Here is a 72,089-nt window from a genome sequence, read left to right as displayed (position 1 = left end):
ACAATAAAATAATATATTGTATAATCAGAAAGCTAAATAATATCAATTTGTAACATATTTATAAATAATAAGAGTAAATCCATTAAAATGTCATATAATATGGTATCAACCCCTAGAATACAACTCTTAAAATTAGCTGAATTATGATGTTTAAAATATATGTCTTACAATAATATAATATAATGTATAATCAGGAAGTTAAATAACATCAACTTGTCCCTTATTCATTGATCATAAAGTTAAATCTTACAAGTTTCTTTTGATATATCCATACCCCTAAAATTCAATTCTTCAAATAAGCTGAATTTTGTTGTATCGAACTTATGTATAAACAAAAATTAAAATATTGGACGTTTTTCTAGCTTATTGATTACTAATATAACATAATTCATGGATAATAAAGTTAATTCATTCAATTTTCAAATGATATGCCCATACCCCTAGAATACAACTCTTAAAAATAGCTGAATTATGATGTTTAAAATATAGGACTCACAATTAAATAATATATTGTATAATCAGAAAGCAAAATAATATCAATTTGTAACATATTTATAAATAATAAGAGTAAATCCATTAAAATGTCATATGATATGGTATCAACCCCTAGAATACAACTCTTAAAATTAGCTGAATTATGATGTTTAAAATATATGTCTTACAATAATATAATATAATGTATAATCAGAAAGTTAAATAACATCAACTTGTCCCTTATTCATTAATAATAAAGTTAATTCTTACAAGTTTCTTTTGATATATTCCTACCCCTAAAATTAAATTCTTCAAATAAGCTGAATTTTGTTGTTTCGAACTTATGTATAAACAAAAATTAAAATATTGGACGTTTTTCTAGCTTTTCGATTTTTAATATAACATAATTCATGGATAATAAAGTTAATTCATTCAAATTTCAAATGATATGCCCATACCCCCAAAATACAATTCTTCAAAATAGCTGAATTATGTTGTTTAAAATATATGTATTACCATGATAAAATATAAAGTATAATTAGAAAGCTAAAAAATTCCATTTTGTACCTTATTCATTAATAATAGGTGTTAATTCATTCAAATTTCTTATATTATACACATACAACCTAAATACATTCGTTAAAATTAGCTGAATTATGTTGTTTAATATATATGTTTTACAATAATATAATATAGTGTATAATCAAAAAGCTAAATAATATCAACTTGTCCCTTATTCATGGATAATAAAGTTAATTCATTCAAATTTCAAACGATATGCTATCAACCCCTAGAATGAAACTCTTAAAATTAGCTGAATTATGATGTTTAAAATATATTTCTTACAATACTATAATATAATGTATAATCAGAAAGTTAAATAACATCAACTTGTCCCCTATTCATTGATAATAAAGTTAAATCATTCAAGTGTCTATTGATTTATTCATACCCCTTAAATTCAATTCTTTAAATTAGCTGAATTTTGTTGTTTCGAACTTATGTATAAACAAAAATTAAAATATTGGACGTTTTTCTAGCTAATTGATTACTAATATATCATAATTCATGGATAATAAAGTTAATTCATTCAATTTTCAAATGATATGCCCATACCCCTAGAATACAACTCTTAAAAATAGCTGAATTATGATGTTTAAAATATAGGACTCATAATTAAATAATATATTGTATAATCAGAAAGCTAAATAATATCAATTTGTAACATATTTATAAATAATAAGAGTAAATCCATTAAAATGTCAAAATGATATGGTATCAACCCCTAGAATACAACTCTTAAAATTAGCTGAATTATGATGTTTAAAATATATGTCTTACAATAATATAATATAATGTATAATCAGAAAGTTAAATAACATCAACTTGTCCCTTATTCATTAATAATAAAGTTAATTCTTACAAGTTTCTTTTGATATATTCCTACCCCTAAAATTAAATTCTTCAAATAAGCTGAATTTTGTTGTTTCGAACTTATGTATAAACAAAAATTAAAATATTGGACGTTTTTCTAGCTTTTTGATTTTTAATATAACATAATTCATGGATAATAAAGTTAATTCATTCAAATTTCAAATGATATGCCCATACCCCCAAAATACAATTCTTCAAAATAGCTGAATTATGTTGTTTAAAATATATGTATTACCATGATAAAATATAAAGTATAATTAGAAAGCTAAAAAATTCCATTTTGTACCTTATTCATTAATAATAGGTGTTAATTCATTCAAATTTCTTATATTATACACATACAACCTAAATACATTCGTTAAAATTAGCTGAATTATGTTGTTTAATATATATGTTTTACAATAATATAATATAGTGTATAATCAAAAAGCTAAATAATATCAACTTGTCCCTTATTCATGGATAATAAAGTTAATTCATTCAAATTTCAAACGATATGCTATCAACCCCTAGAATGAAACTCTTAAAATTAGCTGAATTATGATGTTTAAAATATATTTCTTACAATACTATAATATAATGTATAATCAGAAAGTTAAATAACATCAACTTGTCCCCTATTCATTGATAATAAAGTTAAATCATTCAAGTGTCTATTGATTTATTCATACCCCTTAAATTCAATTCTTTAAATTAGCTGAATTTTGTTGTTTCGAACTTATGTATAAACAAAAATTAAAATATTGGACGTTTTTCTAGCTAATTGATTACTAATATATCATAATTCATGGATAATAAAGTTAATTCATTCAATTTTCAAATGATATGCCCATACCCCTAGAATACAACTCTTAAAAATAGCTGAATTATGATGTTTAAAATATATGTCTTACAATAATATAATATAATGTATAATCAGGAAGTTAAATAACATCAACTTGTCCCTTATTCATTGATCATAAAGTTAAATCTTACAAGTTTCTTTTGATATATCCATACCCCTAAAATTCAATTCTTCAAATAAGCTGAATTTTGTTGTATCGAACTTATGTATAAACAAAAATTAAAATATTGGACGTTTTTCTAGCTTTTTGATTTTTAATATAACATAATTCATGGATAATAAAGTTAATTCATTCAAATTTCAAACGATATGCTATCAACCCCTAGAATGAAACTCTTAAAATTAGCTGAATTATGATGTTTAAAATATAGGACTCACAATAAAATAATATATTGTATAATCAGAAAGCTAAATAATATCAATTTGTAACATATTTATAAATAATAAGAGTAAATCCATTAAAATGTCATATAATATGGTATCAACCCCTAGAATACAACTCTTAAAATTAGCTGAATTATGATGTTTAAAATATATGTCTTACAATAATATAATATAATGTATAATCAGGAAGTTAAATAACATCAACTTGTCCCTTATTCATTGATCATAAAGTTAAATCTTACAAGTTTCTTTTGATATATCCATACCCCTAAAATTCAATTCTTCAAATAAGCTGAATTTTGTTGTATCGAACTTATGTATAAACAAAAATTAAAATATTGGACGTTTTTCTAGCTTATTGATTACTAATATAACATAATTCATGGATAATAAAGTTAATTCATTCAATTTTCAAATGATATGCCCATACCCCTAGAATACAACTCTTAAAAATAGCTGAATTATGATGTTTAAAATATAGGACTCACAATTAAATAATATATTGTATAATCAGAAAGCAAAATAATATCAATTTGTAACATATTTATAAATAATAAGAGTAAATCCATTAAAATGTCATATGATATGGTATCAACCCCTAGAATACAACTCTTAAAATTAGCTGAATTATGATGTTTAAAATATATGTCTTACAATAATATAATATAATGTATAATCAGAAAGTTAAATAACATCAACTTGTCCCTTATTCATTAATAATAAAGTTAATTCTTACAAGTTTCTTTTGATATATTCCTACCCCTAAAATTAAATTCTTCAAATAAGCTGAATTTTGTTGTATTGAACTTATGTATAAACAAAAATTAAAATATTGGACGTTTTTCTAGCTTTTTGATTTTTAATATAACATAATTCATGGATAATAAAGTTAATTCATTCAAATTTCAAATGATATGCCCATACCCCCAAAATACAATTCTTCAAAATAGCTGAATTATGTTGTTTAAAATATATGTATTACCATGATAAAATATAAAGTATAATTAGAAAGCTAAAAAATTCCATTTTGTACCTTATTCATTAATAATAGGTGTTAATTCATTCAAATTTCTTATATTATACACATACAACCTAAATACATTCGTTAAAATTAGCTGAATTATGTTGTTTAATATATATGTTTTACAATAATATAATATAGTGTATAATCAAAAAGCTAAATAATATCAACTTGTCCCTTATTCATGGATAATAAAGTTAATTCATTCAAATTTCAAACGATATGCTATCAACCCCTAGAATGAAACTCTTAAAATTAGCTGAATTATGATGTTTAAAATATATTTCTTACAATACTATAATATAATGTATAATCAGAAAGTTAAATAACATCAACTTGTCCCCTATTCATTGATAATAAAGTTAAATCATTCAAGTGTCTATTGATTTATTCATACCCCTTAAATTCAATTCTTTAAATTAGCTGAATTTTGTTGTTTCGAACTTATGTATAAACAAAAATTAAAATATTGGACGTTTTTCTAGCTAATTGATTACTAATATATCATAATTCATGGATAATAAAGTTAATTCATTCAATTTTCAAATGATATGCCCATACCCATAGAATACAACTCTTAAAAATAGCTGAATTATGATGTTTAAAATATAGGACTCATAATTAAATAATATATTGTATAATCAGAAAGCTAAATAATATCAATTTGTAACATATTTATAAATAATAAGAGTAAATCCATTAAAATGTCATATATTATGCTATCAACCCCTAGAATACAACTCTTAAAATTAGCTGAATTATGATGTTTAAAATATATGTCTTATAATAATATAATATAATGTATAATCAGAAAGTTAAATAACATCAACTTGTCCCTTATTCATTGATAATAAAGTTAAATCATTCAAGTTTCTATTGATATATTCATACCCCTTAAATTCAAATCTTCAAATTAGCTGAATTTTGTTGTTTCGGACTTATGTATGAACAAAAATTAAAATATTTTACGTTTTTCTAGGTTTTTGATTTCTAATATTTCATATTTCATGGATAATAAAGTTAATTCTTACAAGTTTCTTTTGATATATCCATAACCCCTAAAATTCAATTTTGTCAAATAAGCTGAATATTGTTGTTTCGAACTTATGTATAAACAAAAATTAAAATATTGGACGTTTTTCTAGCTAATTGATTACTAATATATCATAATTCATGGATAATAAAGTTAATTCATTCAATTTTCAAATGATATGCCCATACCCCTAGAATACAACTCTTAAAAATAGCTGAATTATGATGTTTAAAATATAGGACTCACAATTAAATAATATATTGTATAATCAGAAAGCAAAATAATATCAATTTGTAACATATTTATAAATAATAAGAGTAAATCCATTAAAATGTCATATGATATGGTATCAACCCCTAGAATACAACTCTTAAAATTAGCTGAATTATGATGTTTAAAATATATGTCTTACAATAATATAATATAATGTATAATCAGAAAGTTAAATAACATCAACTTGTCCCTTATTCATTAATAATAAAGTTAATTCTTACAAGTTTCTTTTGATATATTCCTACCCCTAAAATTAAATTCTTCAAATAAGCTGAATTTTGTTGTTTCGAACTTATGTATAAACAAAAATTAAAATATTGGACGTTTTTCTAGCTTTTTGATTTTTAATATAACATAATTCATGGATAATAAAGTTAATTCATTCAAATTTCAAATGATATGCCCATACCCCCAAAATACAATTCTTCAAAATAGCTGAATTATGTTGTTTAAAATATATGTATTACCATGATAAAATATAAAGTATAATTAGAAAGCTAAAAAATTCCATTTTGTACCTTATTCATTAATAATAGGTGTTAATTCATTCAAATTTCTTATATTATACACATACAACCTAAATACATTCGTTAAAATTAGCTGAATTATGTTGTTTAATATATATGTTTTACAATAATATAATATAGTGTATAATCAAAAAGCTAAATAATATCATCTTGTCCCTTATTCGTGGATAATAAAGTTAATTCATTCAAATTTCAAACGATATGCTATCAACCCCTAAAATGAAACTCTTAAAATTAGCTGAATTATGATGTTTAAAATATATTTCTTACAATAATATAATATAATGTATAATCAGAAAGTTAAATAACATCAACTTGTCCCCTATTCATTGATAATAAAGTTAAATCATTCAAGTGTCTATTGATTTATTCATACCCCTTATATTCAATTCTTCAAATTAGCTGAATTTAATTGTTTCGAACTTATGTATAAACAAAAATTAAAATATTGGACGTTTTTCTAGCTAATTGATTACTAATATATCATAATTCATGGATAATAAAGTTAATTCATTCAATTTTCAAATGATATGCCCATACCCCTAGAATACAACTCTTAAAAATATCTGAATTATGATGTTTAAAATATAGGACTCACAATTAAATAATATATTGTATAATCAGAAAGCTAAATAATATCAATTTGTAACATATTTATAAATAATAAGAGTAAATCCATTAAAATGTCATATAATATGGTATCAACCCCTAGAATACAACTCTTAAAATTAGCTAAATTATGATGTTTAAAATATATGTCTTACAATAATATAATATAATGTATAATCAGGAAGTTAAATAACATCAACTTGTCCCTTATTCATTGATCATAAAGTTAAATCTTACAAGTTTCTTTTGATATATCCATACCCCTAAAATTCAATTCTTCAAATAAGCTGAATTTTGTTGTATTGAACTTATGTATAAACAAAAATTAAAATATTGGACGTTTTTCTAGCTTATTGATTACTAATATAACATAATTCATGGATAATAAAGTTAATTCATTCAAATTTCAAACGATATGCTATCAACCCCTAGAATGCAACTCTTAAAATTAGCTGAATTATGATGTTTAAAATATATTTCTTACAATAATATAATATAATGTATAATCAGAAAGTTAAATAACATCAACTTGTCCCCTATTCATTGATAATAAAGTTAAATCATTCAAGTGTCTATTGATTTATTCATACCCCTTAAATTCAATTCTTCAAATTAGCTGAATTTTGTTGTTTCGAACTTATGTATAAACAAAAATTAAAATATTGGACGTTTTTCTAGCTAATTGATTACTAATATATCATAATTCATGGATAATAAAGTTAATTCATTCAATTTTCAAATGATATGCCCATACCCCTAGAATACAACTCTTAAAAATAGCTGAATTATGATGTTTAAAATATTGGACTCACAATTAAATAATATATTGTATAATCAGAAAGCTAAATAATATCAATTTGTAACATATTTATAAATAATAAGAGTAAATCCATTAAAATGTCATATAATATGGTATCAACCCCTAGAATACAACTCTTAAAATTAGCTGAATTATGATGTTTAAAATATATGTCTTACAATAATAATATAATATAATGTATAATCAGGAAGTTAAATAACATCAACTTGTCCCTTATTCATTGATCATAAAGTTAAATCTTACAAGTATCTTTTGATATATCCATACCCCTAAAATTCAATTCTTCAAATAAGCTGAATATTGTTGTAACGAACTTATGTATAAACAAAAATTAAAATATTGGACGTTTTTCAAGCTTATTGATTACTAATATAACATAATTCATGGATAATAAAGTTAATTCATTCAATTTTCAAATGATATGCCCATACCCCCAAAATACAATTCTTCAAAATAGCTGAATTATGTTGTTTAAAATATATGTATTACCATGATAAAATATAAAGTATAATTAGAAAGCTAAAAAATATCAACTTGTCCCTTATTCATGGATAATAAAGTTAATTCATTCAAATTTCAAACGATATGCTATCAACCCCTAGAATACAACTCTTAAAAATAGCTGAATTATGATGTTTAAAATATAGGACTCACAATTAAATAATATATTGTATAATCAGAAAGCAAAATAATATCAATTTGTAACATATTTATAAATAATAAGAGTAAATCCATTAAAATGTCATATTATATGGTATCAACCCCTAGAATATAACTCTTAAAATTAGCTGAATTATGATGTTTAAAATATATGTCTTACAATAATATAATATAATGTATAATCAGAAAGTTAAATAACATCAACTTGTCCCTTATTCATTAATAATAAAGTTAATTCTTACAAGTTTCTTTTGATATATTCCTACCCCTAAAATTAAATTCTTCAAATAAGCTGAATTTTGTTGTTTCGAACTTATGTATAAACAAAAATTAAAATATTGGACGTTTTTCTAGCTTTTTGATTTTTAATATAACATAATTCATGGATAATAAAGTTAATTCATTCAAATTTCAAATGATATGCCCATACCCCCAAAATACAATTCTTCAAAATAGCTGAATTATGTTGTTTAAAATATATGTATTACCATGATAAAATATAAAGTATAATTAGAAAGCTAAAAAATTCCATTTTGTACCTTATTCATTAATAATAGGTGTTAATTCATTCAAATTTCTTATATTATACACATACAACCTAAATACATTCGTTAAAATTAGCTGAATTATGTTGTTTAATATATATGTTTTACAATAATATAATATAGTGTATAATCAAAAAGCTAAATAATATCAACTTGTCCCTTATTCATGGATAATAAAGTTAATTCATTCAAATTTCAAACGATATGCTATCAACCCCTAGAATGAAACTCTTAAAATTAGCTGAATTATGATGTTTAAAATATATTTCTTACAATACTATAATATAATGTATAATCAGAAAGTTAAATAACATCAACTTGTCCCCTATTCATTGATAATAAAGTTAAATCATTCAAGTGTCTATTGATTTATTCATACCCCTTAAATTCAATTCTTTAAATTAGCTGAATTTTGTTGTTTCGAACTTATGTATAAACAAAAATTAAAATATTGGACGTTTTTCTAGCTAATTGATTACTAATATATCATAATTCATGGATAATAAAGTTAATTCATTCAATTTTCAAATGATATGCCCATACCCCTAGAATACAACTCTTAAAAATAGCTGAATTATGATGTTTAAAATATATGTCTTACAATAATATAATATAATGTATAATCAGGAAGTTAAATAACATCAACTTGTCCCTTATTCATTGATCATAAAGTTAAATCTTACAAGTTTCTTTTGATATATCCATACCCCTAAAATTCAATTCTTCAAATAAGCTGAATTTTGTTGTATCGAACTTATGTATAAACAAAAATTAAAATATTGGACGTTTTTCTAGCTTTTTGATTTTTAATATAACATAATTCATGGATAATAAAGTTAATTCATTCAAATTTCAAACGATATGCTATCAACCCCTAGAATGAAACTCTTAAAATTAGCTGAATTATGATGTTTAAAATATAGGACTCACAATAAAATAATATATTGTATAATCAGAAAGCTAAATAATATCAATTTGTAACATATTTATAAATAATAAGAGTAAATCCATTAAAATGTCATATAATATGGTATCAACCCCTAGAATACAACTCTTAAAATTAGCTGAATTATGATGTTTAAAATATATGTCTTACAATAATATAATATAATGTATAATCAGGAAGTTAAATAACATCAACTTGTCCCTTATTCATTGATCATAAAGTTAAATCTTACAAGTTTCTTTTGATATATCCATACCCCTAAAATTCAATTCTTCAAATAAGCTGAATTTTGTTGTATCGAACTTATGTATAAACAAAAATTAAAATATTGGACGTTTTTCTAGCTTATTGATTACTAATATAACATAATTCATGGATAATAAAGTTAATTCATTCAATTTTCAAATGATATGCCCATACCCCTAGAATACAACTCTTAAAAATAGCTGAATTATGATGTTTAAAATATAGGACTCACAATTAAATAATATATTGTATAATCAGAAAGCAAAATAATATCAATTTGTAACATATTTATAAATAATAAGAGTAAATCCATTAAAATGTCATATGATATGGTATCAACCCCTAGAATACAACTCTTAAAATTAGCTGAATTATGATGTTTAAAATATATGTCTTACAATAATATAATATAATGTATAATCAGAAAGTTAAATAACATCAACTTGTCCCTTATTCATTAATAATAAAGTTAATTCTTACAAGTTTCTTTTGATATATTCCTACCCCTAAAATTAAATTCTTCAAATAAGCTGAATTTTGTTGTTTCGAACTTATGTATAAACAAAAATTAAAATATTGGACGTTTTTCTAGCTTTTTGATTTTTAATATAACATAATTCATGGATAATAAAGTTAATTCATTCAAATTTCAAATGATATGCCCATACCCCCAAAATACAATTCTTCAAAATAGCTGAATTATGTTGTTTAAAATATATGTATTACCATGATAAAATATAAAGTATAATTAGAAAGCTAAAAAATTCCATTTTGTACCTTATTCATTAATAATAGGTGTTAATTCATTCAAATTTCTTATATTATACACATACAACCTAAATACATTCGTTAAAATTAGCTGAATTATGTTGTTTAATATATATGTTTTACAATAATATAATATAGTGTATAATCAAAAAGCTAAATAATATCAACTTGTCCCTTATTCATGGATAATAAAGTTAATTCATTCAAATTTCAAACGATATGCTATCAACCCCTAGAATGAAACTCTTAAAATTAGCTGAATTATGATGTTTAAAATATATTTCTTACAATACTATAATATAATGTATAATCAGAAAGTTAAATAACATCAACTTGTCCCCTATTCATTGATAATAAAGTTAAATCATTCAAGTGTCTATTGATTTATTCATACCCCTTAAATTCAATTCTTTAAATTAGCTGAATTTTGTTGTTTCGAACTTATGTATAAACAAAAATTAAAATATTGGACGTTTTTCTAGCTAATTGATTACTAATATATCATAATTCATGGATAATAAAGTTAATTCATTCAATTTTCAAATGATATGCCCATACCCATAGAATACAACTCTTAAAAATAGCTGAATTATGATGTTTAAAATATAGGACTCATAATTAAATAATATATTGTATAATCAGAAAGCTAAATAATATCAATTTGTAACATATTTATAAATAATAAGAGTAAATCCATTAAAATGTCATATATTATGCTATCAACCCCTAGAATACAACTCTTAAAATTAGCTGAATTATGATGTTTAAAATATATGTCTTATAATAATATAATATAATGTATAATCAGAAAGTTAAATAACATCAACTTGTCCCTTATTCATTGATAATAAAGTTAAATCATTCAAGTTTCTATTGATATATTCATACCCCTTAAATTCAAATCTTCAAATTAGCTGAATTTTGTTGTTTCGGACTTATGTATGAACAAAAATTAAAATATTTTACGTTTTTCTAGGTTTTTGATTTCTAATATTTCATATTTCATGGATAATAAAGTTAATTCTTACAAGTTTCTTTTGATATATCCATAACCCCTAAAATTCAATTTTGTCAAATAAGCTGAATATTGTTGTTTCGAACTTATGTATAAACAAAAATTAAAATATTGGACGTTTTTCTAGCTAATTGATTACTAATATATCATAATTCATGGATAATAAAGTTAATTCATTCAATTTTCAAATGATATGCCCATACCCCTAGAATACAACTCTTAAAAATAGCTGAATTATGATGTTTAAAATATAGGACTCACAATTAAATAATATATTGTATAATCAGAAAGCAAAATAATATCAATTTGTAACATATTTATAAATAATAAGAGTAAATCCATTAAAATGTCATATGATATGGTATCAACCCCTAGAATACAACTCTTAAAATTAGCTGAATTATGATGTTTAAAATATATGTCTTACAATAATATAATATAATGTATAATCAGAAAGTTAAATAACATCAACTTGTCCCTTATTCATTAATAATAAAGTTAATTCTTACAAGTTTCTTTTGATATATTCCTACCCCTAAAATTAAATTCTTCAAATAAGCTGAATTTTGTTGTTTCGAACTTATGTATAAACAAAAATTAAAATATTGGACGTTTTTCTAGCTTTTTGATTTTTAATATAACATAATTCATGGATAATAAAGTTAATTCATTCAAATTTCAAATGATATGCCCATACCCCCAAAATACAATTCTTCAAAATAGCTGAATTATGTTGTTTAAAATATATGTATTACCATGATAAAATATAAAGTATAATTAGAAAGCTAAAAAATTCCATTTTGTACCTTATTCATTAATAATAGGTGTTAATTCATTCAAATTTCTTATATTATACACATACAACCTAAATACATTCGTTAAAATTAGCTGAATTATGTTGTTTAATATATATGTTTTACAATAATATAATATAGTGTATAATCAAAAAGCTAAATAATATCATCTTGTCCCTTATTCGTGGATAATAAAGTTAATTCATTCAAATTTCAAACGATATGCTATCAACCCCTAAAATGAAACTCTTAAAATTAGCTGAATTATGATGTTTAAAATATATTTCTTACAATAATATAATATAATGTATAATCAGAAAGTTAAATAACATCAACTTGTCCCCTATTCATTGATAATAAAGTTAAATCATTCAAGTGTCTATTGATTTATTCATACCCCTTATATTCAATTCTTCAAATTAGCTGAATTTAATTGTTTCGAACTTATGTATAAACAAAAATTAAAATATTGGACGTTTTTCTAGCTAATTGATTACTAATATATCATAATTCATGGATAATAAAGTTAATTCATTCAATTTTCAAATGATATGCCCATACCCCTAGAATACAACTCTTAAAAATAGCTGAATTATGATGTTTAAAATATAGGACTCACAATTAAATAATATATTGTATAATCAGAAAGCTAAATAATATCAATTTGTAACATATTTATAAATAATAAGAGTAAATCCATTAAAATGTCATATAATATGGTATCAACCCCTAGAATACAACTCTTAAAATTAGCTAAATTATGATGTTTAAAATATATGTCTTACAATAATATAATATAATGTATAATCAGGAAGTTAAATAACATCAACTTGTCCCTTATTCATTGATCATAAAGTTAAATCTTACAAGTTTCTTTTGATATATCCATACCCCTAAAATTCAATTCTTCAAATAAGCTGAATTTTGTTGTATTGAACTTATGTATAAACAAAAATTAAAATATTGGACGTTTTTCTAGCTTATTGATTACTAATATAACATAATTCATGGATAATAAAGTTAATTCATTCAAATTTCAAACGATATGCTATCAACCCCTAGAATGCAACTCTTAAAATTAGCTGAATTATGATGTTTAAAATATATTTCTTACAATAATATAATATAATGTATAATCAGAAAGTTAAATAACATCAACTTGTCCCCTATTCATTGATAATAAAGTTAAATCATTCAAGTGTCTATTGATTTATTCATACCCCTTAAATTCAATTCTTCAAATTAGCTGAATTTTGTTGTTTCGAACTTATGTATAAACAAAAATTAAAATATTGGACGTTTTTCTAGCTAATTGATTACTAATATATCATAATTCATGGATAATAAAGTTAATTCATTCAATTTTCAAATGATATGCCCATACCCCTAGAATACAACTCTTAAAAATAGCTGAATTATGATGTTTAAAATATAGGACTCACAATTAAATAATATATTGTATAATCAGAAAGCTAAATAATATCAATTTGTAACATATTTATAAATAATAAGAGTAAATCCATTAAAATGTCATATAATATGGTATCAACCCCTAGAATACAACTCTTAAAATTAGCTGAATTATGATGTTTAAAATATATGTCTTACAATAATAATATAATATAATGTATAATCAGGAAGTTAAATAACATCAACTTGTCCCTTATTCATTGATCATAAAGTTAAATCTTACAAGTATCTTTTGATATATCCATACCCCTAAAATTCAATTCTTCAAATAAGCTGAATATTGTTGTAACGAACTTATGTATAAACAAAAATTAAAATATTGGACGTTTTTCAAGCTTATTGATTACTAATATAACATAATTCATGGATAATAAAGTTAATTCATTCAATTTTCAAATGATATGCCCATACCCCCAAAATACAATTCTTCAAAATAGCTGAATTATGTTGTTTAAAATATATGTATTACCATGATAAAATATAAAGTATAATTAGAAAGCTAAAAAATATCAACTTGTCCCTTATTCATGGATAATAAAGTTAATTCATTCAAATTTCAAACGATATGCTATCAACCCCTAGAATACAACTCTTAAAAATAGCTGAATTATGATGTTTAAAATATAGGACTCACAATTAAATAATATATTGTATAATCAGAAAGCAAAATAATATCAATTTGTAACATATTTATAAATAATAAGAGTAAATCCATTAAAATGTCATATTATATGGTATCAACCCCTAGAATATAACTCTTAAAATTAGCTGAATTATGATGTTTAAAATATATGTCTTACAATAATATAATATAATGTATAATCAGAAAGTTAAATAACATCAACTTGTCCCTTATTCTTTAATAATATAGTTAATTCTTACAAGTTTCTTTTGATATATTCCTACCCCTAAAATTAAAATCTTCAAATAAGCTGAATTTTGTTGTTTCGAACTTATGTATAAACATAAACTACAATATTGAACGTTTGGATATCTATTTGATTTCTAATATTACATAATTCATGGATAATCAATTTCATTTATTCAAATTTCAAATGATATCCATATACCCCAAAAATACAATTCTTCAAATTAGCTGAATTATTTCGATTAAAATATATATGTTACCATAAAAAAATATAATTATAATAACAAAGCTAAAAAAGTTCATTTTGTACCTTATTCATTAATATTATATAGGTGTTAATTCAATCAAATTTCAAATATTATACACATACCTCTAAAATACATTTTTTTTAAATTAGTTGAATTATATCGTTTAAAATATATGTATTAACATGAAAAAATATAATGTATAATTAGAAAGCGGAAAAATTCCATTTTGTACCTTATTCATTAATAATAGCTGTTAATTCATTCAAGTTTATGTTGTTTGAAATGCACGTATTTCAATAATACAATAAAATGTGTAGCCAGAAAGCTGAATAGTTTCAAGCTGAATTATGTTGTTTAATATAAATGTATTACCATAATTTAATATAATGTAGAATCAGAAAGCTAAATAATTTATCATTGTATCTTATTTTCAATTAATAAGAGTATATTCCTACAAATTTGAAATGATATGCTATCAACCCCCAAAATTTAAATTTTCAAATTAGCTGAATTTTGTTGTATCAAAATTATGTATAAACATAAATTAAAATATTGGACATTTTGCTAGCTTTTTGATTTCCAATATTACATAAATCATGGAAAATAAAGTTAATTCAGTCAAATTTGAAATGATTTGCTATCAACCCCCAGAATACATTTCTTCAATTTAGCTAAATTATGTCGTTTAAAATATATATGTTACCAAAAAAACATTATAATTTATTATAAGAAAGCTAAAAAATTCCATTTGTCCCTACTCATTGATAATAAAGTTAATTCATTCAAATTTCTAAATTTATACACATACCACCAAAATACATTTTTTCAAATTAGATGAATTATGTTTTATAAAATATAGGTATTACCATAATACAAAATAATGTATAACCAGAAAGCTAAATAGATCCAAGCTGAATTATGTTGTTTAATATAAATGTATTACCATAATTCAATATAATGTATAATCAGAAAGCTAAATAATTTATCATTGTATCTTATTTATAAATAATAAGAGTATATTCATACAAATTTGAAATGATATGTTTTCAACCCCAAGAATACAATTCTTTAAATAAGCTGAATTATGATGTTTAAAATATATGTATTACAATAATATTATTTAATGTATAATCAGAAAGTTATATAATATCAACTTGTCTTTTATTCATTGATAATAAAGTTAATTCATTCAAATTTCAAATGATATGCCGATAGCCCCAAAATACAATTCTTCAAAATAGCTGAATTATGTTGTTTAAAATATATATGTATTACCATAATATAATATATAGTATAATCAGAAAGCTTAATAATATCAATTTGTAGTTTGTACCATTTTTATAAATAGTAAGAGTAAATACAATAAAATGTCTTATGATATACTATCAACCCCCAGAACACAATTCTTCAAATTAGCTGAACTAAGTTGTTTAGAACTTATGTATATATATAAACTAAAATATCGAATTTTTGGCTAGCTATTTGATTTCTAATATTACATAATTCATGGATAATGAAGATCATTCATTCAATATTCATATGATATACTTATACACCCAAAATACAATTCTTTAAATTAGCTGAATTATGTTGTTTAAAATCCATTTATTTCCACAATACAATAAAATGTATAATCATAAAGCTAAAATATTTAATTTGTACTTTATTCATTTTTAATAGGGGTTAATTCAATCAAATTTCGAATATTATTAACATAGCCCCAAAATACAATTCTTCAAATTAGCCGATTTTTGATGTTTATAATATATGTAATTCCATATATACCATATATTTCAAAATTCATATTGTTGTTTGTATTTATATCTAAGGTTATAAAAATCAACACTAAGTTTTCCGTTAGGTTCGCTGCAAATAGCTATAGAGAAAATTTGATGCGTCATTCATTATAGGAAATATGTTTGAGCGTTTGAGTTTAAAATTTTTATGAAATCGCGTAATAACAACCATTTATCCTCAAACCAAGTATATGTATATCTATGATAATATAAGGTATTATGCATTATGATAATTACATGCAATGTTGCAATGTTTTTGGAAAAATTGATTAACCAAGCCTTATGCAAAATGCGTCCTAATTGAAAATTAATATATTTTTTTTTCAAAATAGAGTATAATATGACAATATTTAAATATAATAATATATCCTAGACTGATAAATCATCTCCGTTCAGAATCGTTTTTCGTACACAATAATACCTATAATTGCATTCAAATTTAACCTACCCTAGTCAGAGGTCCACCCCACCACCTAATATACAGCAGAGTGATACCCACTTTCCCGCTTATATATATATATATATATTTATATTCACTTCGAGATATATTCAATTGTATTAATATTTTTCGTATATTAATTAATAACTTTCATAGCTTAGCGTAAATAATGTTGATCATAAATTAATTGATTAAAGACTAGGATTCTAGGAATATATAAGTATATATATATATAATTATATTTTATATTGCTTGGTAATATATATTTATTAGTATTATATAAAGCAGTATAATATTTTCTATAAATGTAAAATTATAATATTGTTCATAATTTTTTTTTCTAATTTGACTATTTTATATTTCGATTATTTTATTGAAATTCTAATATAATATAGTCGGAATTTAAATTAATTTTTTTCTCATATTTTTGTTTTTACATTTGATTTAGACATTAATACACATTATTAAAATTAGGTTATACACGCAGAATTGTTAAAAATTATTGAAAACTCTGAGATTTAAGATTCTAATAAATTATATGATGAATGTTGTAAATACATTTATTTAATATATACTCATATTTATATAATTTTAAAAATATAAGAACACAATTCGATTAAAATGTATTATTAATTAACACAACGAATGCTTGGAAATAATACAAAATCGATTTAGATGCTTACCTACCGATGAATAGTAATAATAATTATAAGAATAAAAATAATGATAATATTATAAATTATAATAATAAAAATTTATACATCGAAATTATCAAAAATTAAAAAAAAAATTATAATATATGGCTATAATCCGTTTCGTGTATCTTAAAGATATCGTTGGTCTATGTTGTTCGTATGCACACTTGACATCTACTGATGCGAGTGCGACTATCGTCTTTCTTCAAGGTTTGTCTCTTGGGGCTGGTGAACTGTTCATCAGGGTCAATCGTTGCCATCCAAAAACTCATGGTGTTGGCGAAATAATGACATGTTCCTCGCGCTCCGTTACACTCGATGAACGGCGTTGCCCTAAAATCTTCCAGACATGAACCGGGACTGGCTAGTGATTGACCACCACCTTCTGCACCTGCAGCCGTGTGCTGAAAACATACAGAAGCAAACAATTACTTTTGTAATAGGTTTAGTTTATATGAACGAAAAATTGTGCAGAAGTGGTTTTCCTACCTAAACTCACACATGTTTGTGGGAGTCGATATGAATTTAATGTATACAAATATTATAATTATATGTCCAATAATTTTATTAAAACTATGTATATAATATTTGACAATTATATAAAAGGTACTTATAATATGTGGGCAAAATAACAATCTAGGTACCTACTTATTTTGTTTTTTAAGCGAATCAGCTAGGACATACGATAATCGTAGTCCGTGAATTCGTAATAATACACTTATACCCAGTATAATATAACTCATGTTGTATATACTATCTTTATGATTTTATATACTTTATGTACCTACTAGAAAATTTATTTTCATTAATCACAAACCAATAATTCTACATTCCCTGTATATTATTCTTGGATATATCTATAAACTAACATACCTATCTAATATTCCATAAAGTAGCAAAATTATATATAAATAGTTAATGTTTAATAAGTAATTAAAAATTTAACTCAATTTTAATATATCTGTACAAAATTAACTTAAAATTAACACATTAAATATGTTTAATATGTAACTAATTAAGTTAAAATTAGTTCCAGAAAAAATGTACCTAACAAGTTATGTAATTCAGTTAATATCAACTTAACGTTTTAACTTAATTTTAATTTTTAACTTGCTAACTATCATTTTCGGTAAATCAATTTATGAGGAATCATCTATTAAATTGTAAGTATTATTTTAATTATAACTCGTGCGTTACTATACCGATATAAATTACAGATCGAACTTACAATTAATTGTGTTTATAGGAAACAGATGAATGATAACACGATTTTTTGTAGATGTATATTATTGTATACTATTACCGAGGATTCAGCTATAGTTATATAAAATTCGCTTTTTCTAATCAAATAACTTCGATTAAACTGTATGCTTTGGAGGATATATAGTATACTATAGTATTTACTTTCTACTTTTTAATAATCTAATAATGATTTTTTTTTTTTTCATTCGACTAAATACTTTTCACTGTAGCCATAAATATCAAAATCTACCTGATTCGGTAAAAACTTACCATTACAAAACTGTATCCAATCCACAAACCTTCCCAACCATTGGGACAGTCGGGAATTGTTGACGCCTGACTGTGTACAGCAATTACGTTAGCAGGAGCTTCGCATACGACACATCTATAAACGCATTACAATTAAAAAAATAATGTAAATAAAATATGGTGACTATCAATCTGCATCAGTTATTTTATATCGATGATAGCTTTTACCTAGAAATATATTTTTGAATATCATTCTCTTCAACTGGCATCATCGGTAACGGTGCATTTGTGCTGAGCCAATACGACTTGTCGTTTCTACTGGCGTAGTTGCATACATTGTTGAAGTCACAGAACAAAAATGGCATGGTCGAGAACTTCCGGATACAAGAACCGGCGAATCCTGAAAACAATCAAAATGTTTAATTCTGACGTTTCTGAATGTAAATTATAATTATTAAGTAGTAATTATCTAAGCATGTACTTATAATTTATGTAATGTATAATTTAGTTTTCAATGGCAATGCAATCATTAACGTATAACTCATTTCTATCACGAAAATAAGACAATTAAGTAATCAATTAACAACTGAACATTTCAAATATAATTTATTTTAGGTCTGGTATAAGTAAATCTATGTAGTTTGTGTACACTTTTAACATTTTTCAAATTATGCAGGGCACAGGAGCTTCAACACTAACTATATTAGGTTAACTAGAATAAATTTAAGCGATTGACAAAACGGTACTTAGAAAACATAAATTATGTATTTGTGAACAGAATACTTCTCTTAAAACGTTCTTGTACATTCTAAGAACTTTTTTTTTAACAAAAATAATTCTGTTCCTAATACCTTTAAAATTTAAAATCAATATTTTTTCAGTTATAAAGAAATAATTATCTGTGCTAAAGCATTTTTAAAAGTTTAATAATTTAATCCATTATATTTTTAAAAAAATTGTGAAAAATACAAAAACCTAAACTAAAAATGCACACACAAAAAATGTATGATTCGACAAAAACCACCACGCCTCTGCATAACAAATTTTCTTTTCTTTTTTTCCGTCTAAACTTGTTGATTTACTACTATGACAACTTCTACAAAATTCACTTACACAAACCATGCACTCGCATTTCAAATTACTGTAGAAAATACATGATGTATTACAAAATAATTGAAAAAGAAGACCTTAGGATCTTTACCAATAGGCAATAGTTCATTTTTATAACAATTTTGGAGTATCGGAAAAAATCCTATAACATTAGAAAATACTATAAAATAATAACAATAATTATTTTAAAAAAATATAAAAAGTTACCTAAGTCTTGATTGTGGGATTTTTCATTTCCTTCAATATATAACAAACTAAATCCATCCCAAAGTTGTGCGTGATTTGGTTCGCATTGAGGTATCGAAGAACTTTGACTATGTTTTACCAATAGAATCCCTGTTGAATAATTTGGTTCTGATTCACAGGATTTACCAGCAGGTCCATCGTTTCCTCGTAAACCTGGTGGTCCCTGGATACACATAAATAAATTTAATATATTTTAGGCAATATACAATATACGTTTATATAAAATGTTTTAGTAATATTTTTATTGGTGTTAGTCCCAATTAACTATTAAAAATTTCTAACTGTTCATACACCTTTGGAATTAATTTTAAAAAAAAAAAACAATTACAATGTTTGATTATAATCAAAGTATATAGTTTCCTCTTCAATACTAATGATATAAGTATTTTAATATGAATTAAAAATACAATTGAATGACTAAAAAAATAAACTCAATTGTGGAATATTTAATTTAATGATTCACCAAAAACTGATCAATTTATAATAGACAAAATTTTCACTATTGATTTATAAAATGCTTAGTGATTGTTTATTTAATCCAACATAAGAAGTCCATTAGATTTATAAACATATATTTTAATAAGTGCAAATGCATATTATTTCTATATTTTCTTAGCTTACAAAATAGAAAAGTTTCTACGTAGATACCAAAACTAATTCCTTACAGAATAATATTATTTATTTTCATGTTTCTCTACGTGCAAATAGATAGGTACATTAGTTTAATTCATTGCACCATGTATTTTTGTAATTCAATAGTGTAAAAAAAATGCTGATTATACCTAATAACTAAAACTATTATTAATTAACATACTTGTAAGCCTGGAAGCCCATCTATTCCCGGTTCACCCTTTTCACCTTCTGAACCAGGAGGACCAACTGGACCATTCAAACCAGGAACACCTAAATTTTGAAACAAAAAATATATACATAAATATGTATATTGGAAATTAACTCATTATTTTTTACCGATATTTCCTTTTAATCCTTCCAAACCAGGGAGGCCATCAATGCCACGATCTCCTTTTTCACCAGGCCAACCAACAGGTCCTAAAAAAAATATATTACATTTTATAATATGGATACCATCTTTTTTAATAATATGGTTATAAAATTGTGTCTAAAAGTATTTATTCTGCATTAAATGTCAAAATATTTAAATAAAAGAGATATTAAAAAAATGAAATACCAGGTAATCCACGTTCTCCTTTGGATCCTGGTGGAGGTGCTAAACCTGGTTCTCCTTTATCGCCTTTAATTCCAGATATTCCAGGCATACCTAATAAAAGTAACGTGTTTGATGTTTGAAAATTATTATCATATTTTTATTATTATTATTATTATTTAATACATTTTTATGTAAAATGGTTAATGATATTAAAATGTCATTGTTCTATGATTAACAACTAACAAGTATTAATGCTATAGTTTTAATTTGTGGAACATACCTATTTTTCCCGGAACTCCAGCTATTCCTTTATCACCTGGTAACCCTTGTACACCTTGTATTCCTTCAAGTCCTTAAATATACAAACATTTATACAACTCTAATTATTAAAAAATATTATAAAACTATATAGGTATTAAATATCTGGGATAGTATAGTAACCGATAGCTGGTACGGAATATTTACCAGCCCAGAGAACAATCAAGAATCTGATTAAATTTTAAATCTATTAATTGTTCCTATTCATTCTTTCATATAATTTAAGATTAGTTTAAATATATTTTGTTGTTTACCTGGATATCCTCTATCTCCTTTATCACCTTTAGATCCAGGATAACCTGGTTCCCCTAAAATATAAAATTAATTACCTCATTATAAACTAAATTGAATCAATCTTTATTGATATTTCTACACAAGTTATATATTTATTAAGGTTAACTTTAAAATGATATACAATACCTGGAAAACCTGCATCGCCCTTATCTCCTTTTTCACCATAAGGTGCTGGATTTCCTGGTTCTCCTTTGAATCCTATAATTAGATAACATTTGAATTATTAATTATACTTGGTATTGTAGCTATTAATATGTATTTTAAGCCATTTTTTTGATAGCTTAGTTTTAGTTGCTTTATATAAATTGAATGATTAACTAATATTAGTTAGGTACTTACCCATTAATCCTGGTGGACCATCCTTGCCTGGTATACCCGGAAGTCCATCTAATCCAGGAGATCCAGGGAAACCTGAAAAAATAATATTGATTATTTAATGTAGATGGCAAAAAAATGTAATTTGTCTAAACTAAACATTTATTACTTCATGTACAACATAAAATATAAAAGTATTTACTGTTTACTGAAATAAATACTGAAACTTTTACAAAACTAAACTATTTAAAATAAAATAATTGATTTTAAATCTTAATAAAAAAAAAACCTCATGCCTATATTTTGTTTATAGAAGATCATAATAATAAATAAAATCTATAAATACATTTGATGATTATATTATTTTTTATCGTAAAATATATTATTATATACCTGGTGGTCCAATTGCTCCAACATCACCTGGTGAACCGGGGAACTAAAAATATTAAAAATTATATTAAATTAAAAGCTATTACTAAACATAAATCTTAAAAATCTTTAAATTATAGGTAATTAAAAATTAATAATTATTAATTATTTTCAACTGAAAGTTGAAGATACCGTTTTAATAAGCTGAAAAATTAAGGTAGTTACATTAAAATAATAATAGTAATAAAACATACACCAACTGGCCCCACAGGACCAGGTAATCCTGGTAATCCGGATAGTCCTTTGTCACCTGAAATAATAATACATCATAATTTTTAATCATTTCTAAATAAATATTGATAAATTTCTCCATAATTATATTATTATAAAATATCAAAATGTCAGATATTGTTGCTGATATACTACCTACTGTAAAATATATAATATAATATTGTGATTAGTATTGTCCATTAATATCTACCAATATATTTTTTTTCAATATATTAGTATGATGGCTAAGGCTAGAATTTATAAGTATAAAAAAACAAATTATGTAAATATATATGTACATATTTGTAATAACAAATCGTTTTAAATGTGATAAAAAAATGAAATTATGGAATATGGAAAAATTTTAAAAAAACGTTAAGAAATATAAAAATTCTCTAAATATTATAATAATAGTTATTATAATTATAAGTATAATAACTAATTATATTAGTTCATATTATCATTTCATGTTTGTTTACAAAATATTTAAGCATCTATTAAAGTCTACTATAAAAATCTGTATACCTACAATATTTTAATATATTCAAAACATGATGTTTTTCATATTAAAAAATCTCCTTTTTTTATTCAGACAGTACTAATCAAATTTGTATATTGATCTAATAACACAGTATTAATTTTTAAATCAGTTTAATTTCCTTTGTCTTATCTTATCTATAGATCCTACTAAATTTGTTTAAACAAATTATAGAATGCATTAATTAAAATTTTACTTTAAAATATAGAAATATTATATACATTTTCATATTTTTAACAGTAATAGTAAGCAGTAATACATCTACAGATAATTTTATAGAAGAAATGTTTACATGTTTAATTTCATTATCAATATGCCATGTACCTACTAATAGTGTTCAATTTATTATTTACCAATATTTTTTTTACAATACTTTAGTTTCTACAACATGTTTATAATAAATTGGTTAAGTGACTGAAAGAAAATAAACTACATTTCTAAATGCTTTACCTTTTTCTCCCGATAAACCAGGTAGTCCATCTCTGCCATGTTTACCCAATAACCCTAAGAAATATGATAAAAAATGATTAAGACATTTTAATGATAGATTTTTAATTTATCATTTACAAAAATTAATAACTTTTGAATCTAGATTAAAATGTATACCATTTATTAAACATTTTTCATAACATGATGTTATATTGACTATACTTAGTATTACTTTACCTGGTAATCCCTTTTCTCCTTTGACTGTTGTTCCAGGGATGCCTGGCAATCCTTGAGGACCGATATTGCCTTAAACATTAGAGAAAAATGGTAGAATATAATAATTTTATATTTTTTTGATTACTAAATAACATCTGTTATTACAATATACCTTTTTCGCCTCTTGGTCCTGAAGGACCCGGATAACCAGTTGCACCTGGTAATCCCATGTCACCCTTTTCTCCTTCGATACCAGGTGGACCATTAAGTCCTAAAGAATAAAAAGTAATTCACTGCATTTATTTAAAGTAAAAATATACAACTCTGTTAGAATATTAAAGTAAAAATCATAAAAGTATAATATATCAAAATAATTATTGATTAATTCCTGTACTTTTAGGATAAAAAGTATTCTTACCAGCAGGTCCTACTGGACCAGGTATTCCTGGAAAACCTGGTGGCCCTGGTTCACCTTTATCTCCTTTAATATCAACTGCAGGACCTGGCAATCCTCGATCACCTAAAACGTATCATGCAATATTAAAATTTAAGATGAATATTATTAATCAAATTTATGATATATTACCTTTATCTCCCATTGCTCCTTTTAATCCAGTTGGTCCAATTAACCCTAAGGTAATAAATTGAATAGGTAATTAATATATTTATATCTCATTATAATTGTATGGAATTATATATATTTTGTAAATAAACGAGTAAGTACTAATATGGGCGTATTTAATCATACTAATTATTCATGTTATAATCAAATTATAAATCAAATATTTTTATTGTGTATTGTTAAATACATAGAAGTTAGTCAGCAAACATTAGCATATTAAGTAGATTGATTAAGTTTTAAGTAAAAAAAAACATGTAATTTTCATATAAGTAATATGCTTAATAAATATTCAAATACGATTTGATCATAACTAAAAATTAACATAAACTGAAATCAGATACCTGGTAAGCCTCGTTCTCCTTTCTCTCCGTCTAACCCTGGTATTCCGGGGTACCCGATGTCACCCTTTTCTCCTTCTAGTCCAGGAATTCCTGGGAAACTAAAAATCATAAACATTTTTGTTTGTTTATTATAAATAATTTGTTATATAGCTGTAAAGACTAAATTAATTTATACATATAATTTATTTTTACTATACCCTGCATTGCCTTTTATTCCGTCTAAAGCATCCATTCCCGGAGGTCCTGGTGTTCCTGGGACTCCACGAGGTCCCTTTTAAAAACAAATAGGCTCTTTTAGTATCAAAAAGTATTCTATTTAATCGATAAATATATTATATTTTTATAATATCTCATTAAAATATAATACTTATATTATTACAATATTATATTACATTTATAAGTATATCTTATATCTATATAATATATATATAACTTATAAAATTGTGTTTATTTATAAGTTATTATAACATAGGTTATTAATTGTTCACATAGGCGTGCGCACAGGTGTAGCTTGAAAAGCTATGCTACACCTAAGGTTGGACATTTTTTAGATATGTACCAGGTATATAAGTAAACAGATCCAATAACTCACTATTTTATATTTTGGAAAATCAGAAATTATTTTTATCAATTTTATCATAATAATTGTAGTACAATATGTTGAACTGAAAATACTATATCCTTCATGTCTTGTATGCCTATTTTCTTTCTTTATTAATTTTTTTTCTAAGGGGGTTTGTAAAAGGGTGGGTGGTCAAAAAAAAATAAAAAAGCCACGCCTGTGATTGTTTACTATCACTATCAAAAATGTATGTTAATATAAAATAATTATCTTAAGCAATTTATTATAATCATCATATTATACACTTACCGTGTCACCTTTCATTCCTGGAACACCAGCGACTCCAGCAACTCCTTTTTCACCATCATTTCCAGGTCGTCCATCATATCCTGGTGTACCGGGTTCTCCCTGAAAGATACATTGTACAAGATCAATTTTTATTTTTAAATAATATAATAACCACATAATATAAATTAAATGTGTAAAAAGTTAGATTAATATGTTTCAAGATTTCAGAGTAGTTTTCAAGAAGTGATCTTAACATTTTAAAGTGAAATTGAGTGACAAAAAAAAATAGACAGTATAAAAATGTATTATGTAATTAATTGTTTAATTGTTCAGTTGTTTAAACTAAATAATTATTCAGTAAGTCAAAATGGATTTATTTTTTAACACATCACATACTATTATATATAAACTGTACGTATAAGAATGCCATATTTTCTTAAAAACTTAAAGTAATTGAACTATTAATATTTTTTCTTATTTATATGTATTCTACCTAAAATTTTGCACTTACTCGAAATCACAAAAAATTTATTTTTTAGCATAAAATAGAAAGTAAATAGCATAGATATTATAAGGGTAGAATAGAAACTAATTATGTAAATTTACCTTTTGTCCTGACCATCCTTGTAATCCAATTCCTGGGAATCCAGTGTCTCCCTTCATTCCAGGTAAACCTGAGGGTTAAATTTAATAAAACATTATTTTTACATTATTATATCTTTAATCACTAATACAATTTTTTGTTATGCTTCAAAAATCGACAGTGAATATAATATAATATTATATTTAGGTACTTCATCTAACGAACAGTCAGCAGACTATAGGTTAGGTTAGGTTATAATAAAATATTTATTGGACCAAGGTTAAATCTTTATTTAAAATAATATGTTGAAATTGCATATTGTGCATTAGCAACGAGTTCTATTATTGCATAGTACCTATAATTAAATCATTGAAATCTATTTTTAAAACAATATTTTATATTTTATATTTATTTTAGAAACATGCATCAATCTTAAATACATTGAACATTAGAACTGTATTTACTTCCATATTTACATAGATGTTTATTTATTATATTATTATCTATTAATGTTAACCAGATCCAAATAAACATAGTTTTTAGTAATACAGTGGTCACCACTTATTGGACTCACTTAGGAACCCGACAATTTGAGTTGATTAACCGAATGAGTCAATAAGGCGAATGACTCGAAAAAATTTCAAAAACGCTTAAATTTAAAAACGTATTTACTTAAAAATATGTATTGAAATTCAAGGTATGTATAAAAATAAAAATCTAGCTATACGCAATTAAAAATAAAATAAAATAAATTAAATATATACATAATTAATAAAATTAATTAATTTTTTAATAAAAATCCATCTAATTTTGATTGGATTTTCCCTTCTTCGGCCAACTTCATAATCATAAAATAGATAAAAGGTACCAACTTATTTATAACACGTTTGTTCAATGTACTCGTATGTGCATATTTTCTTTATTTATCTAATTTTCAAACGACCCAATTAATCGGTTTGTGAGTCGAATAGACGAATTTTTTGCTGTGTGTTAGTTTATGTGCGAATCGGGACCAGCCGTTTTGAGTATAATAGGCAAATGAGCAATAACCGTGAGTCCAATAAGCGGCGACCATTGTGATGATACTTTTAATAAGCAATAACTGTTCTAGTTCTTAATTTTTTGTCTGAAATATTATTAGTATGATAGTAAGTAGGTACCTAATTACTTTTAACGGGAGTATTATAAATCGGCGAAGCACGATTGTCTATGATACCGGAAACAAAAATTTAATTTTGTAAGCTACTGGGAATAATATTTCACAAATTTGAGTCAAACGTGAAATACTCTGAAAATTATAACATTCTGGGATTGAAACTTAAGAGTATAAAGTCGATTCATTTTGGTGCAAAAATCTAATTTACTTGAAGATCTTTCATTCAGTTCAGTATTTTTTATGAATTAAAATATAGGTAGTTTATATTTGAATTAATGTAGGTAAGTAGTATTAAGGTAATACATAAAGATATATACTATGTCCACAATAACTAAAAACATTTAATACTTTTTTAATCGATAATTTTTTAACTAAGTGAGGTAGCATAAAATGGCATTCTTTAGTTTACCGATAAATAAAAATAGACCTAAAATGATCTAGTGAGTTACCGAGTTTAATTCACTGGACCGCACTCTATTTTGAGAGATTTTGTGTTTAACTTATTTGTTCTAACCCAATTTAACGGGTTTTGAGCTACTCCAAATTCTAAACCTTGGTGAGCCGGTACTTACCCTATCTGGCACTCAAAGAAAAACTCAATTTTCACTTAGATAGTACGCGTTTCGTTTCTAAATACTGAGGACAGCAAATACACTACGTATAATATATGCCATAAAATTAAACAAAAATAAATTATAATACATTTGTATTATGATATTTGATTGAAAATTGGTCACTTAGAAATCCCTTTAAATTCTTATTAAGAGTAGGACTTGTTTACAATGTTTATTTACCATCTATTCCTGGTTGTCCTTGAGGTCCTCTGAGACCGGATTCACCGGGCTCTCCTTTCTGTCCCTTTTCTGATACTGGACCGGGTTCACCTTTTAAACCCTATAATGTATAAAAATGAACATTAACAATTTAATATTAAAATGTACTGTATTTTCCATTATAAGTTACACAGAATTCTACAATTTTTAGGAAAATATCAAGTTATAGTATTTAAACTTGGTAATTATAACATACCTACAGTGACTATTTTGAGTTATAGTAAAAATTCATAATTTACCGGTAATCCTAAAGGACCACGTTCACCCATAGGACCAGGTAGACCACGTAATCCAGTTTCACCCGGAGGTCCAGGAAAACCTATATCACCTTTTTCACCTGAAATTCATAATAATAATATTTAAAATCTATAAATATTTAAATAATACAAAAAAATTAGTAAAATTCTCCAATTTTAATTTATATTTTAATCTGATAAGAATTTAAATATTTTTTTCATTTAATATCATTATGTAGATAAAATATTAATATATTTTAAAATTAAAAATTACATTAATACGAAATTATTCATTCTAAAATTAAACATACCTCTATATCCTTGTGGTCCTGGCAAACCATCTTCTCCTGGTGGCCCACTAATTCCAGGTAATCCAGTATCTCCTTTATCACCCTTTTCTCCTACAAATTTTGAATAAAATTTTGTTGGACATAAATAAAAGGGAGAAATTTAAATAAACTTTTCAGTTAGTATAATAACTATTTGAAATGTAACCATAATTTAATTGCGTAATACATGTTCTAATAAATAAAAATCTTTAATCAGTCATAAATATATTACCTGGCATTCCATCGATTCCAGGTTTTCCAACTGCACCTATAAAAATAAAAATATGAAGGATGAATAAATAACTTTTTAACAAGAATTTAGTTACTAAAACGATTTAATAATAACTTAGGTAAATTTATTTGATAGCAGTTCAAAAAAAAAAAAAAAAAATAGATAGGCACGCTTGATTTATTATTTAATTCAAATTTAACATATTATGCATTACAAAAACATACTCCGCAATTATTATATAGCAAAGTGATTCAATTTAATTTTTTATAAAACTCCTAAAATCTGAAGACTATAAAAACAGTCAGGTATATAAAAAATGGCAAATAAAACAAGAGATCATTGATCAAAACGGATTTTCAGTAATACCTAGTTTTACCTTTTTTTCACATTTTTTTAAAATACGATTGCAAGTTTCCAAAAACAACTAAAACTACCAATTATAGAGTACCTAATATCTATTGGATCCAATTTTGTTTTTGATATAAATAGTTGTACAAATTCTTTATTTGATCACCTATCTAAGACATTAGCTATCTTGGATTGATTTTATAATTGTAAAATAATGTAGGATACCAGTATTAAATAAACAATTACAGGTAAACCTAACTAATGGCTAACATTAGTAAAACAAAAAAAATAATACTTATTTATTATGTTATAATTTGCAAACAAATTGAAATATAAATAATAAAGTATATATATAATTTTATATACCTGGCATTCCTCTAAATCCTGCAAATCCTTTTGGACCTTCCGGACCTGTAGGTCCAGTATCACCTAAAATTAAATTAATTTCATTATAGGTCAAAAATTAAAAGAATAGACGAATTATTATCGACAAGTACTTAAACAAAAATATCTTATACCACGTTATAATCAAATTGCATACTTCAGAAATAAATTTACCTTTTGGCCCAGGGAATCCTTGCAGTCCTTGTCTTCCTGGTTCACCTGGTAATCCAGTTTCACCTAACAAATAATATATTTTTAATCAATTACGTTAAATAACAGAAGAAAAAAATTGGAATTAATTATATTAGTTGTCATTATAATTATATTATATAATGGGATTTATGTGCACCATAGGTTTATTTAGTATTAAGTTTTAACCATCAGTTTTTCAATATTAAAACTTAACATTGTATCGATTAATGGTTGATTTATATATTAATATTTAAGATGTATAAGTAAATAATAAATACAATACATAACACCAATGGCCCTCGAAAGTTTATTACATAGGTATAAAAATGCCACATATTATGTTATTTGAATGAGCATGATAAGCTTGTGAGTTATAACTTGTATAATAATAATTTAATTGTAAATATTCACAATTTTATTGTAAAAATTGGATATTGATTAAGTCAGTAGTTATTATAAACAATGATTGTTTTTATTTCGAAAAAAAATGTTATCAAACTATTACCTTTTGGACCGTCTAAGCCAGGTAGGCCATCATTACCAGGAGGTCCACTCGGTCCTACAGGGCCTGTTGGATAAAAATTTAACACATTTTGTTACAAAAGGTATTTAATATATTATTTTTTAAGATTATTCACCAGGTTCGCCCTTAGCTCCCGGCTGTCCAGTTAATCCTTCTAAACCAGGTTCACCTAAACAGAAACACCAAAATAACAAATTTAAAAAGATGATACAAATACCGAAACGATTAAATTTAAATAAAACAATCTAATAATATACTACCTTGACTTCCTTTTTCACCAGGTGATCCAGGAGTTCCTAAAATGTGTAAAAAGAAAACCTGTATTTATATATTCCATTCTACCTGATGTAATTTATTCGATATTTAAGCCATATTTAACATACCTGGTTCACCAGACACTCCTGGTCTTCCAAATGGCCCTTGAAGACCTGATCAAAGTTAAATAACGTATTATTATGGTTGACATTATACCGTTGAAAAAACAATGATTGAATTATGTTTTTAATTAGCATTTATAGTAAGTATTAATTAAAATTACCTCTTTCACCCTTTTCGCCTGGAAGTCCTTCTGAACCCTTTGGTCCAACTATAGGTATACCGGGTTCACCTTTGACACCTAAAAAATGAAATTCATACAGAATTTGAATTCGTTGTTAGCGTATCATTTATCCACCAGATAAAAAATTCGTTTGGTGTTTGCACATCGCAAGTATTAAAAACATATAAAACAAAAGTAAATAGTAAGCTTATTACGATAATATACTAATGATGTAGCAGAGTATCTAAAGTTAAGAAATTTTAAGTTTTAAAAATAAATTATAATTTAAATAATTTAATTTTTTTTTTTTTGTGAACATCCAATACATTAGGAAAATAAAATTACGTATTGAATTAATTCAAACATAGACGACCACATTTTGTTATAATTAGTATTTTCAATGTTTGTTTATCAATATATATTCCTAATAGCCTACAAAAAAGATTATTTGTAACAATAACAATGCGCAAAAACATCTTAAGCTTAATTTGAATATATATTATTTAGAATAATATACCTATTCATTTTGTACCTATTTTTAAGTTGATTTTTTATTTAATAAAAGGTAGATCATTGAATAAATAATCTAATAATTCAATATATTTAAGTAGAATAGATAATTATTATTTTTGAATTTTTATTTAAATCCGAAATTAAACATGACAATATTAAGATGATAAAGTGAATTTAAACACTTGAATCAATTTATTATTTTTGAGATTGAACTTAGAACTGTTAAATTATTGTTTTTTGTAATCATAATCTTAAATTGATTCAAATTATCATCAAACTTGCCAATAAGAGCGTCCTAACTTATAGTATCAATTTCTTTCCATTTTAATTTATTTAACATTAAGTATTTAATAAACAATGTGTTAACTAGTAATACAGTCCATATTTAAATAATATATATTTTGAAACTACCTTTAGGTGAAGGTAATCCTGGGTATCCTCTTTCTCCATCACGTCCAGGTTCTCCAATGAAACCTAAATACAGATAAATAAGAAATGTAATATACCAACATAATTAACAAAGTAATTTATTTTTCACATTAATTAAGTCTTTTAAATGTACATAATATACTAACCCATTGGTCCAGTATTTCCTTTTTCTCCACGAATACCTGGTAGTCCTCTGGGGCCCACAAGACCTAAATATAAATTACATTGGTTAAGAACATTTTAATCCTTATATAAAATATAGATAGAATACATTAAATTTGTATAAGTCATATATCGTGAAAATTTCAAATGTCAATTAATAACTTAAGATTGTTAAAATACTTTGAATATTATATCAAGTATAGGAATGGCAAGATAAACATATGGTAGGTACAAATTTCAAGTTTGTATAGTCATTCTTTTTTTAATAACATTCAAATAAGAATATCAGTACATTAGATATTGAGTAAATACCTATCTAATGTTGTAATTCAAATACTCATAAAAATTTTATTTGAATTTCCAGTAGACATTTTTTATTTGATAAAAGTAGACAAACCCATGAAGAATCTTTATTGAATTTTCAAATCTTGGATTTATTAACTCAAAATAAATTGTAAATGTTGGTTATTTTTTACATTTTTCATCGAAATTCGTACTTTCAATAGTTACTAAAAAATAATTGTGTATTTTTCATAATTTTTAAATACAATTGTGAAAATATATAAGGAGCCATGCATTAAATTTTGAAGCTTTTTATATAACGAATAATATTTAGTGTCAATTATAAAAAAAAAACTAAAAAGATTTCAAATTTCAAACGTATATAAATAACTTAATATGTTAACTTCTCCCAAGGAAATAACGTCAAAAATCTAGCTGCTGGACCGAGAATCGAACTCGGGTCTCTCGCTTGCCGGACGATTGCTCTACCACTAAGCTAACCAACCCGCAGAGACCCATGACGCTATATTCCCAAGTTAACGGATGTTTACATTCGACCATCCTGCGTCCTCCAATCAAACTCGATCGACGCTGGTCCCTCGTCGCCCACCGCGACCGTTGCTTCACCACCTGATTGCCAGAGTGCACGACCCGTTAACACAAACGCGATCGCTTCCGCACAACCTCGGGTGAACAAGTCCAGGTCCTCTCTTATAACATTCACAAAAGGCCCCAACACGTCACACTACGTCCTTCGGATCAAATCCCACTTCTGATGATTTATTTTAACTTTCACTTCGAAGAGAAATAATAAGACGAATAAAGGCTTAGAAAAATGATTTATTAAAATAACGTAACAGCAAATGAATAACGTCAGGTCAACCTCGCAACGACGACAACGACTAACAAATAACAATTAATTATCAAAAAATAACCACATCTCTTCTAGATAGCGTCAAGCACATACGCCATGCCATTTAGGGGAGTCTACTCTTAAAAATATTTGAACTATTTTTAAAATGTTATCAAGTATAGAAAATGCCAGTTTAAACATTAAGTAAAAATTGCATGTGTCAACGTTAATTTGTTTTAGAATTACACCAATATCTAAAATTGATTTTCTCAAAAATTTATTTAGCGTAAAAAATCCCGTTTTTTTTCTTTTTTCCGGATGCTTTTGAAAACCACTGAGAATTTTAAAATTTGGTCTCCCCAATGCATCACCAACTAAATGATCTTTGCAACCGGAAAAGAAACTGAAGTTGAAAATCAAAGCATTATTTTTCAACTTATCGTATACACACTCACAGACACACAAAAAACACACACACACATTATTGTAAAATCAATACATTCATCGTTCCGCTCTGGGTATTATGGGTATTATTATTATTATTATTATTATTATTATTATTATTATTATTATTATTATTATTATTATTATTATTATTATTATTATGGGTACTACCATTGAACAAATAGGCCTCGTAAAAACGGTAGAAAAAAATTTTATCGAACCCAAAAACACAAAGTAAGTACGGGCTATACGGCTAAACGATGTTAAAATATATTATATATACACGGTACGTTCCGTCTCCCCCTTTTTGGTTTTGTTTTTTTCGTTACAGTTTTTTAAAAACCATTATAATACAGTGCTGAGTGTACTAACTTGGACCACACGTATGATATTTCTAGAGATTTTATTTTTTCCACCGACGACAAACGCACACATCCATGTGTATGTAGGTACACCACAAACATCTATACTTACTAGATAAGGAACTCTTATAATATTTACATTGTTATCAGTGAATCTCGCACGGGGATGACTGCCATCTTTTCGGTTGGCAAAACATTGGTTGGCATATACAAAATGTATAAGGAATAAATGAAATTATAAATTTTTTTAAATGTGATATATAACAATAATGACAAAATAATTTTTTTTTTGTTACAAACAACAAGTCTAGAAATAATATAATACAATGCTACATCAATTAATGTTTACCATAAATACATATATAATATTGCATACTATTTGCCAACCGAGAAAATGGCGGAACCCGGCTTCAACTAATGCGCGGAGTTACTTATCTAGTTATTATAGAAGTCTGTGAGGTACACACACTGCGAGTGGTCATGGAATTATGTGATATCAATTTTATTTAAATACACCAAAAAAAAAAAAAAAAATACACTCAAAATCTAATGAGAATGCGAGATATTTTTTCGTCGTACATACGTATATTTTAGGTATACTATTACAATATATTATGACATAATGAAATTAATTTTAAAAAAAATTATGTTAAAATTTAGGTTACTCACCTGGAATTCCTCTTGGTCCTACTGGTCCATTAAGACCCTATTACACAAAAAAATTTATGTGTTTAAAAAATATTTGTTTTGAAGATCAAAAATTTAAAATACTTTAAATATTGTGATAAATTATTATTATTAATGATACTTTTTGTGATACTTACAATTGGTCCTATTGATCCCTTTTCTCCCGGATAACCTATAATGAATAAATAATTAACAGTAGGTAATCAAAAGTAAATTAAATTTAAATCCACTTAATTAGTTACTAACCATCAACCCCTGGTGGACCAGGTTCGCCTTTTTCCCCTTGACTTCCAGGTTCACCCTTTTGAATTTTTTCAATATTCATGAGTTCGCAATTACCTATCAGTTACATATTTACTCAATGTTAGTCAAGAGGAAATTAATATAATACATTAATATTTTTAAGTAGGTACATAATGTAGGTATATTAAAATTAATTTGTAATTTAACTACTTATCATTAGGGCTGTGAATTCATAGAAAAGTGCATTTTTTTTTAGTGATTGTAAAACATAGCTTTGTGAGTACATAATTTGAATTATGTAATAACGAATACATCTATGAAACTTTTATTTTGCATATTTTTGCATTTTTTGACGTTTTTAATTTTTTAGGTTATTTTTTCGCATTTTGAGGTCATTTTTTGCTTTTTTAGTTCATTTTCTAGTATTTTTTAATCAAATTCCGTCAATTGACTTGTTTGAAAACATTTTTTTTTTATTTTACACGGGCTGTATATATTATGTCAAATTTATATTTTATTAAATAATATTTTACACAAGTCACACGCTATATACGGGTTAGGTAAAGATAACGATTCGATAAAATAAGGCAATTGCTAGAAAACTAGATAACTTAGATAAGTAATTGTATAGCATATCGTATATCAGTCACGAATTTCACGATTAAGTTATAAGTAGGTATTTCAGTATAATATCGTTTAGTACCTATTCGGCATTCGCGAGTGTACAGTGAAATGTGTTAACAGTAAAATGCCGAAATCAAAACCGCTTTTCTCGTTTAAATGCTTTTTAAACAATTATTTGTACTAATGTTTAATATCCTGTATCCAATATTAATATAAATATAAAAATTAAATTAAAAACCATTTTTAATAAATTTTATACTATAATTTTTGACATTTTATATTCCTTTTTTTTGCATTTTAAGTGCATATTTTATTGCGTTTTTTTGACATTTTTAATGCGTTTTTTAAGGTTTTTTAGTGCATTAAATTCACAGCCCTACTTATCATACATACAAATATGTTGTAATATAAACTATAATATAATAAATTATATTTATAATTTATATTATTAACTAATGACACCAACGGAATTTTGAAATTTTTTTAATCATTTTAATGACTTTGGTGTTTTATACCTCAACAGCATAAATTCTAAAATTCATAGGTATTTACCGTTAAATATATCTTAAATGTTTGATAATGTTATATCAAAAATAAACTCACCAGGAGTTCCTTTTTGACCTGTTAATCCAGGTTCTCCTTTATCTCCTTTTAACCTATCACAGTTAAAACAAAATATAGGTATTTTAAATTCAAATTAATCAAATTAATTTTAATTTCAAGTATACCCGGGTCTTCCTAGCATTCCTTGTTCTCCTTTAATGCTAATGCCTTTTTCTCCTTTGGATCCAGGATATCCTGGTTGTCCTGTGAATAAATATAAAAAACGTTTTTGGTATAAATTAATCAAGAGTAATTATTATGTTAATTACCTGGTATTCCATCAGAACCTGGAAACCCTCTATCGCCCTAATGATTAAAAGACAAATAGAAAGTTTATATCACAATATTATATTTTAATTAATATTAAACATTTTACTTCAAAATTTTGTTTTTTCAATTTATAATATTATACGATTATTATTGTTAGACTTAAAATTAAATGACGTATCTTTTCATATATCATTTGAATTTTGACATCATGTGGCACATTTAGAAAACACACATAATAATAATGCATGATAAGATTTGATAAATACTATAAAACTGGGTAACCGGTGTAATGGGGCGTTTACGCACCTATTAAGATATTGAGGTAATTTTACGAGCTGTTGAAATAGTACTTTACTAAATATAAAATTACTAAATAATATAGACAGAAAATGTTAAAACTAAATATAAGTAATATTTAAAAAAACGAGAATTAGGTACTGGTAATAATTTCCTACATTAATGCTAAGAAATTCCAAACTACTCGTGATCTAACACCGTACCTGTAGAAAGTGATATATGTATATTATTCGCATTATTAAGATCCAATTTTTAATATTATTAGTAAAATATAATATTAAAAATTGGATCTTAATAATGCGAATAATATACATAAATCACTTTCTACAGGTGCAAGTGCAATGAAAGACGACAGTTTGGGGTTGGCTTTGCAGTACATAAAAGCCTAGTGCATACGATAAAAGAGTTCAAAGTTATCAACTGTAGAACTGCTATTCTTATAGTTAAGGCCAAATTTTTTGATATAGTATTTTTAAATGTACATGCACCAACGGAGGAGAAGTCACAAGAGGAAAAAGAAGAATTTTATGCTGAGTTAGAAGATATCTTGTCGAGAATAAACAATAGCAAAATACGAATTATCCTGGGTGATATGAATGCGAAGATAGGAAAAGAACAGTTCCTTAAACCTACTATAGGGAAATATAGCTTACACGAAACAACAAATGATAATGGTATGAAACTAGTAGATCTTGCAACTGGCAAAGGATTCAGGATAATGAGCACAATGTTTCCCCATAAAGATATACATAAAGGTACGTGGAGATCACCAGATGGACAACATGTCAATCAAATTGACCATATCCTAGTGAATGAGAGATTCACAAATGCTGTCAACGACGTACGAGTATATAGAGGAGCGGATTGTAACTCAGACCACTACTTGGTAGTTGGGAAGCTCAATATCAAGCTGAAGGTGAGACAACAGAGTGATAATCCCAACTGTGTCAAATATGAAATAACAAAGCTCAATAATGAAGAGATATGTAAAGCTTTTCAAACCGAAGTGGGGAGATTAACACAACTAACAAATATTAATGAAACTCATACTATTGAATCGCTCTGGGGGAATATAAAAAACATCGTTACGAATGCATCTGAGGAAATCATCGGGAAACAAGGGAAAAATAAAAGGAAGCCATGGTTTAACACAGTGTGTGAAGAAGCCATAATAAGAAGAAAAGAGGCGAGATTAAAATGGTTAACGGATACAACAAACCAACTCAACGGTACAAGATACACGACAAGAAGAAAGGAAGCCCATAATATATGCAGAGGAGAAAAAAGGAAGTATATAAATAAAGTTATAGAAATGGCAGAATCAGATCACAGAGCACACAGAAATAGACAACTATACCAGAAAGTGAATGGGATGAAAAAAGGATATAAAGGGCATGAAAAATTTATAAGAAATAAGGATGGAGAATTGATAACAACAAAGATGGAAATAACAGAAAGATGGGCAGAATATGTCGAACAATTGCTTAATGGAGAATACCCTGAAGAAATATTTGATTGTATACAAGAACCACCCAATAATTGCGAATATGAAACACCTACGATACAAGAAGTTAATATACAAATTAAGAGGTTAAAAAACCATAAATCACCTGACGAAGTTGGTATACAAGGCGAAATCCTAAAATGTGTTGATGAAACAATGGTTGAAATGATCCATTAACTAATTGAGAAAATATGGAATACTGAGGAGATCCCTAAAGACTGGAATATGGCATTAATTTGCCCAATACACAAAAAAGAATGTAATAACTATAGAGGTATTGCCTTAGTGAATATAACCTATAAAATTCTATCGTATTGCATTCTAGATAGACTCAAGCCTTTAGCGGAAAATATCATAGGTGACTATCAAGGTGGTTTTAGAGAAAATAAATCCACAATAGACCAAATATTTATCATAAGACAATTAGCTCAAAAAACCTGGGAATTCGATCAAGAATTACATACACTTTTTGTTGATTTCAAAAAAGCGTATGATAGCATCAACAGAGAATGCATATACAAAATTTTAGAACATTTTCGTATCCCACAAAAACTTATCGGATTAATAAAGGCCACTTTAAATAAGACTATGGTAAAAGTGAAAGTTGGTTACGTACTATCGAGAGAAGTTCAGGTGAATACAGGCTTACGGCAAGGTGATGCACTGTCCCCAATTATTTTTAATTTAGTTCTGGAAAAAGTAATTAGAATGATGAATATCTCACCAGATGAAGGGGTAAGACTCGATGGCACATCAATAAGTATTCTAGCATACGCAGATGACATAGTGCTTTTAGGGAATAATATAAATACAGTGAAAAGTATGTGCGAAAGACTTATAACAGCGGCGAAAAGAGTAGGATTGCAAATTAACGAAGAGAAAACAGAATATATGGAAATAAGTAGACAACGGTACGGAAAACATGCAGAGGAGTCTCTTAAGGTAGGACCTTATAGATTCAAAAATGTACCACAATTTAAGTATTTGGGTTCAATGATCACCCAATCAAATAATATGGAGTATGAAATTCTTAAAAGGATACAAATGGGTAACAAGTGTTATTATGCAATGGATAACTTACTTAAGTCAAGAATTCTCTCAAAGACACTTAAACTTCAGATATACACCACACTAATAAAATCTATAGTACTATACGGAGCACAATGTTGGACCGTAAGAAAAAGTGACGAGTCAAAACTGAGAGTTTTTGAAAGAAAAATATTAAGAAGGATTTATGGACCATGTCAAGACCTGCAAACAGGTGGATGGCGTAAAAGACATAATGAGGAGTTACATCACCTATATAACAGACCGGATATAGTTAAGGAGATAAAAAGAAGAAGATTGGAATGGGCAGGTCATGTATGGAGGAAACCTGATGCTTTGACAAAGACGGTCTTACAAGAGAATCCAAGAGGGAAAAGACCACTAGGAAGACCCCGAATGCGATGGGAGGATTGTGTCAGGAAGGATGTAGCAGTTTCTCTGCCGGAGGAAGATTGGCATATGCTAGCACAAAATCGTGAAAGATGGAGGCAGTTATGTTTGGATGTTTGGTCTAAAAGGCCGTAAAAAAAAAAAAAAATCAATAAATATTATTATTCATTAAAAACATCTATTTAATTTCTGTATTGTAATTTTAGCAACAACAGTTTTTTCTAACCTTATTATTGAACCCATATAATTTATCATATTTTACATTAAAATATAGGTATTCAAAATATAGTTTTCAACATTTCTAATTCCGAGCATTAACTAGTTAGAAAGTTAAAAGTTTTTTTGTAACTTAACTTCTTTAGGTACATACCTACTTTGATTAGTGACTTGGTTCAATAATTTTTTCCTGTTTTTTAAATCTTTTTTTATACCTTCCACCTAAGAATGACTTTGTAACAGTTGTTACAATACAAACTTCCATTTTTCAAATAGGAATCTCTATTTTTTGTTTAACTTTTTTTTCTTATTAAACAGATATTTATTTTTATAATGTTGAAGTATCTAAATCAAAATTCAAGCGAATAGTTTTTAAATTACTAATGTCGTATATAACTTGGCGTACTAAGGTACATACATAATAAGTCAATGGTAATGGGTTAAGTAGATAGGAAGCTTAAAAGATATGAAAAAAATTGTGATAACTATTACTTCTTGATCATTATAAATAATTTATAAAGGTTATCAAATATAATAAATACTACATATTATCCTAATTTTACATATAATTTGAAGCTAAAGAGAATTTGTTTGAAAAATAGATGTTTTTTAACGCCACAGAACATACTTTAATTTATAAAAAAATATCAGGCATTTTAAAATATGTTGTAATCCTTACAATGTAAAGCACCTTTCCTTAAAAATGACTAACATCAGAATTTGAATAAAAGTGCTATTAAATGGTGAGCATGATTAAAAAACCATTCCGTATTTATCAATTAACTTAAATAATTATTTATTTATTTATTTCTAAATAACCCAAATTTAACGACTTTAAAAATTATCAATAACTTGGCTAGACTTAGTGCTAGTACCTAGTATAAAGAAATAGATAGGTACTTAAAATTTAATATTTTGACAAATGTAAAAACAATGTTTTTGAAATATGGTATAGACTATAGACCAAAATTTTTGATAAAACATTTAATTTTTATTACAGAAGTTCTTGGTATCAAAAGATTAGTGGTTTTTAACATTAAAAATGTAATTTATATCATAATTTATCCAGAAATATTTTACTAAATTTGATATCTTCCCAAGGATCATCTCTAATCATCAACTTAGCACACTCTCCCTAGTTATTTAATGATAACTGATCTATGATCATAAGTATATAACCACAAAATGTTTTTATTTTAAAAATGATAAAATATAATGACATATACATTTTTAATTAATTTATAAAATTAAATTTATGTCATACAAATAATTTAATTTTCGTCAGTTATTATTATCATTTAAACATTCTTATTATTTTTTTAAATATCAATTTTTAGTTATATTTTGGTTCAAAATATTACAATTCTTAATTTAGGTTCATTAAAATGAATAAAATTAGTTGGTATGAATTTACCTTAAAAATTTCCTAAACAATATGTGCTAGGTACAATAATAATAATACAATACGTAAGTATGAAAAAAAAATTATTAGTTTTTTCAAAAATTAGATTTTATTAAATAATCAACTGTTGAAGACAACAATTAAAGGTTTTTGATATGGTACTTACTTTTTCTCCATTAATTCCAGGTAATCCATCAATACCTGGTTTTCCCTCAGGTCCGTTTAGTCCATCTGCTCCTCGTAAACCGTCCCTAATTAATCAAAATAATTAAATAACTTCATATTGGATTTTATTCAATCACAGGTATATGAAAAAACAATTTACCGTGAAGAAACAGTTGTTATCTTTATGTACTGTCAATTAATTTTTACATAAATTTCAATTTATTTAAGAATTCTGATCTACTGTGCCTTTTTTGCTCTTAGAGAATAATATTTTTGAATTTTAATGATCACTATGTAACGTAGGTAATGTTTTAACTAAATAATAAATAGTATTAAAATAAAAGACTTGAACTTTTATTTTTTTTTCTATAAGAAATAAAATAGTTAGGTGCTTATAAAGAAGGTGTTATCATTAGTGTTATTTATTATAACCATTCATAAATTAATTTAATATAAATGTTAATAATATTATATAAATTGCACATAGTTACAAACATATAAAATTTGGCATTTGCTCACTTATTCACTTTTTTTTATTTTATAATAAAATACAAAAATAATACCTTCCAGGATCTCCACGAGGACCAGTTTCTCCTTTTTGAGAATATGTCCAACTTGCTGGAATTATTGCCGCTGCACCTTTTTCCCCTGGTGGACCAACTTCACCCTGAGCACCATCTACTCCCTGATAAACATTTATTAATATAGTTTTAATTTCATAACCATGATAGTTTTCTATGATAAATGCTAAGTTCATAGATACAAATGAAGTTTTTAATCAAAATATTTTTACAATAAATTTAAAATTTAATTAATAAAAACTATGTAGTAAGTACTATAATATGTTTTATACTAGGTATTCTAGCCCGCACATATGTTGGCTTATAGCAGGTACATAAATTAACAGTAGTTCCTATAAACTGTGTAATATAACTGTTTTATAACTTAGACAAAGCATCTCAATAAAAAACACACCGAGGATAATTTCTTAAATACAATATTCCTATATCAAAAATATTTAAATACTTACAGGAGCACCAGGTTCACCAGTTGGTCCGATTAGTCCGTCAGCACCTGGTTCACCCGGATATCCTCTTTCGCCTGGTGGTCCACGCGGTCCCTAAGAAACAAATTATTAATTGTATTTTTCATATTTTTAAAAAATTACAACGATTAATTGTAAAATATTTCTAAAATGCATGCATGTGGTGATGTAAAATCAATGTTACGTTTAATGATTGTTTTATAAGGATTAATATGTATTACCTTCAACCCTGGAGTACCATATAATCCAGGTTCACCTTTACTACCTTTCTCTCCTGGACTACAGCCTTGACATCTTCCACCAATTTCACCTTTTGGACCATCTCGACCTATAATTAATACAATAGTACATTGGTTTAAGAACAAATCAAGGAAAATAATTGATAAATTATTCAAATTATTTATAATTATAATATAAAAATTGTTTTTCAACTAAAAATTATGTCATGATTTACCTGGAATTCCTGGAATCCCTGGTCTTCCATCTTCACCTTTCTCCCCAGTAGCACCTTTAACACCTTGTGGTCCAGCAATACCAGTTGGAGAATCACCTAAACATAATTTAAATTTAAAATAATATTATCAATAAGGAATTATTAGGTATTAATGATTAGATTATAAAATATTTTTTACGTGATATGTTTCTCGTTGTGCTTACCTGGAGACCCTCGTTCGCCTTGATAACCACGTTCGCCTTTAAGACCTTTTTCACCATCTCTTCCATCAACTCCATCGTATCCTTTAGGTCCCTATTAAAATATAATTTTCTTATGTATAAAAAATATAAATATATATGAACCATATTATCATTAATATTAATAAAAAAATTCGCCAGAAAACTAATTTAAACAGAGTTATAAAAAAACCCACAATATGTGCATAGTTAATACTCACGACAATTGAAGCACCCTTTTCACCGACAGGTCCTCGAGGTCCAGGTGGACCTTGTGCGCCAGGAAAACCTAGACGTATATTGTGATGCATTTAAAATACAATTGATTTTCGGATTGCTGTTATACATTTTGATAGATTTTATCAATCAATTAAATTATTCTTTTTATGTATATAAGAACTAATTAGCCTAAATTTAATTTTAAATTATTTCAGATAACAGTACATTTCTTAATTAAATTGTTTTTAAAATTTGTAATAAACAATAAATTATAGTAAATATATAGGTATTCGAAATTAAAAAAAGTTTCTAAGATCTATCAAAAATTGATGTTTGACATTGGTTAATAATGCTTTAATGTGTTAAGTAGTTTTTTGGGATTTTTTCAAACTTAAAATAAATAAACATATAGGTACTTATTTATAGTTCTTCTTATGATTTAAATTTAAAACATAGACAAATATTGATATTGTTTTAAAATTTTTAGTGCTCACAAACTGATTTCCAAAATATTCATAATTGTGTTAACATATTATTGCGATTCAATGAGATATAATAATTTATTACATTATTTCAATTTAATTCAATAACATGATAACCCAAAATAAATTAGGTGGATGAAATTAAGAGATAAAATCGTGTCTATTCTAGAATAAAGAAATGATTATAATAGTTATTAATTGATTTAATGATTTAACTACCTCTTTGACCGGATTCTCCGGGTAAACCTGCAAAATCAAAGATTAAAATTACTAAATTGATTTTTTTAAATTCATAAAATTTAATTCATGTTTATAATATAATAGTTTCAAAACATTTTAAATATAAATGAAAATTAAATATAACATGCCTGTAAGTCCGGGTTCTCCTTTTGTTCCTTTTTCTCCTTGTAAACCTTCTAGGCCTATAGATCCTGGTACTCCTACATTATAAAAAATATATAAGTTAAAAATACATCTGTTAAAATATTGTATATCAAATTTAGGTTAAACTAGATAATTCATTGAGTTCAATTCAAAGGAAACTATTACAACTTCCAATCTTTGGAAGTTACTTAATATAAAATAGAATTGATTTCATAAAACATCTAAACATATTACATGTTTATTGTTGAGTATCATTCTTATATTATATAAAAACACACCTTGACCTCCAATATTTCCTTTTGGGCCAGGAAGACCAGGAAGACCATCAATACCGTCTAAACCTTTTGGACCTGAAAATCAGTAGATTGATATGAACAATGAAAGTTGCTGAATTAAATTAATATTTTTATAAATTATATTAAATATAACAATATAATATATATTATAATTAAGCGATTCCTATCTACTCAATTTTTTTATAAAATTTTTAGCCAATGAAAAGACAAAAAATAATATATGTTTCCTGCTATGATATTATGCAAAATTATTATGTTGGTTTTATGAACATTACATGGCTTATATGAAATCTAGTTACATGTTAATTTTCCTAGGATTAACATTTTACAAGAATTATAATTCTAAAACTTAAAAGTCACATCAATATTCTTATAATTATAGTTTTAAGAAAAAACTGTAGCTAATACCATGACTTAAATATAGTCAGTTGAATTAAATAATTTCAATTTAATTGTATTTGATATCTATATGATGCATAGGTATGATGTCTACTTTAAAATATTATGACAAATATTTACTACAAATGAGAACGAAATATAAGAATAATTTTAAGTTTCTAGCAAAAACTTAAGAATCTAATTAGGACAGATTAGATGATCACACATTTTAATGAATTTTAAGCATATAAAATTGGCATAAAAACATTTTTATTTTAAATTTTAAATTGTAATGTATTTGCGTTATAATTTAATTAGTAGGTAAAATTGTAAATAAAAAAAATCATAATCCATTTAACTAACAGTATAATGTTTTAAATTGTATATGTTAACTCATTTAAAATTTGAAACATTCCAAATTTTTTACGTAATAATAAATTATAGTTTAATTTGTATCTCTTCTAAACTATAAATTAATATATGTGCAGAAAATATTCGCATATTTGTAAACTCATTTGTACCGTATTCAAAAGTTAAACTATCATACAATAATATACCTGTAGGTCCAGGGTATCCCCGCGGTCCTTGAGGTCCAGGCAGACCGGGTCTGCCTTTTCCACCCTAAATAAAAAATAAATAATTTAAAAATTTAACTATTTAGATCATCATAAGGTAATCTTGTAACTGTTAATTTATGACAAATATCATGGTAGACTGACTTGGTTTCTATAGTCTTTGTTTTGTTAAAACCATAACAGAATTTATTATACAATATAATTAAATCAAAAATATAATTTATTATATTATTGTTATAATTAATAATATTCTTGATTAAGTTAAATATTATCTAAAAATAAAATATACCCCTGGTTGTCCTGGAGGTCCTCGCAACCCAGCTGCTCCTGGTGCACCATCCAATCCTTAAAAACGATTATAGTAGGTATTACAATATTATAAAAGAAACTTTTGAATATAATTTTTAAACATGATTTTGTTTATAAAGCTTTAATTGATAATTTAGTTTTTATATTCAACTAAGCAGCACTTTTTACTCAAATATAATGCAATTACGATTTTTCACATTTATTTTTTATTTTTTTCATTTTAATGGTAATGTACAATTTTTAATAAAGTCTTATAAAGACAATCTTTGACTGGTGTTAAGAGACCCATGTGAATTATTACAATAATCAGATTATAATCTTGTGAAATGGTCTAAAAAAACCACCAAATCTCTGATTTTCAGAAAAACAAGTTTTATTGGCAGAGATTGTTGATCCACTAGAACCATTCTCATCAAGATTCAACAATTTTTTTAATATGATTCGTGTTTACAATTTTAATTTTCAAATTTGGTACCAATTAAATCAGATATGGAGATTTCATTCCTACATTTAAGATTCAGAGTTACGTCTATCATTTAGCTGGATATATTTTACTAAACAACCTTAACCACTCAAAGTTTTGCAAATATATTTCTAGGGTGATTTGATGATCGAAATAAAACGGTAAATTTCGATAGCCTTAAATACCTAAAAAGAATTACTATACGATTTTCAATATTTGTTAAATTGTCACAATAGTTACGAACGCAACTTCAAAACTGCTTTCGAAGCTATGTCATCAAATATAGAAGATTTTCAATTCATTATCACAGCTGATCATGCGCCACAGCAAAAGACAGAGGTCGTTACAATGCATCTCAAATTGATATGGTAGTTGCATTAAATGTTGAGCACAAGAATTTAGAGAAAAGATTTTGTTTTGCGATCATGAGATAACATTCTAAAAAGAACCCTTTGATATTTAGATATTGAGAACAGCTATTCAATTAATGTACCACAGTCCACAAGTTCATCCATTAACAAGGGTTTTAAAAAAAAAAAAAAATCCGTCAGCAATGGATTTTTACTCATATAGTCTTTAAGTCAAAGAAAATTCCAAAAATATTCCACTTCGTAGCGAGAAATTATTCAGTCAATATATTGAAGATATGTATGCTAAAATTGAATCCAGATGACTTCAATTTTTAAGAGCAAATTAAACTAAAATACAAACCAAAAATTACAATTATCTTCACGATGCAGTTCGAGCTGATACTGATCCTTTGGAAATGATAAAAAGAGTAATTTTACTAGCTTAATTCACTGGTGGCCCTCAACAGCAACTCAAACAAAATGCTATGGTATAACATTTAAGACGTTTTGGACGCTCTGGCATATTTATCACATTGACTAGCAATCCACAATGGCCAGAAATTAAATCATCATTAATTTTAAATCAATAATCAACAAATTGATATATTAACATTTTTAATTTAAAAAAAAAAACTGATTGTACCTAATTACCAAAGGTAAAATATTTGGTGAAACAAATGCTACATGCATACAATCGAGTGGTAAAAATAGGTTTTCCTTATGTACATATTTTTAGTTAGGCTTACTAACTTTAGTAAGTACTGCCCAACGATATGGGAACTGTTATTTCTGCTGAGCTAGGTACCTGAATAAAAATAAGATCCTATTATATGCAATATCGTTCGACAAATATGATTTACGAGCCCTGCAGTCGATTAAATTCTAAACCATCATCTATAAAAGATGCGAAATGTTCTAAAGCTTTTCCAAAAGAATTTTTGAAAGAAACTCATTTAGGAAATTACCAGATGTTGCAGGCGGAAAAACTTGGCTACTAACGATGTCAGGTGCACACAATGTTCTAATTTATTGATGATCGTTAGATTATACTATACAGTATCATGCCGTATATTCGAGTAGACCCTAGTAGTAGTAGTAGAGTAGTAACCTAACCATAGAACCATAGAATTCTGCAGTACAGTAAAAGCTATACAATCTACATTCTTCAGTTACATCAATTAAGATTCCGATCAAGTTATATTTTCAGTAGAATCACGAGATGAAATTAAAAATTTCCAAAATTACAGATATTAGGTTCGTCAGAGGCTGTATGGCGGATTTTTTATTTTTCTATCCACGAACGTTTTCCGAAATTTTTCAACTAGATTTACATTTAGAAAATGGTCAGCGTTTTTATTACAACGAGCAAAATACCATTGAGAGAAACGAATAAGTATGTAAAAAAATACTAATCTTATGGAATTTTTTGAACTCGGTACAAAAAGATAATTTTGTTAAATACATTTTTATTCATTAAAATACCAACTTATTATATTATGCATAATGATAATTATTGAATAGGTATCATGACGTACCTAAATGTAACTATTTTTTAATACTTAGGACTGATATACTTAAATTGTACACGATTTTATACTTTAGACTCGAACTTGAATAAACATAATATAATAAAAAGATAATTATAATTATTCAATTCTTTGTAATACTACAAACCTGGTTCTCCTTTAAGTCCTGGTCGTCCTGGTAATCCATTCAAGCCATCAATTCCTCGATCGCCTAACAAAAAAAAAAAAAAAGTACATAATAAATTTGATTTTAGATTCTAAGTATAATGAAGAAGGTATTGTTTTTTGGTTTTTTTATTTTTTATTTTATTTGGTTTTACAATAAAGTATATTATAGTCTTATTCTTTGTTTTTATTTAAATTTTTTGTAAGTTTTGTGTCTGTCATCATCTTTTTCAACTTAATAAATGATTTTAGATTTTGGTTGGTTTCCAGTAAAACGGATTGGATTTATTAGGGAACCTTAAGAAGTAAGAAGTAAAAATTTATAGTGTTTTTCAAAATAAAAAAAAATAAAACAAAAGAATATACTATACTCTTTTTCACGAGAGAACGGGACCGTCTTCCGACCGAAACTGGTCGCCGTCGCGCATCCCCACCCAAAAACACAACACTTTCGGACTGCGTGGAGGGGATTTCACAGGCGGGCGAGCCGACTGGAGCTCATTCTACATGCGCGAAATGGTCCCGTTCTCTCGTGAAAAAGAGTATAGTCAAAATATACTAGACATCATGTACCTAGTACTCAAATTGTATTTTACAAATGTATTTTTGTAATTTATTAACGAACAACTGTATATATGGTGAAAATACATTATGACATAAACTATCTTTCGAAGTATATGAGTCCCGCCTGTCTCTTTTACTCAAAACTTTTATATCATATCTAATAATTTATTATAAAACAGATTTGTACCGGCACACGGATTTCCTTGATAGAAAGAGATAGGATGAGTTTCAAAGAATTATACGCAAGATGCTTGGTAAATGGTTAAAAGATGTGTTTATTACTATAAACTATGAATTACTATACTCAATAACAATTATTGCTTTTGGCTTATCACTTAGATTTTATGTTAAACAATAGAGGTTCTGTCCAAATGTTTTCTAGTTTAACGACTACTCGAGGCGGCCGTGATCATGGAGCCTCTTCGTGTAACGGCCAGGGTGGGAATTGCTGGATCAGCAGCATAAGCGTGCGCACGGGAGAGGTAGGGGAAGCTCCTCTACAAGATTTTTCGTCTCTCCAAAATATAATATTATACCTACCAATATAGGAAAATCGGGTGGGGGGATTGGAGTCTGGACATGCTTAGATAAGGTATTGCCTCCCTTGCCAAGAATACCTGCGCACACTTATGATCAGCAAATTCCTTCCTAAGTGTCCGGTTCCATAGTAACATATGTCAGTATACATATCATATTACTCTAATGTAACTATTTGTTAAGCTTACATATATCAAAACTCAAATTGAAAATAATGACACACTCAAAGCATAGATATCTTTACATACGATATCTACCACAACAAATCAAGTTTCCCAGCTTGTTTATATCCAGCCTATTAATATTAAAAATACTTCTATAGTATTTCTTATTGGTTGTTATTTATAAGCTATTTCTAAATATATGAAATAAATAGAACAAATTTATAATGTGATCTTTTAAAGAGTCTTTTTTTAAATGATACAGACATTAACAAAAGTATAGATTCTAGTTGAATTTATATATTTAATAGAAAATACTAATTTGTAAAGTTACCTTTTTGTCCTACAGGTCCTGCAGGTCCATGGTAACCATCACGACCCTATAAAATAAAGTAAAATAGTTGTACAAATTATTTTTATTTTTAATCCATATTCTCTACTTTTATAGATTAGTTACATTTATTTCTTAAATAAATAAAAATCATTCTTAAAAATTAGGATTAGTTTTGTTTTAAATGTTTTAAAATATGATTAAGTTTATTTTGGATAAAAATATTTAGTTACCCTTGGTCCTGGAGTTCCAACTAAACCCTTTTCTCCTTTTTCACCAACCTCACCTGAAATATAAATTTATACCCTATAATTAATTTAAATTATATATTATTAAAAAAAAATCTTAAAATAATAATACTGATAAAAATTAATAAAATTTTTTTTAACGAATTTAATTTTGGCTTAACGACTTACCAGTTAAACCTTTTTATAAGTATGCTAGTTACAAAAAAAATAATTAAATAAATTCATTTTTATTTAAATTATCATGTTTATACTTCTATTACTTAAATGATTATGATATATTTACCTGGGTTTCCTGGATCACCAATCATTCCTGGTTCTCCTTTCATTCCAGGTTCGCCATTTTCGCCCTAATTAACACAAACCATAGTTAAAGTTTATTTAAAATTATTTCTCTATCTATTTTACAACATTATATAAAATAATATATATACCGGATTTCCTTTTTCACCCGGTTCACCAGTTGGCCCAACTGTTGTATTATTGCTTGCAACAAGTGATGAGTTTGGCACAGGTGGTCCTGGTGGACCACGTTCTCCTTTATGACCCTTTTCTCCTTTAAGACCTTCATATCCAAGTCCCATATTTCCTACATTTCAAACAAAAACAAATTAATTGATAAACTTATTAAAAGAAAATCTAACATAATTTATTTTGTATGTATTTTATTTATTTCCTAAATATTATAAATACATGATGTGTCACCATATATTTTATCGCTATTCATATCCACTCTCAAGTCACTACTATATTCACTTCTCTAACTGCCTCATTTAAACTTTAAAACGATAAAAGGCACCTCAGTAAAGAAATAAATATAAAATATTCGAATTACAAAAACAATAATATTGATTATTGAATAACAAAAATGTTATTAATCAAAACCAACACAGACACATGGTGATAAATAATTTATATATATATATATATATATATATATATATATATATATATATGTGTGTGTGTAAATAATGTTTGTCTATATGTCTCTTTCAAATTCTTAAACCGTTCATCCAATTTCAATGGAACTTTCATGGTGGGGTTGAGGCACCACAGAATAGGTTTTTAACCTATAATAAATGAAATTAAATGAAAAAAATAATAAACATCATGCTCGTATTTGATAAGATTTCATAAGCTTTATAACCTTGTACAGGCGAAATCAGATTATTCAGCTATATCAAATGAAACTGGATGGCACATTGTACTCAATCCACTGTAAGTTGGATTAAGTAAAAAGAACATCTTGGTATAACTTTAAAACTTAAGAATATAAGAATTTATAAGGATCAAGGATCCACAATCCAACCACAGATGAATTGACCTATTTTATAAATGATATAATACTACTCGTATAATTACAGCAAATTTCACGGGTATTACTGGATGAAATGGACATATTATAATATTATAATCAAACGTGTCTAGACTGAATCATTGACTGATCAACTTTAAGCCTAAACAATAATAGCTCGAGATTTGAACCACGTAAGTGTGTACTAAGAAAATATTTTATGCAAATAACCTGGATGTCACCTAAGAGTTATTTAAAATACCAGATACACAGTGTTGCGATGGATGAATAACTAAAATAAAGTTTTATAGACAAAAGAAATTACAGAGAAGTGAATGGTATTTAAAACCATTTTAAAGTCAAAGTAAAATTGCATATAAGACAACCCGTCAAATGAAATATAAAAGATAATTTTCCAAAAGTTTTATATGGCAGCTGTCAAAAAGAGTTCAAGAAAAATCGAATGGTGTTAGATTTGACGGGAAAGTTCAGGCATGTTTACTACGCAAATAAAATAGTGATACTTGGATTAAATGAAAAGAACATAAAAAACTACGAAAATGAACTGATGTATTGAGTATGGGGCTAATAATAAACAAGGTAAACGAGAAGAACACAAGCAGACCAAAACAGAAATCTAAAGACTATTTCGAAAAATTGGAAAGCTATAAATATCTTAAAGTCCATACAAGTAAAACAACCATAATAATTTTCATGAGAAAATAAGACTAAGGATAAAAGTTAGAAACAGAGGCTATTTGCACTTGAAAACCTGTAGATCCAATATCCTGTTATTGAAGAGAAGAATCCAAAATGCGGTTATACTAGGTTTTAGTAAAACTAATAACTTTTTTATACATTTGAAACGCAAACGTCCAAAAAAGACGTAAGAAAACTGGTAGTTTAAAAAAAAATTCTTTTAGCACATTTCGGACCTTAGTAAAATGATTACAAGACGAATACAAAATAAGATTGATTTATAGAATTAAAAAATGTTTGGGAAAAAAAGAAATTATACAAACGCTAAAAGAAAAAAAAATAAGTTGGCTGGGATACGTATGGAGATTGGATGGCAAAATTTAGGATGCGTTGAACTGGAAACCAGAAGATAAATGAGTAGGCCGAAGAAAAGGTGGATAGATGAACACAACCAGAATTTCCGGATACTAGAAATTGGAAAATTATACAGAGGAATGGTGGAGGCTGTTTAGATTAGTTATACCTCTTAATAGCCTATAAAAGCTGAAGAAGAAGAAGAATACATACCCTTTTCTCCTTTTAGACCCGGGACTCCACGATTTCCCTGTAAAAATTATAATTTTATTTAACCTATTATGATCTAGGTAAAATATTAGTGTTTCAAATAATTAGTTATTTATGTAGGTCAATTTAATAGTTTGAAACTAATTTAGTTTACCTTTATTCCGATTTCTCCAGTAAGTCCGATAGGACCTTGTATTCCTTGGATCCCAGGATTTCCAGGTAGCCCTGAAAAAAATTTAATTTTTGTGTTCTTAACAATTATTACAATATTATATATTATATTTCTTGACATCAATGGGATCAGTACAGGCACATAATATTTATATTAAATTGTAACTTATTACAAATGGGTTTATGATTATCTTATTTATTATTTGATACCTATATTGTTAAACTAGTTTTTTACTCTTACCTCGATCTCCATCCAAACCAGGCTCTCCTTTCTGACCTTTGTTATGAATCGATGTTTGAGCAGCTTCTCCTTTTTGACCTTTAAAAACATAGATTTTGTACATTATTTAATCTAAAACTACATAAAGCTCACAATATTTATGACTGAAAAAGTAGGTACATCGTAAATACATCTACCAAATAGATTTGTTTATACCTATACAATTTCTCTAAATATAATTTAAAAATATGTATAATTAAAAACAGATTTTTTGTATTAATATTAATGATTTGCAAATAAGAACATTTTAGTTTAAAAATATCTTATTATTCTGTTTAGACAAAATTTAAATTATTTTAAAAAAATGAGGGTAGGTATCTTAAAATAAGTTTTTATAATCATATACAGTGCGATTCTTTTATCAAACAACACTCATTATTTAAAAAAGAATTCACTTTTTTCAAAATATTTTTTTACATAGTTTCAAGTTGTTAAAAAACCAACGTTTTTATTAAAAAATTATATTTTTAAATATTTTTTATCCTTATTATTTTTAAAGTTTTTACTTTTTTGAATGACAACATAGAGTTTCAATTTCATATTCCAAAGCAGGATATTTTTCTAAGTATTTTGATTCATAAAAATCTTAAGAATCATAAGAATCGCTCATGAATATTTATAGAAATGATGACATTGATATTGACGAAGTAATTAACAGATTTGCAAGAATACCTCGAAAAAAATATTTTATATTTTTATGAATTAAAAATACATGTTTTTAATTAAATATTATTTAAATTTTTTTTTACTAATTACGAATTTTATGAGAAATTATAAAATAAATTTTACTATACCTAATTGAAATTGTATAAACTTCTTGATAGACTATAGGTTAGATTATATAATTAAAAAAATGTACAACCAAACCCCCCCCCCCAAAAAAAAAAAAAAAATATATATATATTTTTTTGTGTACGCGCCTGCCACGTACACATATTGTTATGGTTGGAGAATCGAATATCATTAGATATGATAGATAAATTCGTGTGTGATGAGATTCCGAATACAGTTATAGATCCTTTATTGTACGAGATATAAAGGCTAACATGATTCATGGACAATGTGAACTTTTGAACAGAAATTCTCCTTGCATGAAAGAAGGTGTTTGCAGCAAACGTAACCCAATTACCCTCATTAGAGAAACACGAAGAGGAGAAGATGGCTATCAAACATTTAGAAGGCGACCTACAAACTATGGAGGTTTCAAAGTGAGTAGTGTTCCATATAACCCAGTTTTGTAGCGTTCTTTTATTGCTCATATAAATGTCGAGATAACCAGTTCAATAAAGTCAATAAAATATGTCACAAAAAGTAGCGATCACGCAATGTTTGGTTTAAGAAAAACTAACGATACAGATGGAATTAAAATATATGAAAGTGGCCGGTATATCAATAGTTCCGAAGCAGTTTGGAAAATCTTAGGTTTTCGTATACATTATAGGTATCCATCTATTACTCATCTTGATGTTCACCTGGAAAATGGACAACATGTTTACTTTACAGCAGATAATATCACAGAAAGAATAGAAAATCCGCCTACAACTACTCTACAGACTTTTTTCTGATATATCTAACCGATGATTTTGCAAGAACATTGGTTTACCCACAAGTTTCTTCGTATTATGTGTGGATAAATAAGAAATTTGTTAGACGTAAATATGGCCAGAATTTCGTGGGTTGGTCAGGAGTTAAGAATGATACAGCTTTGGGTAGAGTTTATACAATCCACCCAAATAATGTTGAATGTTACCATCTTCGTCTTCTTCATCGCGTAAAAGGCCCAACATCGTATTCATTTTTGAAGACTGTGAACAACAACGAATATCTGACATTTCAAGCAACATTTAGAGCTCTTGAATTATTAGAAGATAACAATCAGTGTAATTTAGATTTAGAAGAAGCAGCAGTATGTCGTTAACCTAATAAAATGAGAGAACTATTTGGTGTAATATTAATATTTTGCAATCCATCGAACGCTTCAAGGCTTTGGTATATAAGTATAAGGACAATTTATCGGACGATATCCAGCGAAAATACCATAGACAACACATGGAAAATAATATAACAGACGATGAACTTTATAATAAATGTTTGGTATTAATTGAAGATTTTGTTTTGAATCTAGGTGGAATGAGCTTAAAAGAATACGGTTTGTCAACTCCTACAAGATCTTGTAGACTGTTAGAAAATAGAGAATTTTTAAAAGAAATAAACTATGATTTAATTGCTTTACACGAGATCGTTAAGCAAAATGAACACTCATTGACTGAGGAATAGTGGTTGCTTACAAATAAATATTAAATAGCATAGTATTAAATTTAGGAAAATGTATATTTTTGGATGCTCCTGGTGGAACCGATAAAACCCACTTAATCAATCTACTTTTGATTAAAGTAAAAATCTCATATGGGATTACAATGGAAGCTGCATCATCAAAAATTGCTGCTACGATTTTGCATGGAGGAAAAACTGATCATTTTGCTTTTAAGTTGCCACTCGATTTGAACACCATCGAGACCCCAACGTACAATATTAATAAACAATCAAATTTGGCAGATTTTCGACAAACTCTACTAGTCGTACCAAGAGGAACTAGAGTTAATAAAATTACAGCCTGCATCAAGTCTTCATATTTTTGGCCTCTAATAGAAAAAGTTTCTTTAACCATAAATATGTGAGTACATTTAAAGGTAGGACTGCTATGCAGTTTTCAGAGTTACTCTTAAAAATAGGAGATGAAAAAATCCGGAATATGATGAAAACCTAACCGGATTAGGAACTGTTACAAAAACTATAAAATAACTCGCAGACAAAATATATCAAGGAATCGAAAACATCAAAGATAAATCAATGGACTAGTTATGTGAGATGGCCATATTTACATCAAAAAATGATACAGCAGAAGACATAAACAAAATATTATTGTACTCTTTCAAAGCAAAAAATATGGAATACAGATCAATGAATTCAGTACCGGGAGTAAATGATGCAGTTAATTATCCAGTTGAATTTTTCAATTCACTCAACCCTCCTGGATTTCCACTACATTTATTAATATTAAAAATTGATTGTCATATAATGATTCTCAGAAATCTTAGTCCACCAACATTGTGCCATGGGACACGTTTATTGGTCTACAAAAGAATTTGATTGAAGCTATTATAATGATTGGATCTGCAAAAGGTGAATAATTTCTTATTCCTCGCATACCAATGATACCATCAGATTATCCTTTCCAATTCAAAAGGATACAGTTTCCTCTAAAAGTATGTTTTACCATGACAGTAAACAAATCGCAAGAGCAAACCTTGAAATTTGCAGGAATCGATATAAAAAAAGATTGTTTTTCACATGGCCAATTATATGTGGCATGCTCCAGAGTCAATATGTCCACAAGTTTAGTTATTTTGGCACCAATAGGAATTACAGCTAATGTAGTTTATAGAGAAATATTATATTAACAATAAAAATCAGCTTAATAAACAATTGATATAATATGACATATTGTTTTAAACAATCTTATTTAAATTTAATTTAACAAAACAATATTTAATCTTACCAGATAACAATTAATAAATCCGGCAACGAAGGGCAATTCAGCTAGTATAAGTATAAGTCAAACTTATTATTTTTAATGAATACAATTTTAACTTTTTCACTGTACATATATTGTATATTATCTTTATTTCTAAATAATATGATATTGTTATTTTTTCGATTTGACACGGGACGGAATTGGTATATCTATTTAAAAAACCCGGGATGGAACTAGTTTATCTTTAAATTATATTTTTATAATTGGGACAGAACTCTGATGCAGCCTAGAAATGTACGGTGAGTGTAACAAAAATATTCATTACTTTGTCACTACCTACAGCCTAATTGGATTTTAGTAAATTTATTTGCTTATATTACAATAGTGATAAGTTTATTAGTGAATTTTTGGGTTAAATTCAGGATCAACTCATGATGTAATCAAAAAACTATGTTATGGTACTTTTATTTTATTTATTACTATATTTTAATAAAATAACTAGAAAATAATAACAGAAATAAAATTATACTACCTAACATAGATTTCTATTTATTTTATAACATGAGTTATATATTTTCATTACCCCGCCTACATATTATTAGTCAACGTTACATTTGATGACCAAAATATTGTGTAATTCATAACAAATTGACAGGAAATATTAATAATTTATATTTTAGCATAATGTTATTGCAAAAAATAGAAATACCTTAATATCTCACAATCAAATATTTGTTTTATCTAGTTAGAAAAAGGCAAGATGTTGAGTTAATAAAAAAGATTATATCTATTTCAAAATACCAACCTTTTTCACCAGTTATTCCTTGGTACCCACGAGGTCCAATCACTCCTGGTAATCCTGGAAGGCCTGGATTTCCCTGCCAAATAGATACGAATTTGTTAAATCTTTATTATTATATTATTATAAATTAAAATTCATTATATTCGTTATTCTTATTTAGTTTTTTTTTTTCATATTAGGTTAGGAATTTGGCTTAAATAAATATTATAAATCGATGTATATGATATAGTTTATCCAAATTGTAATCATTATATTATTATTATGAAGCCGTTATTTTTGAGAGTGTGTTGGTAATGTTATGGTGAATGATAAGGTATAATTAAATTGCCTAATTATTAAATTAAAAATGTATATATTATTTTTTGTTTCTAATGTTTCCAATTTTTTTTTATATTTGTAAATATTTAAAATTTTGCAATTAATATTTATTAAAAGGTATAACAGGGAATTAAAAATTTTATGTGCCATAGAACACTATGTTAAATGTCAACAGACGTTTTAAACTGGTAGAATTTCTTATAAGCTATAAAATAGTTATTTTGCTGATTAAAATATTTTCGAAGTAAGAATAAGTATATAATACATACATCTGTTCCATTACATCCGTCTAAGCCAGGGATACCTGGTATTCCTTGTGGGCCCATTTGTCCAGGTATTCCACTTATACCTGATCAAACAAAACAAAATATATTGATGAGACAAATATAGGATAAGTAACTAATTGTAATCAATATTTTAAGATATTATATCATAGTTATGTACTCTTATACATAAACATTATTTATAATTACCTGGGAATCCTGGAATACCCGTTTTACCCTAAAAACAAAATATACTTCATTAAAAAAAAGTAAATAACTAAAAACAAGTATTATATGTTTTTTTTAGTTTCAATACATTATAATTTTTTTCAAATTAAACACTCGTATATTTTGCCTTATTAAATTCAATATGAAATTGAATTAATCTATTACATAATATTATTATCATCAATCATAAAAAACAAAAGTTAAGTATATCAAATAAATATTTGATTGTATGCTGTTTATACGATATTTTAATTTATAAACTATTTATAAGTAGGTATGTAAAATATTGCGATCACTCACTTCAAAATGTACTTGCCATCACTTCAATGGTAAGTATTATAAGACGTACAAATACAGATAATGTAGGTATTTATATCATTAAGCTTTAAAATCATCAATTAATTCAATATGTAAAAAGTAAAACCTTTCTAGTACTTATCAAATTAACTAGAAAATAATTTAGAATAAACTTGAATTTTCAAGCAAATCTATTTTTGTAAAAATTTATTTTCTATTTTGTTATAACTCAAAAAATAATAAATAACTAAACCAAATATTTATATATGTCCATATTATTTACTGTGCTTAAAATGATTTTTAAAACATTTCCGGTTTTTTTTTTTTTTTGTGCAATATACAAAATATAAAAATTATATAATGTTCAACTTTAAATCCAAGACTAAAAATAGAATTCAAAGTCCCTTATAAGTATTTCTTACTGATGCTTAAACATCTAAAAAATGTATGAACATATTTTTTGTTTAGACATTTCAAATTTAAATTTAGACGAATATTATCAATTTTAGTTATTTTGTTGCTATTCTAAAATTTAATATTATTCATTAAAACTTGACATTTTTAGCTAAGTAAGCTAGTTCATCATTTTTTCACTATAAAACCCTTCAACCAATTGCAATGAAACTTTCTTGGAGGGTTTTAGACACAACAAGAAAGATTTCTTAACAATTTCAAAACAAATGACATACACCATACGTCATGTATATGATGATATTTAATGATAAGCTTTGTAACGTACCTAACATAAACCATAACAACAATACTGCAAATAATGTTAAAACGATTTAATTGCCTTATAAACGCAAGTCTGGGTATATATGAATTGAAAAGTTAAAGTTAAGTTAATTACTTAACTTATTTTAATTAATATAAAATTAACAAATAACGAGTTACTATTAAGCAAATTAAATAAATTTATAAATAAATAAATAGTAAATAAAATACAATTATTATTGATGATGCATTGCTATAATATTAGTATATTACATTACCATTTCCTAGAATAGGAAACTAGAAATATAGTTAAATTTGTCACTTGTTCCATTAACCAGGATTCTTCAAAAAAAAAAAATTAATTAGATAAATATATTTATTTATAGCAATAGCCACACGTCCATTATATAGGTATAAATTATATTTAATATTATAATATATAGGTGTATTATATATATATATATATATAAATATAACCATATCATACTGCGCCATACGAGTATCTTATATTAATAACAATAATAATAATAAACTAATAAGTAATTTGATTTTAAATTATTATATTGATATAGATACAAATCACAAATGTGAAATTCTCAAGAACATAATATTATAAAATATTTTCGTCCTAAATAAGTTATTTTTAAATTAAAACTAATGGGATTATGCTCATATACATTTTGTATGCTTATGGTACCTGCTACACAATTATATTCATCAGTATCCTAATAATTTAATTATATTTCTATATATAGAAAAGCTATTGCATATTACCTTTTTCCTGTGTTCAATAATTATTATTTTAAACCTTATAACTGTCTATATATATATAAAAAAAAAATAGTATTAACTTAATTTAATAAGTTAATTGAAAATGTTCATATAACTTTTAACTTAACTAATTTTAAAAAAACTAGGTTAACTGTTTACTTTAAACTCTTTAAAATGTTTTCCATCAACTTAATTTAACTCATTTAAAAATTATCATTGACTTGCCTAGGCTTGTACAAACGAAAAGTGTACCTATATCGGTTCGTCTACACCGCAAGTAAGGGAAAAACAAAAATTTGAGTTTCTGAATCGAATCACCAAAATAAATAAACCAGAGACCGTCGCAGAGGGAGTTTTGGGAGTTCAACAACACCCCCCCCCCCCCCCGAAATTAATGGATGATTAATTTAAAACGCAGTTATTCTACCTTATGTACCTTAAAAAAATTAATTGTTCAAAAGACAATTTAAATATGCTAGAAAAAAAATGTTTTGGTGAGAAAAGTGAATCTGTATTCTGTAATAATATTTGTAATTTTCCAAACTTTCTAAAAGGTATTTTTACTTTTAACTTAAATGTTTGAAATTGCATGATGGTAATAGGTACTTCGTAAAAATAATACGTACTTGTAAGTCAATTATTATCAGTAAGTAAAAATAAGTAAATAGGTATACGTAATCAATATAATAATATTATAAATTATTTACAATGGTACATTTTGGTTGATGGGTTTCCCTAAATGTTGTGTTAAATAGTCATGAAATAACGATCGACAATAGTCAATCGTTTCCTTCGATATGCAGATAATATCAATGCCCCTAATCAGTGGCGTCCGCAGAGGGGGCTAACGGGCTGAAGCCCCCCCCCCCCATTGCCCTCATAAGTATTACTTTTAAAAAAAATCTATCAAACTTCAACTACTGTCGTCATTAAGCAAGACGAAAATTAATAAACGTCTTACCAGAATAAATTCATTTAAAAAAAAACATTGATTTGTATACCAATTTTCCTAAAAAAATTAGTAATTTTTTGGTAAAAGTATGATCTACTTGAATGAATGTCCTGTATTGAATTTTAAGCCTTAGCTATACAAATTTAATATTTTATATATTTTAATCTACAAATTAATTTTTCTAGTTTTGTCAAAAATTGAACTATAAATGCTTATAAAAACTAATCGTGCCTATATGTGTCGTTAATATTTTTAGATAACTAGGTATAATAAAACCTTGTATTACATTTTAAAGCATTTTGACCGAACGAATAATTTTTTATTGACATTTTTAGAAAAAAAAAACCAAGGTTACTAGACATTTTTTCATTTATTTTTGTTTTCCCGATTGTTTTAAAAAATACTGAGCATTTTCAATTTTGACCTCTCAAATTTCAAACTATATCCAATTTGCTTCCAAAAACCCCTATCGAGGCTTATGATTAGAGCATTTTTTCTACTAGAAAAGTTGAGAAGTTGAAGTTATACAAACATTTTCAAATACCTCACCTAAACGTCTACAATTATTAGAATAGACAAAATAAAAATAAAATAGTAATTAATTTTCAAGCCCCCCCCCCCCCCATAGAAAAATCCTGCGTACGCCACTGCCCCTAATGTTCCTATGTATCTAAATTGTATTACAGTCATTGCGGGTCCGCACATTGCCGTGGTATTAAGTCGCGAGTGACTGGTGATTTAATGTTATATTGCCATCGCTAAATCAGTATTCAATATAATATTAATAAAATAAAACTATTAGCAAGTACACCATACGTGACAACTGAGATATAAAAAATTGAAAATGAAAAGGCAAAATACATCTATAGGCGACTTTTTCAAAAGCTCTTCTTCCAAATCCAAAACAATAATTGAAAATAACGAATAACGATATCACAATGTGGCGCATGTAACATTGTTCCTTACTATCTTAGATATTCTTTGTTCTTTATATGAAAACTTATTTATACTATTATTTCAGATATTGTTCAAATACGCCTGAAAAAAAGGCCAAAAATGTTTATTTATGCTCTAAACTTTTATGAATCTACGTTAGGTATATCAGTCTGTACTCATTTTTTTGCAAATCGGAGCAACACTTCCCGTTTCAGTTGCTTCGAGTGAAAGATCGTTCTCTTGTTTTCGGAGATTAAAAACCTATTTACGAAAAAGACGGCGGAGGCCCGATTGAATGGATTAGCATTATTAAACATGTACAGAGACGTCAAGGCATTGGCGCACATACAAGGGTGCCAGGGTGTGCTTAGCATCCCTAAGTCTTAAATTAGCAGTCCCAAATTATTTTTAGTTAAAAACATTGTTTAAATCATAATTTTACATGTAGAATGAATTAATTCCAGTTTATATTGGCAATGCACAAATTTTTACTTAAAAATTTTGTTTTCGTTTACCTACTGTCTACCGGAATGGTGATTTGTTTATATGAAAATAATGATAGGTATTAAACTAAAATTGTTTAGTTTGATAGTATAGACATTTTCAACCATCTTTTCGTAGTTAGTAGTTATTTAAAATAGTGTTCTTGATTCAGTGACAATATCACTGATATTGAATTATTTTATTTTATCATTATTTCCATTTTTCTACGAAATACCTACAATTTATTAATGTAATGTCAATTAGTAAATGTAACATTTTATATTACTCACAATACATTAAGAACCTACTTGTTTCAATATTTCCAGTACATTTAAATTGAGTAAAATAAATAAAACTAAAAACAAAAATAATGAAATAAGTGAAATGTAGATGTAGACGACCCTGATTGCAACACTTGTTTATCAAAGAATGAATATTATAAATATAATAGTTGTTATAATAATCGGTTATAGGATATAGGATATTATATTGAAAATCAGATTCATTAATTTGAGACTTTTAATGTAGTCAATAGTCATGTATTAATTTTGTTTGAAATGGTAAATGTAACCGTATAGGAGGTTCGAAGAGAGCAAAGTCCCCCATAAGTCACTTTGAGGTAAAAGATTTTAGCCCTCCCAAGTTTAAGACTGAATGTGCGCATATGCGTACAGATATCTTGTGAAGATATCTTGGATATTATGTCAAAAACATCGAGGTTGATAAATTTGATTTTATAGTCAACTGTTATAGCTTATTTATATAATAATATTTATATAATAATACAATAAATATATATTTCGAAATAACAGTAATTATTCTTATTTTTTCAACCCCACCCCCAGAAATTTTTTTCTGCAAACACCCCTGGCCAGAATCGTTTTTCGTTATGATTAGGTTGAGATAGACTATGATAAATTCAACAATGACTTACTCTGTAATGAAAACTTGAGATGTACATTTGACACTTACAGCATAGTAGTCAACTACTTGCCCACTTTATAAATTATTAAATTTCTTCTTAAAAATGTATTAATAGACAATTAATAAAAACATAAAATTCTACATAACTAATAAAATAATATGAAATATTTATATAATTTTAATAATTTTAATAATTTTAATAATTTATACATAGCCACATAGGTAGTGACAAATTTAAAATTGATATTTCCTTATTTTTGATTTTATCTACATTCAGTGCTGTAATATATCAAGACACTTTTTATATGTTTTGTACCTGAATATAAATACTTAAAAAAAAAAATGAAACTATATCTATAACTTGATTACACAATATTGTGTAGATATTTCAATAAAAAATAAGATAATTATAAATTTATAACTATACAGTATACATAATACATATGAATATCAATTTAACAAAAATGTATTGAGTTTATGAATTTTCCCGGCACACACTCTATATACCTATAAATATGATTGTAAAAATCATAAAAATTATTTTATTTATTTGTTTTACTTTAATCTGATGATTATATTTTATTATATCATATTATATTTAATATTTATGGAATAAATACACAATTTGTTTTGTTGAATGGATCTTAAGATGCACTTAAGATACTTGTATCTATATCAAGATCTAATCACTAATTGAATATATCTTACTGCAGCATTGCATATATTTAGGTTTATATTATATTATGAAACTAATAAAATAAAACAAGTACATTACCCTGTCTCCTTTTGGTCCTCGTACCCCTATTGGACCGATATCTCCTTTATCCCCTACTGGACCTGAACATAAAAAAGTGATGATTGTTTAATAAATATTCATTTTAACTTATGAAATTTATTCAAGTATATTAAAACAGGTTAACCGCTATGTGTACCATTTTTGGTACATGGTTGATTTGCCATTCTTGCTAATCCAAAAAGTAGCGAACATGCCTTATTTGCTACGGACCTAAAACTTTATGAAAAAGTTTGATATTTTTATTTTAGTTTATTATGTAATTAAATAATGTGTTTTTATATCGAAATTAATGATTTTCAATCGTGTACCAAATATGGTACACGTAGCCCCCTGGGAAAGTCCTAACCTAACCTAACCGTTTGTATAAAATTCAACCACTTATTGATTTGCTTGTCTATAAATTTAATGCAGCACTTAATGTAATATAATTAAATTATAATTATAATATTATTAGAATACATACATTATTTAAAATTAAAATTTTTTTTTTAATTTTTTTTTACCTTAAAAAATGAATTTATAAGTTATCTATGGGCTGGTCGAAAATTTGTTTGTCTGGTGGGCTACGAAATATTTTCCCGTGTTAAAATTGTATTTACGTGTACCATAGTAGGTACACTTAACACTTTTTGGCAAAGACTCCCGTGTACCACTACTGGTACCAGTGGCGTATTTTGGGTGATTTCTCGGGGGGTGTCAACATTTATTGAACCTCACAAACAAAATTTTTAGTATTATTTACTAATGTAAAAAGAATGAATTGATTTTTTAACAAATTAATATGTTAGGAATTGACAAGAAGTTTTACATTTGATAAAAATAGTATACTATAAAATAAGTGACAACACTAATGTCCAATATATTAGGACTTTTTTTAAATGTCAGGGGGTGTCAAGACATGGAGGACATCCCCCCCCCCCAAATACGCCACTGACTGGTACACAAAAACTTATTGGAAAAACAACAAGTGTACCAAAAATGGTACACATGGCGCTTTTGGCAATGTACTGAAAAATGACGTAGCAGTTAACCTGTTAATTTATTATATAGATAGTAAGTTTATAACATAATTAACAACTGTTAGAGTAGGTATACAAAGTAATATAAAAATAAATAAATATGCTAAAATATTAAGAATAAAAATACCTATTTTTGTTTTGAGTATTTAGAAATGCATATAAGTTCATACAACTATATTGATAACAACTAAGGTAATTTGAATTTTTTTTAATATTTTTAAATACCTATACATTAATTGATTAGAAAACTGTAAAACCGGCTAGAATATATTTTTCCATGATTTCTGTTAATACATTTTCACTTCAGCTTCCAATCAAAATTATTTCAGTTTTTTGTAATTTTTTATGGGATTTGGCAATAAAATGTTAAATTATCAAGTTAGAAATGTTATGTTCATCTTACAATGAAAATATTATTAAAATAGTAAACTGTACTGTTCTATGGAAGAGTAAAATATGAAAAAGTAATGGAAATTTTTTTTTCTTAAGTAAATTATTGTGTTCTAAATTAATTTAACCAAAAAAATATTGAATTTTAAGAAAATTCAAAAAATAAACTACTTGACTTAGATAAATCTTTTTACTATCAAAATTGTTCTTATAATCAGATTCACAAATAGGCTATTTTGAATTTATTTAAACATTTTTTTACTAAATTAATTTTTTTTTCAGTACTAAAAAATAAAAACATAAAAAATATTATTCTACATGTATGGCAAGGGTCACTTACTGTACAAAAAAATGAATTAAAAATATTAATTTGAACAAAAGTTTTTTAAAAATCAGTTGTATCTGTTACACCTTGTATATATAGGTACATTATATAGGTATATAGGTAGTTTTAAGCTATACTAATACAATATGGATTATTTTATGTAGTAAACTTAATTTAAAATTAGTTAATAGTCACCTGGAAGACCTTCAAGACCTTGATATCCTTGTATTCCTTGAGGACCAGGAAGACCCGTTGAGCCCGGTGGTCCCTTTGTTTAGGGTTAATAATAAAAAAGTTTTGATTTTTTTATTACACGTAATCAGAATTAAACTATTAAGAGGACGCTACACCCACATGTGTTATCTCCGTCTTACAAGTGCATAACAGCAAATTGTACGCTCAGCAGATCACGTTTAGCTCCGTTAGTTTAACATTTAGAGTTAGTTGACCTCTCATAAAATTAAAGGTAACATTATTATGGAGGGCTTCTCATATGCTTTTTATTATATTTCAATTTTAAAGCGAGTTATGAGTATTTTAAAATATACAAACAATTTACAATTTTAAAATACACATAACTCGCTTTAAAATTAAGATATAATAAAACGCCTATGAGAAGCTCTCCATAATAATGTTACCTTTAATTTTTATGAGAGGTCAACTAACTCTAAATGTTAAACTAACGGAGCTAAACGTGATCTACTAAGCCTGAATTTGCTATGTTACACACTTGTAAGACGGAGCAGACAACGCATGCGGGTGTAGCGTCCTCTTAAATGTATTCATTATATAGTTATACAATCATTAAAAAATTGTTTCAACTTACTCGGCTTCCTTTTTCCGCGAAACATTTTGGTGTACAATTTGTTGAGTTGCCTCTTTGGTTTGAAATGGCATATCTACTGTCACCTGTATAACGTTTTACTTCTTGATCTCCATAATACGGATCATTTAAATTTGTTTGATTTGAATTCCAAGTTGGATTCCATTGCTAGAAAAAAATAAACATGTATTACCTATTTATCATCAGTAAAAACGGAAATATTGTAAAATATTATAATGTAACTGTCTGCAGGTAATAAGAGTATGGAAGTTATTGTAAAAGTGACATATTTTTATTTTTTAATAATAGCTTTTATTTTCAAAGATGTCAGAGCTGATTACATTCATAAGTTCATAACATAGAGACAATACATATGAATGAAACGTCTTCTTAAGAAGACACCACAATATGTCTACAAATTCCGAAAATTACTTGTAGAATCCGATTCGTAGGAAAATAATCACTCAACTTTTAGACATAGTTGAAAAATAAAATGTATGCGCAATACAGGAGTAAAGACATAGGTACATTCTGATGTGTCATAGAGTTTATGTTTATTTTAAAAACATAAAAATAACGGATTTTAAAACACCAATTATTATTTTGTATTTATTATCCCAAAAAACTAAAAGCTACGACATGACAAATTGACAAGTAGGTATTTTCTTCATTGTCATGTAATTTAGTGTTTTAACTATAACTGTTGCTTAAGTTTTTTTTTTACGTTATTCTTTATTTATATTTAATCTCATATTTTTACAGCAACCAACAACGTTATTAAGTATAACACGATAAGTTATTTAAAATTATATTTGAAATTAAAATTTTGCAAAAATGTCATTTAAGTTGCCTATAACAAACCCCTTATCAAGCTGAAATATTATGGTACCACTGATCACTGGACACTTAAGAAATAAAAAATTGTATATTAATTTTAAAATACTTTCAAAATGTATTACAAATTTTTTCTTTAATAACATAACTTATAAATCTAAATTGGTTCAGCTAAACATATATTTACAATGATATGAGTATATGTAATACAATAATAACAAGTACATAGCAACAGATGCAACGTATAGCTTACAATGCCTACATCAAAATACATTCAAGATAAAAAAACCGGAAATAACATGCAACAAATTATCAAGTTAAATATTATTATATAATGCAATGTATATTACACATATATAATATGTTTTTTTTTTTGTATCTTTTAATGTTTATTAGAAATTAAGAAATATTTTCAATTCAAAATTATTTTCCATGAATTTTTAGAACAATAGGAAACGTTTTTTAAGTACGTCAAACGATTATCAGTTACATCATAATCATATTATTTATTTTGCAAAACTAAAATAATCATTCATTTATAATTGTATGTCACATACAGTATGTGAATAGAAAAATTAGTATAGATACCTACATATTATGTTTCATAATAAGAGTCAGATTTATTTTTACATATGTACATACTTAAAGGTAACAATTACTAACAAGAGTATTATGAAAACATTTTATTTGTATAATAATTAATATTTCAATAGAACGTATCACTGATATTTGTTTTTTCCGTTTTACGATTGCGAAACACGGCAAATTTACGTTCAGAAGATCACGTTTAGCTTCGTTAGTTTAAAAATTGGAGTGAACAGCCTATTATGAAATTAGATGGTAAGAACATTATATTTGTATGTGGGATTTTACGATAGCTCAATTATTTTTATCAAATTTAGCGTATATACTCGTAATATGAGTAATTTAAAATATTCATAAATCACTTAAAAACTAAATTCTCATAAAAAAAAAAACATACAAACACGTATATGGTTTTACCTTCAAGTTTCATTATAGGTCAATTCACAATAATTTTTAAACTAACAAAGCTAAATGTGAATTGTTAAGATATAAATTTACTATATTACACACTTGTAAGACGGAGAAACAAGGACAACAGATACAAGTGTTACGTCTTCTTAACGTAGGTATCCAAACTTTGTAGATGATTGCATTGGAAATAGGCACCTATATTATATGTATGTATGTTATATATTATATATTTAATACTTTTATGATAGATATCTGAAATTTATCAGTCTTCAAGGGTCATTAAAGGTTTGAATCGATAAGAATTTAATACAAAAATCGTTGTAGACCCGTATGATGTCAAATAATAAAACATAACAGATAATTAAATAATTTTAAAAGCATGTAAGCATTATGTATGTTACTTATACCTGCATTAATTGTTACTAAAAAAAAATTTAATCATCACAATTGTGTCTATTATAGTTTGCAATCTAATTTAAAAATTAAATATTTCTTATCGATATGTACCTACTTTAGTGATGTATTTAAAATGTTTTCTATTATAATATAATTTTACTGTCTGTAATTTATCTTTATGAAATCACTTTAATAGTAAACAAAAAAAGTTTAACTTTTAAAAATAAATCCCAACTTTTACAACACTTCAGTCTTTTTCTAAATTGTGTATAAAACAGTACCTATAATAATGTATTATTATTACAATTTATTTTATGTCATTTTTAGAAAATAATTTCTATAAATCGGAAGATATTTGCTAAATAATATGACCTTAAAGGTTTTCGGTTGTATAAAATAAAAAAATTAATTAATTTTAAAATACGAAATTGTATTGAGTTAAAAATTTAACCTCTGCATACAATTTATTAGAAAAATTTTTTTTTTAATGCGGATTTTCCGAGAGCATTCGTTTTTGTGTGATTAAAACTGTTTTATTTAATTATATAATAGGTAACATTAGTGTTACTAAAAACTGTGATCAATTAGCTAATTGCATACATTTTTTTTTAATTACCTATCGTTTACTATCAGTATGTAGCTACTGTGAAACTTTCGAGATGAAGGTAAAATAAATACATAATATAATGATAATTATAATAAAGTTTCTCAACGAAATAATATCATAATGTAATTTTCTTCATTTTGTTACCATCCGACAATGGTCAATTAGGTATTATAATTTAATGGTGTTACGCGCGTGTTCATTCATAAGGTTCGTCAAGTTTATCACACAGCGATACACCGTTGTCCCCCCTTGTCTTTACAGATCTTATAATAGACGTCCGTCTTAGGACGTTCTAAGAAAAGCGCTGGAATCGCGAATGCACTTTACACCGACTTTAGAAGTACATCGTTGTACACGAGATAAGAGCAGACAACCAGTTAGAATCGGTTGCATGGGTTTGACCGTACGGAGCGCAATATTATAATAAATACAAATCATTGTAATATTATATCAAAATCCAATAGTATTGTGTAAAAATATTAATTCTGATAAATTTATGTTTACATTCTGTACGTCACGATATTATATGAATATAACATATTATTATTATAATAGTACGCGCAAGCATATAGGATAATATATGTATGGATAATATACTACTAGGTAACGCATAAGATTATTAGTATCGAAATAAAGTGAGAAAAATGTGTATGTACTTACCGTCGATACTGTCGTAAATAAGTAGGCGAATAATGCGAATTGCCTGTAAAATAAAAACAAACATTTTTTTTTTAAGAAAAAACATGAAATTTATTAGGTCACGAGATTTTTTTCAAGTTGTTTGAATATTTTTTTTAGGGTCTCTCGAATATAAAAGAAAACTCGAAAAAAAAATTCAGAGAACTTCTATACCTAGAAGGTATGTGTTAAAAAAAAGAAAACGTATGCGTTTCACGCGAGCTGTGAAGTATCATAATTTTTTTATCAACGAAAATAATTTACACGATGTAATAATTATACGCTTCGGATGAGACGAGCGGACATGAAATAATAACATTATTAAAAACGGATATAAAAAAAAAAAAAAATGTGTTAAAACAATAATATTTATATTATTATAATAACAGCACACATTAATAATAATCGTTTGTGTTTGGTTTTTGGCCGCGGTAGGTACTTACCGCCAACGGAGCAGGCTGAGCCGCGGCATGGCAGCCACGGTGTGCAGAGATAGGTATACCCGCTCGGCACTATTTCGACATGAGATTCGTGCGGCACACCGACATAGTACTCTCTACGGGCCGCGCGACAGACGCCGTTTTCGTGGTGCTTCTGGCGCTCAGAAATGGGTACGCGGGTCCGGCAGCGGCGGCGGCGGCGTGTGTCGGCGTTCGCTATCAGCGGTCGGAGCACCGACAACTCGTCGGACGGCCTCCCAGGCCCGGCGCGCGCCGATCTCGCCACCTCGCGGCCGTTTCCCGAACTTCGCCGTTATTGGGCCCGCCGACTTAGTCCTTTTTACGGCTGTCGGATGTCAATTAGAAATTGAGAACAATTTTAAGTCTCTTCGAATTGACGTCTCATCAATGTTAGGTTACACTTGATCGTCGATTACGATTTTTAAGAGCATCACAAGTTGACGCAATGCTAAATTTAAAATCTAAATTACTACTTACCTATACAGTTCATTCGGTGCT

The 72,089-nt window shown here is 26.2% G+C and overlaps 1 protein-coding gene across 1 annotated transcript; it reads right to left on the bottom strand.

Annotated features, from left to right (window-relative positions):
* Positions 1-17,756: 17,756 nt before the first annotated feature.
* Positions 17,757-71,753, bottom strand: Col4a1 (Collagen type IV alpha 1). Its single transcript, XM_015517831.2, has 69 exons — positions 71,574-71,753; positions 71,113-71,155; positions 67,623-67,787; positions 66,992-67,064; positions 65,042-65,103; positions 59,172-59,199; positions 58,968-59,047; positions 58,384-58,456; positions 54,005-54,082; positions 53,747-53,817; positions 53,596-53,632; positions 51,470-51,624; positions 51,322-51,385; positions 51,024-51,076; positions 50,794-50,839; positions 49,181-49,243; positions 46,674-46,729; positions 46,367-46,430; positions 45,414-45,485; positions 45,120-45,191; positions 44,971-44,997; positions 44,272-44,339; positions 44,036-44,126; positions 43,833-43,928; positions 43,600-43,706; positions 43,364-43,453; positions 42,897-43,018; positions 42,335-42,419; positions 37,312-37,348; positions 37,168-37,246; positions 37,043-37,095; positions 35,819-35,911; positions 35,710-35,744; positions 35,555-35,591; positions 32,929-32,991; positions 32,765-32,827; positions 31,841-31,918; positions 31,686-31,730; positions 31,563-31,598; positions 31,418-31,471; positions 31,285-31,347; positions 30,762-30,824; positions 30,570-30,632; positions 29,856-29,891; positions 29,606-29,695; positions 29,298-29,395; positions 29,020-29,119; positions 27,093-27,160; positions 26,508-26,606; positions 25,834-25,907; positions 25,637-25,734; positions 25,260-25,304; positions 25,092-25,193; positions 24,846-24,944; positions 24,695-24,763; positions 24,479-24,532; positions 23,475-23,530; positions 23,245-23,287; positions 22,876-22,947; positions 22,663-22,734; positions 22,497-22,550; positions 22,205-22,276; positions 21,946-22,035; positions 21,726-21,806; positions 21,571-21,659; positions 20,718-20,919; positions 19,629-19,800; positions 19,422-19,536; positions 17,757-18,313 (listed from the first exon to the last, which is right to left on the bottom strand). The coding sequence occupies exons 1-69, from the start codon at positions 71,600-71,602 to the stop codon at positions 18,056-18,058; spliced, it is 5,340 nt and encodes a 1,779-aa protein (XP_015373317.1). The 5' UTR covers positions 71,603-71,753; the 3' UTR covers positions 17,757-18,055.
* Between the last annotated feature and the right edge of the window lie 336 nt (positions 71,754-72,089).

This window comes from Diuraphis noxia, unplaced genomic scaffold (genome assembly GCF_037042655.1).
Source record: "Diuraphis noxia isolate RWA-SAM2 unplaced genomic scaffold, SU_Dnox_SAM2 contig0001, whole genome shotgun sequence".
Taxonomy (NCBI): Eukaryota; Metazoa; Arthropoda; class Insecta; order Hemiptera; family Aphididae; genus Diuraphis; species Diuraphis noxia.
Note: the sequence above shows the minus strand (reverse complement) of the source record. Positions and strands in the feature narration are given on the sequence as shown.

Coding starts and splice junctions, on each gene's coding strand:
- Col4a1 (XM_015517831.2), bottom strand. CDS start 71,602: ATGCCGCGGCTCAGCCTGCTCCGTTGGCG. Junction 51,077..51,321: donor TGGTGATCCAGGAAACCCAG/GTAAATATATCA, acceptor TTTATATTTCAG/GTGAGGTTGGTGAAAAAGGA. Junction 49,244..50,793: donor AGGACCTGTAGGACAAAAAG/GTAACTTTACAA, acceptor TTTTTTTGTTAG/GCGATCGAGGAATTGATGGC.